Genomic DNA, 71763 nt, shown 5'->3' with positions numbered 1-71763 from the left:
CTGTAGCAACTTGTCTGTTTACTGTTGTGAGCCGGCTGGCTCTGTATTTTAAATTAGTCTCACTAAGTTCTTGTACTTCAGAAGGGCCAAATCCAGTGACAACAGTGTGGCTCTTGGTTAGATCCATAGTTTGGTCCTCTTCTGAACAAATAGTCATCTTCTCATGAGAACAGTTAGGTGTGGAATCATCTAAATTTTTCTTCGGTGACTCAGGAAGTTTAGAATTCTGGCCTAGTATAGAATTCACTAGATGACTATTCTCAGAAATATCATAATTTTTCACAACAGATTGTTCTTCTCTTGCAAATAATGGCTTTGAGGTAGAAAACAAAGATTGCTCACTTAAAACTGTATGTCTGTTATTTCCTAATAGTACTTGTTTATCAAGAACTGCACCAGAGTAGACTATATTATGGTTTATTGCTGTGTTCTGATTATAATCAGTTGATAGAAGAGGATCTTTATTAAGATGGGGCAAAAAGTTCACACTTCGATGTTTTTCTTTGCTCTGGATGTCAGTTACGATGTTTTTAGATATGTTTGGTTGTGGGGATGGTGTAATATTTTTTATCTTTTTTTCCCATTCATCCAAAGGGCTTTTACTTTGAGAATGAGATTTACTAGTATTGTTTGTTATTAGAGTATAAGATGCAAGAGAAGCATGACTTCCTAAATTACTTGTGTGACTTTCAGTCAAATCCACAACTTTACCTGCTAAAAGTTCAGTCTTTTTGTCAGTTAATGAAATAGATACAGGCTCTTTTGAGCTCTGTTGTAATCTTTCCTTAAACATATGAGCAACTGAGCTACAACTTAAATTCATTTTCTCATCTTCTGACACAATTATCGGATTTTGGAGCATCATTTTTTTGTCAGATATTGATGCAGCTGCTACCTGAACATCTGACTCCTCTTGTTTAAAAATCTGATTATCTATTGCAACTGTGTGACTCTTGGTAATGTCCATGCTATCTTCTCCTAAATAAATAGTTTTCTCTATGAGAAAAGGGATACCATCTGCACTGAGACACATTTTAGAATTACCATCATGCTTCAGCAAATTTTCCTCCTCTCTCAAACTTGACAGACACTTGGTTAGTTCCATGGCATCATTACAACTAGAATAAAAAACTGTCTTATAACCTTGAATATCTGGAGTATAACATATAGAGTCCGGAGTCGCTGTCAATGTTCTGGTATCTTGATTAGAAGTCTGTGTGACTGTTTGAGTTTCTGACTCTATGATATGACTTCTGGTAATATGTATTTTGTCTTGAGGGTTTAAGGAAGAGTCTTGAACAATAGCATTAATTTTATTTTGAAAGAATGCTTCCTTTCCTGGAACTTTAGTTTCACAAACTGTTTTAACATCCAGCTTGACATTCTGAGTTTGATTTTCTTTTTCAGACAAATTATCTGCTGAGGGTAAAATCTGTACAGTGCGATTAACTGTCAAGTCCATACAGTCATCACGATAAATTGTAATATCACCTTCAAATTCCCTTAAGTTGGCCTCACCAGTGGTGGGAACCAGAGTCTCAATATTCGCTGTATGACACTGGGTAAAATTCATACCCTCATCTTGTTCTTGGAATATTCTAGTCATATTATTACTATTTTCATCAACATTAAAAGCTACTTGCATTTGATGTGTAGAATAGGCAGTATTTGATTCTTTGGAATAAATAAGTATCTCAGAATTTTCTTTATCAGGCCCTGTAGAAGGAGAAGCACTATATTTTCCTCTTTTCAATCTTTTTATAAAATCACTGGAATTTTTTTTTTTTTCTGAAGAAGTGTTTTGATCCATTGATAATTTTTCATTTTTTATTCTTGAATCCTCAGCATTGTGCTTTAAGTTTGTCAGAAAGGATCTGGTTTCTATCTTGGTGGACTTTTCACTTTTGGTACGATCTAAAAGGCCTTTGGAAATCATCACAGTATGACTTGCTGTAAGGTCCATCTGGTTTTCATCTGAAAAGATGACTGTCTGGTCACCTGCATGTTTCCTTTCATGGTTGTGTTCTGTAAATGGAAACTATAAAAAAAAAAAAAAATAAGACCAAACCAAAATAAATTTTTATAAAAGTAATTTATAACATATTCTATATAAACAATTCTCAATGATGGTTTCATGACACTGGTGTACTTATCAATGGTGTAGTATGTTGCACAACATTTGCTATTAATTTTTTTTCTAAAATCTGAATAATTTACATTTTAGTGTTTCAGAAAATTAAAAATTCAAAGTTAGCTGGGCAAAGTGGCACACACCTATAATCCTGGTGACTCAGGAGGCTGAGGGAGGAGGATTTCAAGTTTGAGGCCAGCCTCAGCAATTTAGCAAGGCCCTAAATAACTTAGCAAGATTGTCTCAAAACAAAAAAATTTTAAAAAAAAAAGGGGAATGGGGATGTAACATAGTGGGAAAGTGACACTGGGTGGTTAACTACCTAGTACCTGGATGAAATACCTAGTACCCCACCCCCCAAATTTTTTTTTAAGGTTAATTACACAACCTTTAAAATGACTGAAAATTGGCTCACACCTGTAATCCCAGCAACTCTGAGACAGTTTAAAGCTAGCCTCAGCAACTTAAGGAGGACATAAGCAACTCAGTGAGACCCTGTTTCAAAATAATAAAGGGCTGGGGATGTGGCTCAGTGCCCCTGGGTTCAATCCCTCGTATCAAAAAAAAAAAGGCAATGATTTAACTATTTTTATTAATGCCAAGATGGGAAGTTTTCCCAGTCTATATTTTCATCTTGTTAAGTCATCCCTCAATCATTCCATTACCATTATTTGTTTGTGTGTATGTTTTAACTATGGAGATTAAAATATGACATTACTTGGATGAATTCCTACCTCTCTTTGTTGCATCTGGATCTGAATGGGAGCACAAAGCAAGGTGTTCATTCCTATTGAGAAAAAAGAAAACATTATAGTCAGAAAAAATATATTATTAACAGCAGACATATTTTCCTTTTCTTAGCTCCTTCATTAGTGACAAGTATTTATCAGTTATAAGCTCTTCATAAAGACTTATAAATTTCATTATAACTTTTGGCTTTTTTTATGGCAGTGCTATAAACTGAAGGTTTCATATATGCTAGGCAAGTGCTCTATTATTGAGTTACACTTGTGGCTCCTAATTGTTTTCTTTTTTGACAAATACAGAATTATTGTATTCTTTGAACAAAATGTTTTTAGAATGTGGTGATGACTTTACTAAAAGGTGGAAAACTTAAAACTATTACTTACTTTTTCACTTCTCTGTTAAAAGAAACAGATTACTGAGAAAGGGTAAGATTTGAAGGGTCTTTTATTCAATGTTAAGGCATTGAAATGTTCTCATGACAGATATCCATTTGGTAAAAGAAATTTATTATAAAATACAACACATTTTATAAAATATACATTTTAGAAAAGTAACAAAAAAATAAGGAAGAGTCAAGAGAAAATGAATCACTGAGAAAACTACTGCAAATAATTCAGATATAACAAGTAAGTGTTTATGTTAGGGTAAAAGTGAAAATGGGAAAGAAAAATTAGACTCAAGACATTTAGAATTGAAATATAAAGATTTAGGTATCAAACTGGACTCTGGAAATAAATACTGAAGAAGATGTTATACTACACTAAAAAATACATTTATGCCTCATGTATGTTTATGGAAACCTTTAGTGCATAGGATGAAGTAATTATAGGCTTTTTAGTAAAAGCCTTATTTCTATCAGGACTCCATTCATTTATTCAACAATTATTGATTTAGACCTACCATGTGCAAAAAAACTCTCAATTATCTGTAAGGCACAAAGGAGAACAAGAAAAAATGTCTATACTTGAAGAGCTAGTAGTTTTTGTTTTTTTTCCTAAGTATGTTTTTAGTTATTGATGGACCTTTATATTTTTTATTTATTTATATGTAGTGTTGAGAATTGAACCCAGTGCCTCACACATGCTAGGTAAGTGCTCTACCACTGAGCTACAATCCCAGCCCAAAGAGCTAGTAGTTTAATATCTGAAAATCCACGATAAATACCTAAAATACAATGTGATAAATTCTAAAAAGGACTGAAAAATAAAAGCAGAGAACTTAGTGGCTCACGCCATGATTTTGTTAAAAAAGGCTTGATTTGAGCCAGTACTACTGGAAATATGGTGCCAGTCTATGAACTGCTTATTACCAATTCATGATGAGATAAGGAGCTTACTGCAAATGCAAGTCATATTAGAACTCCTTCATCAAGAAGGTCCTACAGCTAGACACAGTGGCCCATGCCTGTAAACCCAGTTCAGGAGGTTGAGGCAGGAGGATCCCAAGTTCAAAGCCAATCTCAGCAACTAGTGAAGCCCTAAACAACTTAGGGAGACCTTATCTCAAAATAAAAAAATAAAAAGGACTGGGGATGTGGCTCAGTGGTTAAGCAACGCTGGGTCAATCCCTGGTACAAAAAAAGCCTTACTAAGAAAAAAATGTATAGCTGAACTAAACAGTGACTTAATACCACATATAATTTACATTGTGGTACAAATTCCTTTTCTGTTGTAGGCAATTTGTAGACTGGCTACTTTGAATATCACTGAGGTTAAGCTACGTGAAAAGCTAAGTGAAAAATTAAGAAGACTGATAGGTAAATCAGAGTAGGAATAGCACTTAGATAGAGGAAACAGCATTTTTTAAGTGCATAGGGGACGGAAAAAAAGTCCATATAAGGAACTGCAAATAATCCATCAATGGGCTAGAGCACAAGTTACCTACAAAGGGAGGACATAAGGTTGGAAAAGACAAGACAAGACAAATTATAAAGGACTTTCTAAGGGCTGGGGATATAGCTCAGTTGGTAGAGTGCTTGTTTCAAGGCTCTGGGTTCAATTCTCAACACCACAAACAAACAAACAAAAAAGGACTTTCTAAGTCAGGGCTAAGGATGTGGGTTTTATCTTGTAAGTAAAAAAGTTATCACTGAACTGTTTTAAGCTGTAAGTTAACTTAATAATATTTAGAAATATGGAGATGCCTATAATTACACATGCCTATAATTACAGCTATGTGGGAGGCTGAAGCAAGAGGATCAAAAGTTCAAGGTCAGCCTGGGCAATTTAGCAAGACCCTATCTCAAAATAAATTTTATAAAGGGCTAGAGAGGGCTGGGGTTGTGGCTCAGTGATAGAGCACTTGCATGCAGCTAGCATGCATGAGGCATTGGGTTTGATCCCCAGCACCACATAAAAAAACTAAATAAACAAAATAAATGTATTGTGTCCATCTACCAAAAAAAAAAAGGGCTGGGGTGGGTATGTAGCTCAGAGGTAAAATGCTCCTGGGTTCAATGCCATGTCATGGGAATGGGGCCACCCCCTTGCAGGGCAGGAAGGTGGTTAAATATAATATTAGATATAATAAATATAATGTTATAGAAAATAACAAAGACTTAAATTAAAGGAATGGCAGAAAAATAAGAGAAAAGGTGCCAGATTGGCAAGATACTTAGGAGGCAGAACTTACAGAAAGTAGGGACTCTACTGAATATGGGAAATGAAGGAAGAGTTCAGAATGATTCCTAACTTCAGTGAATGGCTGAGTGAACAGGAGTTCAGGAAAGGAAAAACAGGAGGAATAGCATGTTTGAGAGAAATCATAGCATATTTATGAAATTTTAAATTAAAAATCTGTGAAAAGAACAAAGTTCTCCTTATATTTTTTTCCATGTTTCTTGTAGATATTACTTACCAAGAAATTTGGATTAAGAGAAAGGTAAATTACAAGAAAAGTATTCTGGTCATACTCACCAGCAATCTCACAATAATTATCTTCTGAATTCTTATTCCTAAAAATCAAAAGGCATTTTTGTAATCTATTCCCCAAACAATTACCAAGAATCCAAACAGTTAAAAGATTAGGCAAGGTGAAGGGTTTTCATAGGGTGACTAGCAGAAAATTACAGATCCTTTAAAAAATGACTTATCTAATAGTGGCTGAAAAAATTACAAGATAGTTAAAGGACTTAATGGTTTGGTAAATGGTCTTAATGGTTTGTTGAATCAAGAATACTATTAAAATATGCTTAATACATACTGCTTGCTTATTTAAAAATACAGAATGATCTGTAAAGCAATTCATTTTCTAAAACTTTAGCCTTAAAAATAAATTAATAAAAGGAAACAACCCAAGAGTTTGCCAATATGAAGCTGACTAAATGTTGGTTCAGGCACACAATGGATTATAATACACTGAATTTTTCTTTCTTTTTTCAAATTTGCATCACAAATTTTTATTCCTGATGCAGGAGAAATTCCTTCCCTTCCCAAAATGAATTGCATGCTGCCCTGGTGAGACTTAGAAAACTTTTAGATTTTTATGCAACAAAATGGAAATAACAAACTATTAAGTGGTTCCATTTTTGTCTTTTAAAAAGCTAAAAATAAACATGTACTTTGAAATAATATAGAAAATTTCTCCAAGGACACACAAAATAATAACAGTAGTTATCTGTGGGGAGTAGATCAGCAAAAGATAAGAATAAATTTTACTTTACACTTTTTGCTCTTTTGTACCTTTTGAAACTGTGAATATTATTACTTCCATTTCTTTAACAATTTTAAAAGTTAATAAATTATAAAACCAGTATGAATTCTCTGACAAGGTTTTCTTCTCTCTAGGCAAACAATCTTAGGAGTTTCTTCCAGAGACATTTTATGAATGTGTAAATAATACATGTTCATTGTATATATGTGCACACATGAATTAATATATACACATACAAGCTTTTCTTCATCCCTCTTTTATACAAGTGGTGATATACAATGTACTGTTTTGTATGTTGTTTTCTCTCTTGAATAATAGGACTTGGATATTTTTCTATTTACTATACAATCTTCTTTTCTCTACCTGCACAATAATCAGTTTGTGGGAGGCGGGTGTATGCTTGGAATTGAACCTAGAGGCCCTCTATCACTGAACCATGTCTCCAGCCCTTTTATGTTATTTTGAGACAGGGTCTCCCTAAGTTGCTGAGGCTGGCCTTGAACTGCAGTCTTCTTGCCTTAGCTTCAGAGCTGCTGGAATTACATCAGCTGCTGGAATTACTTGCACCACCATGCTTGGCCACATTAATCAATTATATGGAAAATGTGCAGTTTATTTAAACATTCCTTACTGATGGATCTTTAGGATCTTTCTCATCTTTTGTTGTTACAATAAATGCTGCAGTATATAACCCTATTTATTCCTCATTTTAAATATTTATAACTATATTGATGACATAAATTTCCAGACACGAAATTACCGAGAAAATGGCATGTGCACTTAAAATTTTGATTGATATTAACAAATTGCCTTTATAATTTATACTCTCACTAGCAATGAGGTTTTTTTTTAACCTACACCCTTAACTAATTTGAAAAAAAAAGAAATATTTCAATACAGTCTTCATTTGTATGTGTCTTATAAGTAAATAAGCATCTTTTCATTTGTGCCAAATTAAATTTTGGAGCATTTCAGATTTTTAAATTGCGGATACTCAACCAGCAAACTCTATGCAAATATCCCCAAATCTGAAATACTTATGGCCCCAAGCATTTTGGACAACACATACTCAACTTGTATTCCTACCACAACAAGAAAGACTAACAATGAAAAAAAATCTAAGACTTATTATTTAATGTTTGTACTAGCTAATTAAATTAAGGGTTTATATATATAAAAGTATAGTGTTTCATCACTATATTAAAACTAAGTTGTACACCAAACATCTTTATCAGATACAGCAATGCATATATTAAATTCTGCAAAGTATTTTATTTTTTAATTAACCTTGAGTATTCCACAAAAGGGATAAAAAATAAAAAGCAAAAGAATATTAAGAGACTTCATTTAATAGAAATAAACAACTTTTTAAATGTAATCATAAATGTCTTACTTACTGAATACATAGAACATTTTCTCTTACTTCTGTTTCTAAAAATAAAATAAAAATTAAAGTTGTCCAAGGATATGCCAATAAAACATTAGAAAACTTACATAAGGATTTTTTTTGGTATCAGGAATTAAACCAAGGGGCGCTTAACCACCAAACAACATATATTTTATTTAGAGACAGGGTCTTGCTGAGTGGCTCGGGGCCTCACTAAGTAGCTGAGGCTGGCTTTGAATTTGCAATCCTCTTGCCTCAGCCTTCGTGCACCACCAAGCCCAGCTTACATAAGGATATTAACAATAATTTAAAAAGAAGTTACCATCTGCCCTATATTCTGTCCCATGACTCAAAGTACAATTTTTTTTTTTTTTACAGAGAGAGAATTTTTTTTTAATATTTATTTTTTAGTTTTCGGCGGACACAACATCTTTGTTTGTATGTGGTGCTGAGGATCGAACCCGGGCCGCACGCATGCCAGGCAATCGCGCTACCGCTTGAGCCACATCCCCAGCCCACAATTTTTTTTTTAATGTTTATTTTGTTTATTTATATGTGGTGCTGAGGATTGAACCCAGGGCCTCACACCTGCTAGGTGAGTATTATACCACTGAGCCACAACCCCAGCCCTATACTTTTTTTTTTTTTTTTTTTTGAGGCAGAGTATAAAGTATTGCTAATATAAAGTATTGCTACATTCCCCGAGCTTTACTGTGAACTCCGAGTCCTTCTGTTTCAGTTTCACAACTGGAATTATAGGTGGGTGCCACCATTCCCAGATTTGAGCTGTATTTTTTAAACAATAAGACAATATATTATATTGATTATCTGGTTAGATAGTCACAGTGAAATTTTAAAGAAAACCGTTTAGCAGAGACTGCAATAATATATTTACCTATAATTTCTGACTTTCTCACTGTTTTCATATGAGACACTGTTTGGAAGACCCTAAAAGAGAAAATAAAAATTACTAAAAATCTTTGATTTTTAATTAGAATCTATTGGTATTCATTTATAGTTTGAGATAGGTAAAGATAATATTTTTTGTGACTGATCCAGGGCTTTACAAATGGTAGAAAAGCATTTTACCACACAGCTATACACCCACCCCAAAAACAATATTTTGAAAAAAAGATAAAGAATACTTTGATTTGGACTTCTCTTTGCTATACCATATACTATTAATATTTCAAATGCCAAAATTGGCTTACGAGGGCTGGGGTTGTGGCTCAGTGACAGAGAGCTCGCCTAGCATGTGTGAGGACCTGGGTTCGATCCTCAGCACCATATAAAAATAAATAAAATAAAGATATTGTGTCCAACTAAAAAATAAATATTAAAAAAAATTAGCTTACAACATTAAATCATGCTTTTGTGTGTGTGTACTAGGACTTGAACCCAGGGGTACTTAACTACTGAGCTACAACCCCAGCTCTTTTTCAAAAAGTTTGTTTTGTTTTGTTTTTTTTTAAAGATGGACATAATTTCTTTATTTTTTTATGTGATGCTGAGGATCTTACCCAGTGTCTCACGTGTGCCAAGCAAAGGCTCTACCATTGAGCTATAACCCCAGGTCCTTTATTTTTATTGAGACAAGGTCTCACTAAGCTGGTTGGGGTTAACTAAATTGCTAAGGCTGGATTTTAACTTGCAATCCTCCAGCCTCCTGAGCTGTTGAGATAATAGGCATATAGCACTGTATGGCAAAATTATGGTTTTTTAAAAATGAACTCTCACCTAATCATTATTTGATCCCTCTCAGTAACCTAAAATACTCATTTTATGTAACAAACATTTAATAAGTACTCACTACGTGCCTGGCACTATACTACAGTCTGGGATACAAACACATGATCTAATCCTTGGCCCCAAATAACTTCCATCATAGGTAGAGAGTAAGAACAATGATTATAAACATTATTTAGCTGAATTTTGTTAACAGTTCTAATAAGGAAGCATAGACTCAGGAGGAAGGGATACCTTTACATTGGCATAATTAAGAATGACCTTCATGGAACATTTGATATCTATCTGATAGAAGCTGGCCGGTTCATTCTAATGCTAATTCCGCTAATATAAAATATCGTTCATTATATAGAAACTATTCTTTTTTTTTTTTTTTTTGGGAGGTGCTGGGAATTTAAATCAGGGCTTTGTGTGTGTGAGGTAAGCACTCTACCAACTGAGCTATATCCCCAGTCCAGAAGCTATTCTTAATTAGAAATATAATTTTATTTCAATTAGAAAAATGCAATGCACAGGGGCTAGAGTTGTAGCTCAGTGGTAGAGTGCTTGCCTAGCATGTGTGAGGCACTAGGTTTAATCCTCAACACCACATAAAAATAAATTAAAAATGTGTCCATCTACAACAATAACAACAAAAATATTAAAAATAAATGCAATACACAGGTTGGATACAGACTTTATGTCAGGCACTGTGTTATGTTCTTTTTTTTTTTTTCCACAGGTACCAGGGATTAAACTCAGGAACATTCAACCCCTAAGCCACATCCCTAGACCTATTTTATATTTTATTTAGAGACAGGGTCAAAATGAGCTGCTTAGCATCTCACTTTTGCTGAGGCTAGCTTTGAGCTCATGATCCTCCTGCCTCAGCCTCCTGAGCCGCTGGGATTATAGGCGTGTGCCACCACGTTCTTTATAAGCATTTTTTGTTGTTGTTATTGTTTTTATGGTACCAGGAACTGAACCTAGGTAAGGCTTTACACATGCTAGGCAAACACTCTGCTACTGAGCTACGTCTCCAGCTCTACATGCTTTTTTCTTTTTGCAGTATTGGGGATTGAGCCCAGGATCTCATGCATGTTCAGCAGGCACTCTACCACTGAGCTATATCTCCTGCCCTTCACATGCATTTTTAATGTTTATAACGATTACCACTTTATTTTACAGATGTAGATACTAAAGATTTTAAAGTTTAAGCAGCTCCTAAAGCCATATAACTGTTAAGTGGAAGACCCAAAATGCAAGCCCAAATATGACTTCAACATCTGAGCTCATATTTACAAAGCTGTATTTGATACAATTTTTGTTCAAGACATATAAATGAATTTTAATTTATATGTCTTATATCAATTTGACATCTGACTATAGATCTACCAATGCAGATTTAGTACATTAATAAGGTGGAATATGCACTGAAAGAAATTTGCAAAATAATGAAAACACAAAATTCTTCTACATTATCTTCATAAATTGCTTCCTTATCTTTACAGTTGTCTCATTCATGCCAAATTTGAAATCTTTTTCACCTCCAGTACTAGGGATTGAAACCAGGGCCTTGTACGTGCTAGGCAAGTGCTCTATCCCGAGCTAACTTCCAACCCAAAAGTATTTTTAAAAATAAATCCACCTTTACCAAAATTTCCCTGGACATTCAATATAATTTTCATAGAAATAATTATCTTTCCAGGCATGGTGGAGCACTCCTATATTCCAAGTGGCTTGGGAGGCTGAGACAGGAGGACTGCAAGTTCAAAGCCAGCCTCAGCAACTGAGCGAGGTCCTAAAGCAACTCAGTGAGACCCTGTCTCTAAATAAAATACAAAAAAGGGCTGGGGATTTTTCTCAGTGGTTAAACACTCCTGGATACACTCTGCAGTACACAAAATAATAATAATTACCTTGTCATTGAGCTCATTTCAATGATTTATGTGATATTAAACAACATCATCAACATAAACAATTTATCAAAAAATATGGCAAGGGGCTGGGGATGTGGCTCAAGCGGTAGTGTGCTTGCCTGGCATGCATGGGGCCAAGGTTCGTTCCTCAGCACCACATACAAACAAAGATGTTGTGTCCATTGAAAACTAAAGAATAAATTTAAAAAATATATATATATGGCAAATTTAAAGATTTTTTTTTTTAATGGTGCTGGGGATTGAACCCAGAGCCTTGTGCATATGAGGCAAGCACCCTACCAACTGAGCTATATCCCCAGCCCAAATTTAAAGATCTTAATTAGCTTTATTCGCAATTCTATAATCAGGCAACATTTCATTTCATAAAATAGAACAAGTATTCCAATGGGCAGAGTAGAGAGAAAGGGGCTGCAGAAAGCAGAAACAAAGAACAAAAAGTGGATCAGTTATTTCAAAATTACTTTCCTTATAACAAGGCTAAGACAGGAAGACAGAACACAGAAATATAACTGCTTAGTTAATATCAGACTACTTCAAGTTATCCTGGGGACAGGGGTAAGGATAAAAGCAGAAAGAATTTCATCATTATGCTGTCTGAAACTGGCCTGATTGGGAAACTGGACTTTCTGCCTCTCCTGATTTCTTGGAAAGTCAGGTAACAACTTGGTTTTAGTTTGGCGATATAAAAATTTAATATGAGTAATTCCATTTTGATTTTTAGTTTTATTAGTTGTCTAGGATGTTTAGTCCAAAACAACAGCTTCTGCTATGGTTTGAGTATGGTTTATCTTCGCCAAAATTCATGCTAAGGCTTGGTCTTCAGTGTAATGGTATTGAGAGATGTCAGGACCTTTAAAATAAGAAAGACATGGGGCTTCACCCTCACAAAGGGATTAATGTAGTTTCCTTGATAGTGGGTTAGTTATGATCAGAGCAGGTTCTTAAGAAGTGAACTGGCACTTTCTGTATGTCTCTTACACCTGAAGTCTCTTCTGCCATGAGACCCTCACCAAAAGAGAAGGAGATACCAATGCTATGCTCTTAGACTTCGACAACTATGAGTCAAAGCAAACCTCTTTATTAATTACCCAGTCTCAAGTAGACAGCCTCCTATAATTTTTACAACTCAACTTTCAGGATCTAAAATTCATCAACATGTCAGAGTGTTTATGTACTCTAAGAAACTTTCCTGAGGTAATGGGAAATATATGTTAATTCTAACAATTAAATTAGAAGGGAATTACATCGTTTAGTAATACTTTTGACACTTTCTGTATTAACATACACTATCTTATTTTGGCCATGCAAAAACACTGAGATATGTAAGGGTTATTACTTCCATCCTAAAAAGAAGGAAACTGGGGTTATTTAGTAAGGAAGCCAAAACTTGTTCCAAGTTTTCTGGTTTTGAGTCTGAATTCTAATATCCCAGAGCTATTTTATAAAAGTATGGTGACTAGATTATTTCCAAAGAAAGAATGGAACTGGTTTAACAACATTTAGCAAAGGCAAATGGAAACATCAGAAAAAGCAATGAGCCAGGAATCAATAAATAAATTATACAGTATTATTAATCATAGCTCTGACACTACCAATATTATCTTGGGAATATCAAATCACATCTGTGGCTTTAATTATCTCATTTATAAAATGAAAAATTTGACTGTTTTCTAAGGTTCCTGACACCAAGATGAAATCATTTTTGTCAGACTGAGACAAAACAATCTGGCAAAAGGGAAAGAACTCAATCCAGACTATCTCAGGTAAGTACCACCTCAAGGACTTTCTAAAAACCCCACAAGAAATTCCTTGTATTTCTACATGTACCCCATGTTCACACTAACATTAAGACTGAAATAATTCATATAAGAGGCTCTCAATGGAAATACTTTCCCAGAAATAGCACATAGCACCTCCACTAGTTAGCTGACACCAGCTCTTGCCTTAAAGCTGGGTATGGTAGTGCAGTGGTGCATGCCAATAATCCCAGTGACTAGGAAGTAGAGGCAAGAGGACTACAAGTTCCAGGTCAGCAATCAGTGAGGCCCTAAGCAACTTAGAGAAACCCTGTGTCTAAAAAATAAAAAATAAAAAGGGATGGGGATGTAGGTAAATGGTAAAGTTCCTCTGGGTTCAAGCCCCAGTACAATCAAACAAACAAAACTATTAGAAATGCAGAGTGAGATACAGAATGAGACTGACTTCCTCTCTCATAATTCATGCAAGAGTAAAGCAATCAAATCTATGTAAGATTATAGAGGACCCAATAACAACTTATAATGTGAATATAATTTTATATATCAAACTGTGCACATTGAAAACACAAAATATACTGATTTTTCAAGTACCTATGGCTCGTTTACAAAGATTTATTATATACAAGAAAACAAAAAGAATTTTGGGGAGTGGGGGTATGGGTACTGGGGAATGAACCCAGGAAAGCTTTACCACTGAGTTACATCCCCAACCCCCTTAAAAAAAAAAAAAAAAAAAATACCTTTATATTTATTTATTTTTATGTGGTGATGAGGGTCGAACCAGAACCTTGTATATGCTAAGTGAGCACTCTATGGTGAGCCACAACCCCAGCCCCTCCCCAATCCTTCTGTATTTTGAGACAAGGTCTTGCTTAGTTGCTGGGATTGGTCTCAAGCCCGAAATCCTCAGCCTTCTGAGTCACTGGGATTACAAGCATACATCATTGCACCTGGAATTTCTATAGAAATTCTCTAAAGAGAATCCTTTCAAAAGAATTTCTGTAGAAATAAAAATAATACAGATTAACATTCTCTGCCTATAAAAGAAACTAAAATTGAATGACAAAATGCCCCTAATGCCTAAAAAATTTTTCAGTTCTAAATTAAACAACTTTGGGGAATCGGGAATGTAGCTCTCAGTGGTACAGCACTTGCCTAGCATGTGTGAGGCCTTAGGTTCAATCCACAGTAATATAAAAAACCTAAAAAATAAAATAAAAAGAACATCTTTGATTTCTTTTGAATCAAACAGGAAAGATGAATACACTGTTGAACACCAAGAAAATGATAATGAGAACACTATATAAGAATTACAGTGGCCTGTGGATATAGCTCAGTGGTAGAGCACTTGCCTTAGGTTCAATCCCTAGCAAGGCAAAAAAAAAAAAAGAGTAAAATAATAAAATAAAAGATATTGGTTTCCATATATTAATTTTGTATCCTGATACTTATCAATAGTAACTTTCAGTTGATATTCTTGGATTTTCCTAATATAAAATCATTTAATCTACAAAAGGCAATAGGTTTACCCTAATATTTCTAATATTTAAAATCCCAACTACTTTCTCTAGTATTTTTGGTTAGGACCTTCAATATGTTAAATAACAGTAGTAAAAATGGATATCATTGTTTCTCAATGTTTCTCTTTTAAACATAATGCCAGTAAGAATCTTTTAAGTAACCATTCTCTAATACATAATAAAAACCATAGATTATCCGAATCATTCTAACATTTTCAATTTGACCCACAAAAAAAGCATTACCTATAACATTTGAATTATTTCTTTCAACTTACTTTATAGTATCTGCAAAGCTGACTCTGCGAGAGCTTTTCTTATTTCTTAAAGTATTGGATTCCTAAAAGGAAAGAAAATATGGTGTGGTTATTAATGAAACCACTGTGAATTAGGAGTCCAAAGCACCAAAGACAGGGATCGAGTCTTATTCTGAATTTGATATGTGGTTACCCAAATTATCTCAATGTAGAAACACTTAATGTACATGAATATGGTCTTCAGTGTGAGTTAATTTTTTTATTTTTTAAGCATACCGACACAACATACAATAAAAAAGACTGGAGACAAAACAATTGCTATGTTACTTATTATGGTAATTTAAAAAAATTTTAATAGTATTAGGGGGTTGAACCCAGTGGCACTCTACCACTGAGCTATATCTCCAGTCCTTTTTATTTATTTATTTTTAATTTTCAGATTGGGTCTTGCTAAATTGTAAAGGCTGCTCTTAAGTTAGGATCCCCTTGCCTAAACCTCTGGGGTAGCTGGGATTACAGGCATGAAACACCATGCCTAAATAAATTTTCATAAATTTGCTGGGCATGATGGTGCCTGTTAACCCAGCGACTTGGGAAGCTGAGGCAGGAGGGTCACAAGTTCAAGGTCAGTCTCAGCAATTTGGCATACTGTTTCAAAAATAAAATAAAGGGTTGGGGTTTTAGCTCAGTGGTAGAGTGTGTACCTAGCGCGTGTGAGGTAGAGGGTTTGGTCCTCAGCACCACATAAAAATAAATAAATAAAATAAAGGTATTGTGCCATCTACAACTAAAAGTATTAAAAAAATACATGATGATAAATTTTATGTTATCATCTTAACGATTTTAAAGTATACAGTTTAATACTGTTGTGTATACATCCACCCTGTTGTATAACCAATCGAGATTTATTTTCATCTTGCAGAACAGAAACTATAACATTTAACATTAAAAAAAACTCCCCATTCCCTCCTACCTCTAATTCCTAGCAATCACCATTCTATTTTTAGTATCTATGAATCTGATTATAGTAGATACCTCATTAAAATAATAACATGAAATTTATCTTTTTGTATTGGGCGTGGTGGCACATGCCTGTAATCCCAGTGACTTGGAAGTGACAGAAGGATCACAGGTTCAAAGCCATCCTCCAACTCAGTGAGACCCTGAGCAACTTAATGAGATCCTATTTCAACATAAAAAATAAAAAGGACTAGGGATGTGGCTCATTGTTAAACATCCCTGGGTAAAATCCCCAGTACAAAAAAAAAAAAAAAAAAAAAAAAAAATTACCTTTTGTTCATGCATGGTATGTCAGAATTTCTTTTCTTTTCTTTTCTTTTTTTAAGTCCTGGGGATAGAATGTAGGGGCGCTTTACCAATAAGCTATGAACTACATCCACAGGTTCTTGCACTGAGTTGCCCAGGTTAACCTTGAACCTGTAGAACCTGTAATCTTGGTACTTCAGCCTCCTGAGTCACTGGAATCACAGGCACCACCTGGCTTTCCTTTTTTAAATAATTTCATTGTATGGAAATACCACATTTTGTTTACCCAATTATCCACGTACTGACATCTGGTTTGCTTCTGCTTTCTGGCTACTGTGAATAATGCTACTGCAAACATAGGTACTCAAATCTCTCTCCAAGATGCTCCTTTTATTTCTTGTTGGATTATATGGTAATTCTAATTTGAATTTATTGAGGAATTACCATACTGTTTTTCACAGCAAATATCATTTTAATTCCCATCAACAGTACACATAGGTGCATTTTTCTGTATCATTGCTGATACTTGTTATTTTTTATTTTTCAACAGCCATCCTAAGACTGTAAGGTGGTATTGTGGTTTATTTATTGTGGTTTTGATTTGCATTTCCCTAATAATCAGTAATGTTGAACATCTTTTCATTTTAATATACTATTTTTCTTTCCTACCTTCCTTCTTAACAAGAATAAACATTTTTCACATAGACCCCATACAAAAAACAAAAGACAAATTCACAGAGAATTTCACCGGATTAATTGTGGATACCTGAGTATAAGCCTTATTATAATAAATAATAAGGAATGGTATCCCCTTTGCAACAAGGAGTCTATATACTTAAGACCCTAGCAGACACCACAGATAAAACATTTACCTCTTTGGATCTTGTATTTCTCATCTATAAAATGCAGGAACTAAATTCAAGATTACTGATAAGATCCTGTTGGTTTTAAAGCTGCATAAGTCTGACATTTACTCATTCAACACTGGTTCAATTTTTTAAAAATACACACACACACACACACACACACACACGATTCTGTACTACTGATGGAAAAATAGAGATAAATAACATGGATACAATTCCATGGGGGATTAGACTAATGACAACAAATTCACACAAATAAAATTCAAAGAGTGCAAAGTGTTATAAAGGAAAATTACATATAAAAATCTAATTTAGTGGGGCTGGGGTTGTGACTCGGCGGTAAAGTGCTCGCCTAGCACATACAAGGCCCTGGGTTCGATCCTCAGCACTACATAGAAGTAAATAAAATAAAGGTATTGTGTCCAATAAATATGTAAAAATCAGGGAAGTTTTCTTTAGGAAAGTACATTTAACTTGAGACCTGAAGGATTAGTTAGAAGTTAGCCAGATGAAGAAGTTGGTAAAGGACAGAGACTCAGGAGGTTGAGACAGGAGGACTGCAGGTTCAAGGCCAGCCTTAGCAACTTAGTGAAACCCTATCTCAAAATTAAAATAAATAAAAAGGAGTACAGATGTAGCTCTCAATTCCCAGTACCAAAATAAAAAAAGGGAAGTGTTGAGTAAGGGGAAAGGATTCTATGCAAAATGTGTGCAGAGACCCTGAAGCAAGAAAAGCTTGATGCATTTAAGAAACAGAATTAGAGAAGCAAATGCAGAGTGAGCACTTGGAATTATGTAGCCTGGAATTCTCAATTTAGAATAGACAGAAGTAAAAAATTATAATAATAAAATGTTAAACTGATGATCTTCTATGAGAAGATAAATCTTAAAGGAAAAATAGGAACTAATTAAATAAAGAAGGGGGATATAGCTAGGCATGTGGTCCACTTCTGTTATCCCAGTAACTTGGGAGGCTGAGGCAAGAGGAACACAAGTTCGAGGCCAGCCTCAGCAACTTATTGAGGCCCTAAGCAACTTAGTAAAATCCTGTCTCAAAAAAAAAAAGGGGGGGGCAGATGGGGGCAGGGAGGGGGCCGCGGAGAAGAGGCAGCTCAGAGGTAAAGCACACCTGGATTCAACCCCTAGTACCCTACTTTCACCAAAGAGAAAAGAGTATTTATGATAAGTAAGCATTATTAAATGTTAATTCTAGAATCTAGGTGATGAATATACAGTAAAATTCTTTGCTTTTTGGTATGTTTGAAAAAATATTTTTGTTCAAATCTTGGCAGAAAAAGGAATGAAGGACCAGCCATGCAGACAAAGGGAATAGCATACATAAATACTTGCAGGTGTAATAACTTATTTTTTGTTTGGGGAATAATAAGCAATTCTGAGTGGTAAGGTAAACATGTGAAAGTAACAAGAAAAAAGTCTGGAAAAGTAAATAGGCCTAAGAATCACAAATGCCAGTATGTATTTGGATTTTTTTTTTTTGCAATCCTACAGATGGAACCCAGGGCCTTATGCACGCTAGATGTGTTCTACCACTGAGCTACATCCCCAGCCAGCAAGTGTTGCATTTTAACCTGAAGGTCATGGAATGCTTGTCTTTTTTACACATTCAAATAGAAATCATTCATGAAGTTCTTTTTTTTTAAAAAAATTTGTTTTAATTAGTTACACATGACAGTACAATGACCTTGACATATCATACATTTGAATCAGATGGGATGATGTTCTCTTTTCATATAGCAAATAAAATTCCTGATTAAGCTACAGGTGACACACCTATAATCCCAGCGGCTCAGGAGGCTGAGGCAGGAGGATCTGAGTTCAAAGCCAGTCTCAGCAAAAGTGAGGTGTAATAAGCAACTCAGTGAGACCCTGTCTCTAAATAAAATAGGACTTGGAATGTGGCTCAGTGGCTGAGTGCTCCTGGGTTCAATCCCCCGCTATACACACACACACAAAAATCATAGAAGGCCAAATGTGGTGGCACATGCCTGTAATCCTAGCTGCCTGGGAGGCTGACACAGAAGAATCACAAGTTTGAGGTAATCCTGGGCAACTAAAGGAGATCCTGTCTCAAAATTTTTTAAATAAATAAATAAATTTTTAAAAGGGCTGGGGCTGTAGCTCAGTAACAGAGTGTTTGCCTAGCATGTGTAAGACCCAGTACTTGGGGTAGGGGAGAATCACTGAAAAGAGAAATCTATAAAGCAATTGCCTAGAGACTTACCTGAACTATTTCATTCCCATTTCTGAGGTCCTGAAGAGGACTCCTTGGGGGTTTCAAAATCTAGAGGTAATAATTATAATTATTCAAGAAAATCTGGCATATCTGTTAATAATCACTTTATTTCAATTTATAGCTAGAAAGCCAAAATTTCCATTAGAATATATGAAATCCTTCAAAGTCATATTGCTTAGAGTTATGTGGCAGATTAAAATATTAGGCATTTATTCATTTCTCCTTGCCTACTCTCCCTAATTATTTTGCCTACTCTCATCCCACATGGTCTGTGTGAAGTTCCACACCAACTCCAGGGTATATATAACTCATAGCCTTGTCTAGAACAACACAATAATTGTTTGATAGAGGTGAGGGGCATGACCCATGCCTTTAATCCTAGTTACTCAGGAGGCTGAGGCAGCAGTATAGATAGCTCAAGGTCAGCCTCCACAATTTAATAAGATCCTATTTCAAAATTTAAAAAGGGGCTGGGGCAGAATGTGAACCCGGGAGTAGGGAGAGCTAGATGTATCACAGTCATCACAGGGAGAGGATCTGGCTGCTATCAGAGATTACCCAGAGGAAGCAGTCAGAATAGAAAATGAAAAAGGAAATCCTAGAAGGTTCCATTGTTGAACTCTCTCATCCATAAGTTATGCCTACAGCCATCCCTATCTTTGGATTTTTCAGTTTCATAAACTGATATATATTATATATCAGTTTGGGTTAGATTTTTGTGTCTTGCAATAGCTTTGTATATCAGGTTAAATATAATTTTAAACACCTTTATTGAGGTATAATTTATGCATTAAATTATAATAAAATTTATAAAATATGAATTTTGGTTCACAGATTTTTTTGGGGGGGGGTTACTGGGGGATTGAACCCAGGGGTGCTTAACCACTTAGCAAAATCCCTAGCCCTTATTTATTTATACTACCAGGGATTGAACTCAGAAGTACTCGACCACTGAGTCACATCCCCAGCCCTATTTTGTGTTTTATTTACAGACAGGGTCTCACTGAGTTGCTTAGCATCTCACCATTGCTGAGGCTGGCTTTGAACTCCCTATTCTCCTGTCTCAGCCTCTTGAGCCACTGGGATTATAGGTGTGTACCACTGCACCCGACTGGTTTACAGATTTTTGTACTTGGGTTAAATATTTGAGTCTTGGCAGGGCACAGTGGAACACACTTATAATCCCAGTGACTCAGAAAATTGAGGCAAGAGGATCAAGGTTCCAGGCCAGCCTGGGCAACTTAGTGAGACCCTGTCTCAAAATAAAATCTAAAAAGAGATGGTGATGTAGCTCAGTGTTAGAGCACCCCTGGGTTCAAATCCTAGTATCAAATGAATAATTTTTTTTGAGTCTTTATTCATAGGAAGCTAGTGGAAGTGGGAAGGTGAGGCCACAGTAAAAATTATTGTAGTATATCATTATTGTTTAATAAAAGGTAACAATAATTGTTTCTTACTGAGGAATGCCGTCTTCTAACAGGTCTCTCTCTATTGTCACTGTGAAAGGGAAAAAAATTATGTATACATAGGTAAAAGAATGAATTTCCAAAAGTCATCATCACATCACCCTTTACATACTTTAAAACTGGCCATTGCTTTCTTTCACTCTGGCCAGCAAAATTTTATACTTGTATTACAGTATAAGACCAAGTATTTAGTAATTCAGTGTTTTAAAATATATATTGTATACTACAAGATTATCTCTTGAATAATAACCAGTACAACATAATTTACTATACCTATAGAGGTACAATTAAAAGATAAATGGGGGGTTGGAGTTATGCCTCAGTTATGCCTAGCATGTGTGAGGCACTGAGTTCGGTCCTCAGCACCACATAAAAATAAATAAAATAAAGGTACATTGACAACTAAAAAATAAAAATAAGATAAGTGGGCTACAAATCAAGAGATTCTCTGCCTCTGATTCTTACTACTGTGTGATTTATATACCAGGTTTTGAAAACCCAAATATCATGAGGCCAAACATAATTTGTTAGGTATAAGAAAAATGCGTATTGTAGAGACTACAATGAATTAGAAAATTTCTGCTTGGTCTAAAGGTCACAGCCATTACTTTGCTAGCCGCTCCAAGCAAGACTATGATCCCAGTGTTGTCACATTTGATTTTTCAAGAGAAGCTAAAAATCCAATTATTCTATGAAACCATGAGATTTTGCAATTTTGGCAACTAAGCAAATTTTTTTTTAAAAAATTTGTAGGGCAGTAAAATGTTTGTAGGCTACAAACAGGTCACCAATTTGTGATGCCAACTTTAGATAATTCATTTAATCTTCCTGAGCCTCAGTTTTCTCACTCTTACTCAAAACAACAGGAGATGACAGGTGGTATCTAAAGTCCCTCAGTTTTGACTCTGATGAATTTATATTATCACTTTATTATATGTTCTTGTTTTCCCTGAAACACAAAGGAAAAATATTTCTTTTTTTTTTTTAAATATTTATTTTTCAGTTTTCAGCGGACACAACATCTTTTGTTTTGTATGTGGTGCTGAGGATCGAACCTGGGTCCCTCGCATGCCAGGCGAGAATGCTACTGTTTGAGCCACATCCCCGGCCCCAGGAAAAATATTTCTGAAGTTCATTAACAGGTCTTACTAGTTGGAAAAGTATCATTCTCTAATAGAATATAACATTTTTAGATACACAGAATCATGAACTTACTTTTCTTCATTAGTCTCTGAAGACACCCCATCCATATTTTAAGAAAACTTTTTTCCTGAAATAAATACACAATATTAGAAAAGGTACATAAGAAGGAAGAAAAATTACAATCTATGAGGAAATAAGAACACTGTTGAGATTTTAGGGTTACTTTCTAAGAAGACCAAAAATAGAAGGAAAAATATATGAGCTCTAAAATATGAGATACTTCAAGGAGTTCAAACTACTGCATTTTGATTAACACTCCCAGAAAATTCTTATATTCAAGATAAAATCTGTACTAATATTGATGAGAATGATATGAACTTAACTGGTTAAAATAAAAACTTGTCCATTAGATAGCTAAAACAGACACCGATTGCTGCTTTTTAAACCAGCAGCTTTCTGCATTCCAAACTCCTCCTTCCCAAAAGCAACCACTCTCACTTTGTACATATTTTTATATGTGTTGGTCTAGATAAATTGTTTATATTGCTAAATTTTGATTTGTCTAGTTTTAGCATTAAACCATGGGAAATGAAAATTAAGCACCCTTTCTTGCAACTGCCTCCTTTTCTCTACACACTCATGCACAAACAGATAAATACAGTACAAGAAAGTAAAGATTGCATGCCAATCTCACTATCACAAATAAGAAAATTCTAAATAAATTATTAGGAAAAAGAATATTGTATCGTAGTCATGTTTGCTTTATTCCAGAAACACAAAACTGGTTTAACTCTAGAAAATAAACCTTGAAATTTTATCATACTAAGAGATTAAAAATGAAAATCATATAATAACAGATGAAAAAAAAAGTATGAACTTTAACATCCTTTCTTGTTCTTCAAAAAACAAAACAAAACCCTTACCAAGCTAGAGGCAGAGTCTGAATTAACAGTATCTATTTAAAAAAACAATAGTAAACATCAACTTAATGGTTGAACTTCTGTAAGATCAAACAAGTGCAACAGCCATTTCTATTTAATTCATCCAGTCTTAGTAGTTCTATTTTCAGTACATTTTTTCAGTCCATTCATTTCTATTTTCAGTTCGACACCATAGTTCAATCTACTATGAACTCTTACATAAAATATCATAATATCTACCTCCCTGGTATCCTTGCTTTCACTCTTATCCCTCTACAATTTTCTTTCTAAACAGCAGTTAGTTATCTCCATTGGCTTTCCATTGTGCTGAGAATAAACATTTTACTAAGACCTATAGAGTGGCTTTCCATTGTGCTGAGAATAAACACTTTACTAAGACCTATAGAGTTCTACCAGATCTAGTCCCTGCTTGCCTTAGGCTTTATATTTCATCTCTTACCAGTCTCCTCTCTGACTATACTATTCCCCTAGCCTTTCTTTCAATCCCTAAACACACAGAACTCTTCCTTAAATCTATGTGTTTATATTTGCTATTCTCTCTTGGTAAGAAAGACAAGAAAAGGCCAGGGTTATAGCTCAGTGGCAGAGCACTTGCCTAGCAGATGTGAGACACTGGGTTCAATCCTCAGCACCACAGAAAAATAAATAAAGGTGTTGTGTTTATCCTCTTGGTAGCATTATGTATACTTCCTTTTGAGTGTTTCTTTCATAAATTAAAAGTACGCTTTTTAGGGCTGTGGATGTAGCTCAGTGGTAGTATCTGCCTTCCACGCTTGAGGCCCTAAGTTCAACTCCTAGTACCACAAATACATACATACATAAATAAATATATAAATAAATAAATGTCTGTTATTTCTATTAGCTCCACAAACTACCCTTGCTCCAACAGTAAATTATGAGACTAGAGCTGATGAATCTTATGTTCACTATTACAGCTAGCAGTGCTTTGTAAATAGAAGGAGCTCAATAAATACTTGCTCAATGAGTAATGAAGAAACAATTATTTGGGGCTGGGTAATTAGCTCAGCAGTAGAGCACTTGCTTGGCATGTGCAAGGTTTAATTCCCAAAACCACAATTAAAAATAAAATTGACTTTATGATTACCAACCAGCATATTTTTATCTTCTTTGGGAATATTTTCAAACTCAGTATACATATTCAAACTCCAGATAAAAATACTAAATACTTATCAGCTCAAGGTCACCTAAACATCAAAATGACTGTTTGAAATAGTCATTGAGCACAACTCCTGTTGAACCTGGAGATTGGTTAGTACTTGATTATCTGATGAGATTCAAAGTTTACTGACGTCCCATCTTCTTAATATTTAACTGTTTAAGTTTTACCCTCAACGGAAATAGGAGACCCCAGAGTATCATATTAAGTCTCACTTATAAAACACAGTCCAGCTGAACTATTAATTACGTAGTAATTTTTACTGATTAGCCTCAAAACTGTGCACCTGGCATCCAGGGTGCTGGCAGCATAGCACAGAGGTGTTTGTTTATTTTTAGTTTTTGAAACACCCCATTTTCAACATCTGACAGGCACCATGTGAACCATTAGCTCAAAATAGTACCCATTCATATTTAATAATATATTACTGTGAAGCTAGATTTTTGGCAATTGATATAAATAAAATCAAGGTTTTTTTGTTTGTTTATATCAAAGTGGCTCAGGAAATGAGTGGCTATGTACAATCTGATTCCAAGGTTTGAGATTTTGTACAGTATCTAAGAGGTACACATATCTAATTTTTAATATTTTGTTGTAAATGGACACAATACCTTTATTTCATTTATTTATTTGTATGTGGTGCTGAGGATTGAACCCAATGCCTCACACATGTGAGGTAAGCGCTTTACTGCTCAGCCCCAGCCCCAGCCCCAGCCCTAGTAACCATGATTATTTAAGAAAAAAAGTAAATATGTTCTTTTCCTTCAATTTATGCGTATTTTTTCAAATGGCTATGAATTGTTAGAACATATATACTCATTAAGCTGTTTGTATTTAACTACTGAAATAAAATTACCAGGTTTTTGTGTTTGTTTGTTTGTTTGCCTAAGGATGTCACCTGAACCAAGAAAGCTTCCTAACCTGTAGTAGAAATAATCCAGGGGACTGTAAACCATTGCCACTAGACCAAATCAGCCCTTGAGCTAAAAGCAGTTTTTCACATTTTTAATTTTAAGTTTTCACATAGAAAACAAAGCTAATTTTTTAATGAGGTATAGAAAACGAAGACAACAACAAAACAAAGAATGTAACAGAGACCATGCCAGTGACTTTGTAGCCCGCAAAGCCTGAAATATTTACTATCTGGCTCTCTGTCTACTCCTGAATTTACACCACCAATACCTAGAGTAAATATTTTCCATTGTCCAGTGTTATAGACCAGTGCTGTCCAATATAGGAGTTATTTACATTTACATTAATTAAAATAAAATTCAGGTCTTTGATCACAACAGCCACATTTCAAGTGTTCAATAGCCACAGAAGTTAATGAATACTGTGTTGGACAGCACAGATATAAAGTATTACCACTGTGAAAGTTCTACTGGAGACCACCATCCTACTATCAATATCTAGAGTATCTTCAATTTTATTAGTATTCAACACATCATTAAAGACTATCATTCCATTTTTACTCAATTTACATGTATCTGTTTCCCTATGAACATTTCCAGTCATTTAAAGGGTCAAAAATTGTATTGCTTTGAACCTAACCTTTAATTTTCAAAATTTTACAATATTAACTCTCCATTTCTGTAAATCATTCCTCCAAGTTCCACTTCAAATGCCATTTTCTCCATGAAATCCACTTTAATTCTTCATTGTCAAAAGCATCAAATCAGTTCTCCTTTCTGTTTATCATACCTCTTTGGAATGTCTTATAATTCCTTACATTCTGTCTTGTATCACAGTTATTTTGTATATACTAATTATTTCCCTTTCTGGGACTTAGGGACTCCCAGCCCTAGCACAAGGCAAGGAACCCAATAAATATGAGGAATTCAGTTGATCCAATTCAACTGATTTGAAAAGTTACTTCGGTCTTCATATCCCGAGTTACCTTGTGCTTTGGTCTTCATCCGCACCACCCTTTATCTCTGTTAACGCCTAATAAACCCATCTTTAAAATTCCAAACAGCAGCATTTTTCTTCCCAAACTCTAATATTTAAATAAACAGCAAGAAAAAGGAGCTTTGACCCTGAGCCGGTCAGAAGAAGATTTAAAAAAAAAAAAAGTGTGGGATGCTTAAATTGACTTTGTTAACAGTATCTGCAGAAAACCGAAAACCGGTTCTGTGCTGCTAGGTAACCAATGAGAGCCGAGAGCTTAAATATCACTCATTGTTGTCGCTTCATTTATAGCAAAGAAAAGCTTAAGTCAGAAATACAAACAACCAAAAAGAAAAATGAAAGGTGTGGGCGGGCCAGGAAGCCGCGAGCTAGACGAGCAAGCGATCCGAGGCGGTCCGAGAGCACAGGTGTGGTTGCCAAAGCGCTAGGGAGGAGAGGAGGAACAAAGTGCAGGCCCGGGTGAGAAAAGAGCCCTGCGCCCGCCGCATTCGGAGGCCGCGGGACTGACCCAGCATCCTCCACCTCCCATGCGGGACCTCCAAAGTGCTCAGACAAAACCCACATCCTCTCAGGAGCTCAGAATGAGAGAGGGTCATTCTCCTTACCTGCCACAGCCCACCAGCTTAACTTGTTTGGGGTCCGCGCGCTCTTCAGCAAAGACGTCACCACACAACGCCCAGCCAAACTCAGCGAAGTATTCAAATCTAACCGCCTAGCTGATGCGCACGCGCAAAGCCGCTCTACGTGTCGACTCCGCCCCTCAGATTTCGGAACAACGGCGCTCCTAACATGCTTTCAATTAAACTTCTTTGCCAACCTCTGTGACAATTTAACTTCTTAAAATGCATCTCATTTTCTACTGAAAATGATGTCCCCTTCCCAGCGAAGGCTTTCCAACATCATGAAAGCGGCCATCTTCTTTCGATTGTCCGTTATAGAAATGAGCGACGTTGGCTTCCGTACAAAATGGCGACTTCCATAACGTTGCGTCACATCCCCCTAGTATCACTCCCTATACCTACCAGGAAGAGGTAAGCTTCTGGGACGAGGTGGCCGAGTGGTTAAGGCGATGGACTGCTAATCCATTGTGCTCTGCACGCGTGGGTTCGAATCCCATCCTCGTCGGGGCTGTTTATTTTCTACCGCAGGTTTGCACTCGTAATGAAAATTCTTTTACAGAACGGAAATAGTTGAATAGTCTGGCTATGATTTACTAGTCAATTTAGTGTGGCGCTCTCAATCTCAGGATTGGGATTTTTTTTTCCCCAAAGAATTTGAAATATAGCTTCTAAAGCATTCTTACCTCACAGAAGAAGAAAAGAGAGGGAAAGAAACTTTCAGAAAATGTGCTGGATTTAATTTCTTATGAAGTACCCCCCCCCAAAAAAAAAAAAGTGGATTAAATTTCTTATGAAGTAAAAAACAATAGAATTCCATGATAATTTCCTTCTCGTCTGTTCTATTGCCGGTCTGACCCAACGTAAAGTAATCCAGCTCCTAAGTGAAAGGTTTGGATTATTATGGACTCTTATCCTGGGATTTTTAATACCTGTCCTGATTAGGAAATACCAGGTTTCAATACAAAAGCTACCGTGAGACTGGGTGTTCAGAATTCCCTTCAGTTTCCAGCAGAGTGCAGGTACTCAAGAAATGTATACTTTGGGAAATATTTTTTAAATGTTGATGACATGTGAAACTTTGTTAATATCTGGAAGCCAGATTGAGGAACAGGAATATGTCGACCTTCCTGGAGGAGCTGAAGGGGTTAAACCCCCTCTTGGATTTCACACTGCCCTCTCCTGGAAGGCAGTGTTGTTTCTATGCTGGGTTCTACTGACTCCTTCCGTTTAGATCCACATTTCCTTGGGAATGTTGATAACCTCCATAGGCTGAAGGTTTTAGGTCACCTGTCTTCAGCTTTGCTCTTCAATCCATTCTCTCTACCAGCTGCTAAGTAAGGTTTCTACTCATATCCCACATATATCCAAGGAGTCCATGAATAGTATTGAGTATTATTTGCTTGGGAAAAAATATTTCATCCTTATTTTTATAGTCTTTAATTGAAAGCAGTTTGTAGCTCAGTGGTAGATCACTTAGGGGCTGGGATTGTGGCTCAGTGGTAGAACATTTGCCTAGCACATGTGAAGCCCTGGGTTTGAATCTCAGCACCATATAAAAATAAATAAATAAAGATTGTGTTCAGAGGCTGGGATTGTGGCTCAGCAGTAGAGCACTTGCCTAGCACGAGTGAGGCCCTGGGTTCCATCCTCAGCACCACATAAAAATAAGTAAATAAAACAAAGATATTGTGTCCAACTACAACTAAAAAATAAATATTAAAAAAAAATTGTGCCCATCTACAACTAAAATATTAAAAAAAAAAAAAAAGATAACCAACAAAATACAGCTAACTCTACCCATGACTTTGTCACCAAAAGAAATCAGATATTTTTATATAACATTACTATTTCTGCTGTGGACTTGAATGTGGCCCCCAAAAGTCCATGTGTTGGAAATTTGGTCCCTAATACAGCAGTGTTGAGAGGTGGGAACTTTGGGAAGTAAGGCAGAGCCACATAAATGGATTAACCCACTCATGGATTAATGGGTTATCATGGGAATAGTTTTGTTGTAAAAATGAGTTCTTTGGTTAACTTACTCTGTCTGACCATGTGATACTCTTCATCATATTATGATGCAGCAAGAAGACCTTCATCAGATGCTGAGCAGATGCTAGAGCTATTCTCTTGGATTTCCAGCCTCTAGAAGTGTGAGCCAAATAAACCTGTATTCTTTGTAAATTACCTAGTTTCAGCTATTTCATTATAACAACAGAAAATAGACTAAGACACTCACTGTTCATCATTACTTTAAAAGTATGATAATTATTAGAACTACCATTATATATGGCTGGACACAATTCAGGAGCCACTTGTCAAAAGAAACGAACTTTATTTTTAGAACCACACACACACACACACACACACACACACACACACCAAACAAAACAGCTCCTCAGGAAAAACCCTCAAAGCCCAACTGCCACCACCAGCATCCCACAAGCCTCTCAACCTCCCCCACTCCTCCTGCTCTTGAGGCTGATTGGATGGGCCGCATGGGCGGAGCCAAAAAAGTCCCCCAATGGGCAGCTCCGTGGTCTGAAAGGGCAGGGAAACAGCCCAATGAGCATCACAGCAGAGGAGCCAATCAGCTAGAAGTTGCTGGGGCCACTGTGAGCCAATCATCAGCTGGCAGTCTGAAAGTTTGCTGGGGCCCCTTGGGCTGTGGCTCTCAACAATGTATTATAATGTTATGCATTCATAAAGAAGTACAAGTTTTTTTTAAATTTTTGCAATATATAACAATATGTATATTCCAACATATTTGGTTGCCTTTGTATTCCAACACACTTAACTTTATACATTATAAAACAATTTTCTGAGAAGAGATTCACAGTCTTCACTGGACTGCCAAAGGGCTCTAGGTCACAAAAAAAAGGATTAGGAGCCTATGCAGAACATTTCTGAATGGCCCTGGAGACACTAATCTTACCTTTTACTTTGTTTCCCACATCTTGGCAGATGCTGTCCCTGGAACAGGCCTCTGCCCCCACTCTATTCTGTCACTATCTGTCTGGCTTGTGCTCCTCCTTCAGATCAGGTCATTAACAAGCCTCCCCTAGCCTTGCAACTGACAGCTCCCTCTAGTTCTTTTAACTAGTCCCTCCCCTCCACCTTCAACCAGCTCTCTCCCACTTCAGTTCCTTTGCGCCCCTCCTAGATGCTCTTAAACCCCTCTGGGTTTTCCCAAGCACTTGCCAGGCAGTCTTTAAATTGCCCATTAGTGCTGCAAGCTCTTTACAAACCATCAGAGCTGCACATTTTCCTGAACTTTGCCAGCTTCTTGCAATGAAAACTTCCTTGGGAAAATTGGTAATGTCTATTCCATGTGTCCAGTTTCAACATGGTGGGTGAATTATTTATTCAAAGGAAAATCTTCCACTGCAGAAGTTCTGAAACTACAACGTGCCAACAGAGCCTGGAGGGGGGGAAAAAGAAAAAAATGTAAATTGGAATCTCGCTTTTCTTTCCCTCAGTTCTTCCTTCCATAGCTGTCGACTTTCATATAAAATTATAGTAAAACTTGCCACGAACGTACCAGTTTTTTGCACTTCTGTTGATCTATTAAAACTGTGTTAATGTTCCTTTGTTCTAACAGAGTAAAAAGAATCAACAACATCCCAGATTATTTAAAAGTCCAGGAAAATATTTGAATTAGTAATGGAAAAATAAATTTAAAGCACCTAGGGTGATAAAAAGAGTTAGAGGCGCCATCTACTGGAGAAGCTGCAACTGCTCCATTCAGACAAGATGGTTCTAAAGAGGAATGATTACAATTTTTGAAAAGATCTGCACTATCCTCCAAAAGGTAGTAGACCTCGATTCAGAAAAACCATTCTCCATCAACACCAGCGTTCTTCCTCACAAGTACAATCCTGAACTGTTTCATGAAAGACTACGCAAAAGAACTATTGCACAAATTACCAAGATATTCCAGCTCTTTTAACTGCTTGGGTGCTAGGAAATGGGTCTTCATCTTTGGGTCCAACTTCAGGAAGACTCATTCTCTGTTGAAAACGAGATTTTCTGGGAAGAATTATTCAGTGTTTAGTTGTTGATGGTCCATAGTCCAGGCAGGGTACTTGTCAGAAGCCCTTACATGACATAACTCTGAAGGAAGCATTTGAAATCAGTGCTTTGGCAGTGTGTGCCTGCAGTTTATTTCTTGCCTCTCATAAGAAAAATCCAGACCTCTATGTCCAAGACTTACAAAGATTGATTTTTAGAGGGATTTAATGACAGGAGTGAGTTTAATCTGCTCTCCACCATAAAGAAATGTCCACTGGAAAACCATCTCTGGGAAAACAGCCTTGAAAAGACCTGAGGAGGCTCAAGAGTGGGTCCATACAGTCTTCTTTGGGTCTGCAATACCAACCCACGACATTTTTCTTTGTTCAGGTCATTTTCTGAGATGCATGCTATCATGTTGTAAGGGTAAAAGAAATTGAAGTTAAAGCGTAAAAGTTAAAGGGTAAAAGACCGGGTATTGTAAAGTTTCTAAGCTGCAAAGTCTGAGTTAAAATGTAAAGGATTAGGTATTGTTAGGTTTCTATGCTACCTACAAAACCTGAAATCCCTGTAGCTGTTAGGACAATACTGGAACTGCCCAGTAAATATTCCCACTGACTCCCTGGTTGTCTAATAACCTGGGACTCTGTGTAACTTGTCACGTAGTCATTTAGGCCCTAAAACCAATCAGTTTGAATGTGTACTCCGCTTTAGAACTGACCTATCACCCCCGCCTGACCTGTTCCCGCCAATGAATGAACTAATCATGTTTAGGAATTGTTTGATTTTCCCGCGGTGAATGATGATTTGTTCTGATGTATGTAAAGTCCCGCCCTCCCCAAAAAAAGTGTACTTAAGCACTGCTTGACCTCTGCTCTGGGCTCTGGGCTGCCCTCCCTTCTTGAGCGAGCCTGCCTGGAGCCTCAGCGCACTGAATTGGATCCTCAATAAACTCCCTCCTGCTTATTGCATGAAGCTAGTCTCTTGTGGTCTCTTCCTCTGACGCTTCGCCGGACCCTTACAATGTGAAAACATCTACTGTGCTGTTAGAGCTTCTGGGGAATCTACTGAGTTAAAAACAAATAACTTTCATACTAAAGATTGGTAGAGCAAAAATTGAACCCAATTTATAGGAACCTTCCTTAGGAAAACCAAGATGAATGAATAAATCCCAAGAGACCAGGGGAAATGTGGAATGCTGAGGTAGCAATGGATAGTTAGCAAACAACAAACATTTATATCTTTCCTTCTCATCATATTGAGTAAATGATCTCATCCACAACTGAAATTTTCAGAATGAAGTAAAATGAGTTAAATTCAACTCCAATAGAATCAAGTTGTAGGATGGGGATATGGCTTATCTGGTAGAGTGCTTGCTTAACATGCACAAGGCCCTGGGTTCAATCCCCAGTACCACCAGCAGGGGGAAAAATCTAGAATCAAGTTAATGGAGACATAAGTTAATAAAGACCAGTGTGGAATACTAAGCTTTTTAAATTTCTTTTTGTACTAAATAAAAGGTCATTAGTCATTGACTCTGAGTAAGAAGGTAAGTTCAAGGCCTGTGTCAGCATCTTTCTCAATTGTCTACTTTCTGTTATTAGCTAATAATAGCTATAGACTTAAAATTCTGATTTTAAAACTGAATAACACTGAAATTTGATATATGAAAAAAAATGTGAGGTTTTTGTTGTTGTATTTAAGTTTTTTAAAAATTCAAATAGCTGAGCTGGGGTTGTGGCTCGGTGGTAGAGTGCTTCCCTAGCATGGGCAGGACCCAGGTTCGATCCTCAGCACCACATAAAAATAAAGGCATTGTGTTGCATCCATCTACCCCTAAACAAAAAATTTATATTTAAAAAAAAATTCAAATAGCTCTTTGATGATGATTTCTAAGTACTCACCAAAAGGATCACTCTAATAAAGTCTCCTCTCAATGACTATATGTAATCATTTTGGGTATAACTTAGCAAGTAACAGAGGCAGTCTTTATTTGAGCTCATTTTCTTTTTTCCTATTGTTGTAGAGACAAATGAGGCAAGGCACCGAAGACAGCAGGAAACAGTTTTATTTGGCTGCAGCCAGGTTCAGAGGGTACAGCCTTTGCTGTAATCAATCAATCCCCTGAACCCTGAGTTCAGGGAGTTTCAGAGTTTTATGCCCAGTGTTTAAGGGGGGAGTTCACAGCTCAGAAGTTCACAGTCTGCAGAAGTTCACAGAAAAGCAGCTTTTTCTTTCACTGTTCTGGGCATGTTAACTCTCCAAGGACAACACCTGAGAAGGGGGGAGCTTCTTTCTATCCTCCCCCTGCCAGCTGTTACCATGGAGCCCATTTGTAACTTATCTTAAAAATGTAGACATTTCTGTGAAGCCCAGCTCAAGGCCAGAGGCCTTGTTTGCACATTTCTTCAAAGTACTATACTGGATACGTTTGTGAAAAACTAGTAAGGGGGTGTCCAGCACCTGGAGTGCTAGTATCTTCTCAGCCAGTGGCCAAGTAAACAGGGTGACACGAAAATAGGAAGTTTATCTACGTTGGACTCTTTTGCAGAGACTCTTTTGCTAACAGTCCCCAAATCAGCCATGGTGAAGAGGGCTTTTCTGTGGAGAAAGGGAGTGCCCACTTCACTATTAACAAAAATTTATTATCTCACAGTTCTGAAAGCTAGAAATCAGAGATCAAAGTGTCAGCAAGATTTGTTCATTTACAGGGCTGTGAAGAAGAATCTGATCCACATCTCTTCCCTAGGTGCTGGTAATTTGCTGGCAATATATAGCATTCCTTGGCTTAGAAAATTCTCATTACTTACAATTTTGCTTCAATTCTATTTCTGGAAAATTTATTAATGTTTTTAAATTGAAAAACTTCAGGGGCTGGGGTTGTAGCTCAGTGGTAGAGCGCTTGCCTAGTACATGTGAGGCACTGGGTTCCATCCTCAGCACCATATAAAAATAAATAAATAAAGATATTGTGTCCATCTACAACTTAAAAAAAGAAATTTAAATGCAGTACTGGGGGTTGAACCCAGGGGTGCTCTACCTATAAGCTACATACCCAGCCTTTTTATTTTATTTTCAGATCTGGTATAGTTAAGTTTCTGAGGATGGCCTTGGACTTGGGATTCTTCTGCCTCAGTCTCCCAAATAGATGTGGTTACAGGCATGCACCACATGCCTGGATTATTTCTGGAAAATTCAACATTTGGGATGAGATATAAAGCTTTTTGTTTAAAGTTCTTAACTTTTGGAATCTCAATATTTGGAATATTGGAAAACTTGTAACAAAAAAGAACCAGAACAATTGTATCATTTATTATTTACCTGAATTACTGAAGTTTTTTAAGAACCTTGTGTCAGAATGCCATGGTAATGAAGTGTCAGAAAATACAAGGCACAAGACTATCTTTGTGTCTGAGAGCATACCAGACCTAGGATACAAAGCCATGAACTGCTTTTAGATCCTTCAGTTCTATGATAAAGGAGGAACATGTGAATCTAATGCACACTGAAGTAGCTAGTCACTGTTACAAATTACTATGTATTATGTATCATGATAGTTTCCAAAATACAGAGCTATATGGTGTTCTTTTCTAGTTTTCTCTTTCCATCCCCGGTGAAATTGACATCACTAGGCACTTGATTTATTTTGAAAGGTGTTATACAATGATATAATCTAGATGTAATATATTGTATATGTACAGTTTACAAGTGACAATAATAAAACCAAAGCCACATATACATGACTCAGTTTAAGAAACAAAAGGTTACCAGTATCTTGGAAGCTTCTAATGTGACCCTCCCTTCTGGCACTCTCTCACCAAAGACATAATTGCTTTCCTGAATTTTATATTAACAATTTTCTTGCTTTTCTTATTAAATATGCATGTACATATCCCTACAATGTTTTTCTTACCTATTTTAAAATTTTATATAAATGGAGTCATATGTACAGCTTCTGTGACTTCTTTCACTCAACACTTTTTTGCTGTGCTGGAAATCATTGAACAGTCTTATCCATATAATTCATTCATTTTCACTGTTGCATAATGTTCAATTGTTGGAATAAACCATTGGGTATCAACTCTTTTACTTATGAATGCTTTAGTTGTTTCTTTTTCACACAAGAATATTGTTGTGTGAAAGTTCTTGTATATGTCTTTTGGAGTACATGTACAAGTGTTTCTCTGAGTATATAGCTAGAAGTTGAATCATTGATATTGTGCATGTTCAACTTTGCTCGGCGATTTTTTTTCCTTAATCCAGGGTCTTGCTATGTTGCCCAGGCTGACTTTGAACTCCTGGGATCAAGCAATTCTCCCCCCTCAGCCTCCCAAACAGCCAGGACTACAGGCATGCACCACTACTCCCAACTACTAGGCAATTCTTAAATGTTTTGATGTGGTTAATGAGTGATAAAAAATTTTGTGGTTTTGAAAGCATGGATAAGCTTCAGATGAAGGGAAAAGAGTAAATGGGTAATTTGGAGGGAAAGAAAACAATAATCAAAATTAAAGACAATAATGCTTACATGTGCAAGGCAAGTGCTCTTAGCAGAATGCCTTTGTTGATGATTCCTCTTACTGCAGTAAACTTACTCGTCTAAAACATGGTCAACTTCCTTAGGTTGCTCTGTTTCCATTGTGGGTTTTCAATAATCCCATGTTCTAGAAAATCCCAAGTGTCAGTTGGATTGGTCCCAAGTACAAGTGATTCAAAGCCAAAGAGGCTCTGAAAAAAACTAACTCAGACAAGTCTAGGTTTTCCATTAAGAAATATAACCATTCAGGGCAGGGAGGTAGCTCAGTGGTAAAGTATGCCTAGCATGTGAGATCCTGAGTTCAATAGTACAGCAAAAGCAAAATAAAGATCCTATAGACTTACTAGGAAACCCATGGCTGTAACGCAGTGCTTGAATCAAAGTTAACCTAAAAAATGCAGTTGACTGACCAACTGTTTTAGTCATAACAGTCAATTAATTACCTCTGCCTTTTATACTGCAAATAAATTGGTAGAATCTTTTGGAAGGCAGTTTGCTGTTATCTGTCAATATTTAAATCTTGGATCCCAAAATTACATGCAAAAAAAAAATGTTTTGCTGAAATACTGACACTAGTATGAAAGGATAAAGATTAGAATGTTCACGACAGTTTGAGAGTAATCAAATACTGCAAACACCTAAAATTCCACCAACAGAGGAGGGAAGAATTAAATTATGGCACATCTCACAATGAAACACAATACAGTTATTTTTAAAAAGTCCTAAACAGGAGGATCACAAATTCAATGCCAGCTGCAGCAACTTAGTGACACCCTGACTTAAAATTAAAAAAAATAAAAGTAAGGGCTGGGGCTGAGACTCAGTGATAGTGCATTTGCCTGGCATGTGTGAGGCACTGGATTCGATTCTCAGCACCGAATATAAATAAATACAATAAAGCTCTATCGACAACTAAAAAAAATATTGAAAAAAAATAAAAATAAAAATAGAAAGGACCAGGGATGTGGCTCAATGTTAAGTGCCCCTGAGGAGGAGGAGGAGGAGGAAGAGGAGCAAGAGGAGGAGGATGAGGAAGAGGAGCAAGAGGAGGAGGAGGAAGAGGAGAAGAGGAGGAGGAGGAAGAGGAGAAGAGGAGGAGGAGGAAGAAGGGGAAGAGGAAGAGGAGGAGGAGAAGGAGGAGGAGGAGAAGGAGGAGGAGGAGGAGGAGGAGGAGGAGGAAGAAGAAGAAGAAGAAGAAGAAGAAGAAGAAGAAGAAGAAGAAGAAGAAGAAGAAGTCATCGTCCTAGAGAAAAGCAAATCACAGAACAATTTCTATAGCATGATCCCATTTTTATTTAAAAAAAAATACATGTAGATTTGTGTGGCTAGGAATAGAAAACAGGAAGACCACTAGTTATTAATAGTGGTTACCTCTAGGGAGTTGCTATAATAAGAATTACTTTTTTTTTTTTTTGGTTCCAGGGATTGAATTTAGGGACACTCAACCACTTAGTCACATCCCCAGCGCCCCCCCCCCTTTTTTTTTTTTTTTTTTGTATTTTATTTAGAGATAGGATCTCACTGAGTTGCTTAGAGCCTCACTGTTGCAGAGGCTGGTTTAGAACTCATGATCCTCCTGCCTCAGCCTCCTGATGACTGGGATTACAATGTGCACCACCACGCCTGGCAGGAATTAAATTTTCTTTGAAAGGATAACAATTAACAAGGGGAAAAAAACACATCCAAGAACTTTGATCTATAGAAATGAACAACTAGATTGAACCTGAATTCCTTAAAGGAAATAATTTGGTTTTGTTTATTCTTTTGAAGTGCTGGGGAATAAACCCAGGCCTCATATGTGGTAGGCAAGTACTCAACCAGTGAACTATACTTCCATTATAGGGAAGTACCTTTTCCACAGGTCTGTATAAATATTCTAGCACCTAGTGAGGCATGGTGGCACACACCTGTAATTCCAGCTACTAGGAAATCTGAAGCAGGAGGAGGATGGCAAGTTCAAGGCCAGCTTCTGAAATTTAGCTAGACCCTGTCTCAAAATAAAATTTTTTAAATAATATTTTTTAGTTGTTGATGTACCAATACCTTTCTGTTACTTTTATTTATCTTTATGCAGTGCTGAGGATCAAACTCAGTGCCTCACACGTGCCAGGCCAAGTGCTGAGCCATAATCCCAGCCTCTCAAAATAAATTTTTTTTTAACATTAAAAATTTTTTTTTTTTTTAGGTGTAGATGGACACAACACAATGCCTTTATTTGTATGTGGTGCTGAGGATCGAACCTGGGTCCTGCCCGTGCTAGGTGAGTGCTCTAACACTCTCTCTCTCTCTCTCCATTTTTTAGGTGTCTGTAGACTAGTGGAATTCATTGTAATGGACTCAATTCATTTTGTGTAGACTTTTTTTTTTTTTTTTAATTCTAGGGATTGAACCCAGGGATTCTCTGCCACTGAACCACATCCTCAGTTCTTTTTAGTTTGATACAGAGTCTCCTAAGGCTAGCCTCTGTTGAGAGCCATCCATGGGCTATGTGTGGACTACATTGGCATCTCAGCCTAGTGAATATAAACAGCTGGTGTTTGGGAACTTCCATTGGCAGTCCCACAGGGTGAGATCACCCAAATACATGTGAATTTCTATTCTGCTCTGCCTGATTCCACACAGCACGGGAGATGGGGTGATAACCTATCTGCTATAACCATCCAGGCACACAGCCTTCAGAGATGGGTGTGACCTGCCAAGATGCCAATCTACCTGCTGACTGCAAGACACCATGAAGTAAGACTCCACCCTTGCAACCTTATCTCTGCCTTTGATGTATCTCCTTGAATAAACCATTTTCTAATTGTCCAACTCCAGCTTCTGTGTGGGCTTAACATATCAGGTGCTCCATCCTTTAAAACTATTTTTTTCTGACTCTGTGTCTTTGTTCTTCACTAATTATTCTAGACTTTATTTTTTCTCTGGTGGCTTACACCCTCCGCGGGCAGGAAAAAGGACCCCTTAGCAAGGCACTGGCCACTTCACCATAGGCCTCAAACTTGAGATCCTCCTGTCTCAGCATCCCCAGTTGCTGGGATTACAGGTGTGTGCCACCACACCCAGTGTAGAGACTCTCTGAAGCAATGCTGTGTTATATAACTTAGTGCAATGAAAGAATGTTCTATATCTGTGCTATTCAATATGTGGTAGCTACTAAACCAATAGGCTTTGAACACTGGAAATGTGGCTTATTGGAACAAAAGAACTGCATTTTAAATTCTATTTTAGTTAAATTTAAACCAATACATAGAGTTAAAACTGACTTAACTATTAAGAATAGAATAAACAGTGCTAGAGAGAATGAAATACAAAACTGAAGAGCTAAGATGGCAATTGGGCAAAAGCTAATGCTCCCATTGAGAATCTTGGAAGGAACCATTCTAGATAATGAGGTAGCCTCTACCTCCCTCCTTCTGACACACAGATCATGTTAATAACTATTTACTGGTCTTCCCCATGTTGTGCTGTACACTTACTGTATATTCCCTAAGAGCATGAACACATTTTTTCTTTTATTTCTATTTGCATTTATTTTATGCTTTATGTATTCCCATAAGTTTTCAATTTCTTCTAGGATCTTTTTCTTTTATGCAACCTCATCCTCTGGTTTAGGAATAATTTGTTTCTTTTCAGTAACGTTCATGTCAATGAGAGGGGAAGTTAATCCAACCATGAACTCTGTAAGAGGCTGAGGCAGGAGGATCCCAAGTTTGAGGTCAGTGTCAGCAACTTAGTGAGACTTTGTCTCAAAAAACAATATAATATAAAAAGAGCTGGGCATGGTGGCACATGCCTGTACTCCAGCAGCTGGGAGGCTGAGACAGGAGGATTACAAGTTCAAAGCCAGCCTCAGCAATGGCGAGGCTCTAAGGAACTCAGTAAGACCCTGTCTCTAAATAAAATATAAAATAGGGCTGAGGATGTGGCTCAGTGGTCAAGTGCCCCTGAATTCAATCCCCAGTACCAAAACAAAACAAAAAACTGCTGAGGAGGACCCAAGAGCAGCTTCAGGACATTTTTTGCCTTTGGGTCCCAGAGTCTTGCTTGCTGTCACTGACTATTGAAAGCTTTGCATGGATTGTATATCACAAGGGATTCTGAACTTCAAGACATATAACAGCCAAGGCGATGTGGGCTGCTCAGCAGCACATCTTGGGTGTCTTGTTCACCTGGATGCAGCATCTATCTATCTTATTCACATTATATACAGAGCCTAATGTAAACCTAGCAAATAGTTGTCACTCAAATATCTGAATGAGTTTTATTGAGCCTCTGATTCCTGCCCTCAGTAGCCTAGAGCTACTGAGTTTCAGAGGGTCTCAGTGATAAGGAGAGTTGACTGGCTCATGGAATAAAGACAAGGTTTTTCATGAAGTTGAGCAAATACTCAGATCCATGAGGATCCTGAATCACCTGGAATGTTTAATGCCTTGCAGTTCAGAATCCCTTGTGATATACAAGCCATGATTAGGTTTCAATTGTTAGTGACGGTGAGCCATATTTTAGGACCTGAGAGCCAAATGTCCCAAAACTGCTTTCTTGGATTTTTTTTTTTTTTTTAAACTGGGAATTGAACACAGTTTGTTCTACCAGTAAGCTATATCCCCAGTCCTTTTTATTTTTTATTTTTGAACCTAGGCTGGCCTTGAATTTGTGATCTTTTGCTTCAGGCTTGTAATCAAGTCACTGTGATTACAGGTGTGCATGACCACACCTGGCTTCTTTTTTTTTGGTACCAGGAACTGAATCCAGGGGTGCTTAACCACTGAGCCACATCCCTAACCCTTTTTATATATATTTATTAGGTCTTGCTAAGTTACTTAGAGCCTTTATTGATGAGGCTCGCTTTGAACTTGCAATTCTCCTGCCTCAACCTCCCAAGCCACTGGGATTATAGGCATGTGCCACCACGCCTGGTCTCTCCTCTCTTCTTTATCTCAGGAATATACCTTTATCTCTTGAATGAAGAAAATAATATATTCTCTCATATTGCTCCTCTAACTGGAATTCTTCTCCTATGTCTCTATTATGCAAATTCAACTCACTGTTAAATGCCTCTTCCTCTGAGAAATCTGTGCTGTTAACAGACAGAATTATCTCTTATCTCTATTGGTTCCCTTTGTACACTTCATCATACATGTTCAACTAGGGCATGGACCAGGCATTCACCTCTGTATTACAGCATTAAAAAGGTTTGGCATATAATGGGTAGTTAACAACCAGTATGGATTAATGTTAAGAATATAAACACAGTTGTTTTTCCCTACCCACATTATCACTGCTCAATAAAAGTTTGTCAAAGGCTATGGAAGTATTAATGACACTGTGTCATTCACCCCATGATGCCTGAAAACAAAAATCATGGTTCTCCTTATGTGTACAAAACAAACAAAACAACAAAAGCTTGAAATTCCAACTACTCAGGAAATTGAGGCAGGAGGACTGCAAATTCAAGGTCAGCCTCAGCAATTTGGTGAGACCCTTTCTCAAATAAAATAAAAAGGGCTAGAGATGTAGCTCAGTGGTAGAGAACCCCTGGGTTCAATCCCCAGTACCATCAAAACAAAACAAAACAAACAAAAAACCCAACAACATGTACATGTACAGCATAAGGAACAGAAAAGAGAAAACTTCTGTTTGGACAGAAGAATCAAAAGGTTATCCAGACAAGCCAGATATGGTGGCACATACCTGTAATTCCAGAGGCTCAGGAAGCTAAGGCAGGAGGATTGAAGATTCAAAGCCAGCCTCAGCAACTTAGTGAGGCTGTAAGCAACCTAGTAAGACACTGTCTCAAAATTAAAAATAAAAAATAAAAAGAGGTGGGGATGTGGCTTCATGGTTAAGTACCATTGGGTCCAATCCCTGGTAAAATAAATAAGTAAGTAAGTAAATATATAAATAAAGCAAGTAAGTAAGTAAGTATTGTCCAGTCAGAAATTTAGGGTAAGAAACAAGCATTAAGAATGTCCTGCTGGGGATATAGCTCAGTTGGTAGAGTGCTTGCCTTGCATGCACAAAGCCCTGGGTTCAATTCCCCAGCACCACACACACACACAAAAAGTTGAGAAAATCATTCAGGGTTGGGGTTGTAGCTCAGTGGAAGAGCACTTGCCTAGCATGTGTGAGGCACTGGGTTTGATTCTCAGCACCACATACAAATAAATAAAATAAAGGTCCATCAACAACTAAAAAAAAAAAAAAAAAAATGCCATGGCTGGGCGCGGTGACACATGCCTGTAATCCCAGCGGTTTGGAAGGCAGAGACAAGAGAATCACAAGTTAAAGCCAGCCTCAGCAAAGGCAAGGCGCTAAGCAACTCAGTGAGACCCTGTTTCTAAATAAAATACAAAAATAGGGTTGGGGATGTGGCTCAGGTCGAGTGCCCCTGAGTTCAATCCCCAGTACCAAAAAAAAAAAAAAGGTCTTTGGATGTGGGTATAGCTCAGTGTTAGTAATGTGCTTAGCATGCATGAGACCCTGGGTTTAATCTAACATGCACACTCACAGAATATAGAAAAGGGCATTTATGAGAAGCCCACAACTAACATTATACACAATAGTGAAAGACTAAAAACTTTCCCCTAAGATCAGAAAAAAAACAATGATGCCTACTTTTACCCTACCACCTCTACTAAAAAATGTACTGGAAGTTGTATTCAGAGCAACTAGGCAAGAAAAAGAAATAAAAAGGTATCCAAATGGGAAAGAAAGAAATATCTCTATTCACAGATGACATTATTTTACACACACACACACACACACACATATACACACATATACACATACACACAATGGAATATTATTCCACCATAAAAAAAGGAATGGAGTTCTAATATATGCTACAAATTAATCTTGAAAATATTATGCTGAAGCAAAAGACAGACACAAAAGGCTACATATTATATGATGCCATTTATATGAAATGTCCCCAACAGACAAACCATAAATGCAGACAGATTAATAGTTACTATTCCTAGTAACCAGAGGGTAGAGGTAAAGGAATAGGAATGACTGCTTAATAAGGTACAGGTTTCCTTTTCGAGGTGAGGAAAATGTTTTGGAAGAAGTGATGGATGTATATCATCATGGATATACTAAATGCCACTAATGTACACCTTTTTTAAAAATATTTATTTTTTAGTTGTAGGTACACACAATATCTTTATTTCATTTTTATATGGTGCTGAGGTTTGAACCCAGTGCCTCATGTGTGCGAGCACTCTACCACTGAGCCACAACCTCAGCCCGCTAATGTACATCTTAAAGCAGTTAATTTTATGTGAAGTTTATCGATTTAAAAAAAAAAAAAAGCAGCAGCAATAGAAAATCAGTTACATAAGGTGTTAGAAAAAAGGATATATTTACAAACCAAAAAGCTCCCAGATTCTAGCTGGGGAGAAGGAAGGAGGTAGCATGTATGAACATGTCCCTTACAGCCCAAACTCAATCCTATGGAAACCCTGAGTACCAGCTCATAGGGTCAGCCCCTGCCCCATGGCTCATCCCTGTTCCACCCCAAGAAGCAATCCCTCCATTGGTTACTGCCTTCAGTTTTCTTGCCAGTCATCCTGAGCCCAGGGAGGCAAAGGTGAAACATACTCAAAGTCCGGTCCTTTATAGCGGAGGGCATGCAGGAACATCACAAGGTCTTGGGGTAAGGGATCCTGTCGCACCAGCCGGCATTCTGCACAGAGTGGGTCTGTCTCTTGATTCATAACATCTGTTTCAGCTGCCTTTCCTTGTGCCAAGTCCACTGTGTCCATATCCTGAGGGACTCCTTCAACTATTCCATCCGTCTTCTGGGGAGCTGTGGCCAACTCTTCTAGGCCGTCCTTGGCCAACTCTGAGGAGGGGGCTGTAGAGTCTGTGAGTCCTGGGGGCATGTCACCATCACAGAGACCTAGTACATCCAGGCTCTGTTTGGCTTCGTGCTCTGCCACCAGGTCCCGGAGCAGTTCCTCATCTGTCTTGGGAATACGGCCACCCCTTCCTCGAGAGGGGCCCCAGGCCACTGAATTGTAGATGGGGTCATTGAGAATGGGGTGACCCAGGAATTGAAGATGGACTCGGATCTGGTGGGTACGGCCTGTAAGTGGCCGGCATCGTACCACACTGGAGCGGCCATTGTAGCTCAGCCTCTGGAACACAGTCTCACAGGGCTTGCCCTGGGGATCTACACGGCACACCCCTACCTTGTAAGATACCACTAAGATGGGTTCTTTGCAGGTCACCTCCTCGGCAGGGAACTCCCCTTCCACACGGCACACATACTCTTTTTCTAGCTAGGAAGAGGAGGGAAGAAGGAGAAAGTCAGCATAAAGTCTATAAACTTAAGGAGTCTAAACCATCTGTGGAGTGATAGGAATACACCAGTGTCAGAAAGAGGATTCAAAACCCAGCTCTACCACTTACCAATTTCATGATCCTGGGTATATTATTTTAATCTCTTTCAGTCCCAATAACTCATCTAGAAAATGTGAGATTAAAAAAAAAAAACTTATTCCTCACCAGGCATGGTGGCACACGCCTATAAACCCAGTGGCTCAGGAGGCTGAGGCAGGAGGATCACGAGTTCAAAGCCAGCCTCAGTAAATTAGTGAGGCCATAAACAACTCAGTGAGACCCTGTCTCTAGATAAAATACAAAAATGGGCTGGGGATGTGGCTCAGTGGTTAAGCACCCCTGAGTTCAATCCCCAGTACCAAAAAAACAAAACAAAAAACCAAACATATTCCTCACAGGGCTGTCATAAGCATGCACTTAAAATGATCCAGATCCAGATGCAGAATTCCAACTCTGCATCCAAAAGTATAATCATTAGCAGTAAACTTCTACACAAACCTCTTCCATCTTCAACCAGAGCTTTCCCACCAAACAGGCTTTCTCCAACATCTTTCTTTTCTTTGTTCTTTCTTTCTTTTTTTTGGGGTGTGTGTGTTGGGGATCAAACCCAGAGCCTGAGGTAAGGTGGTCAAGCCCATGCAATGGGTGTAGGTCTTTCAGTTGGTGCTCCTTGCCCAGGATGAATATGTCTGTGTTGTATTGGAAGCAGCCAAGGGATGGACAGGAATGGAGAAAGACAAATGCTTTACTGCTGAGCTAAATCCCTAGCCCTTCTAAAATCTTAAAAACCTTCCCTCGTCTCTCAGCACTCTAAAACTTCAAAACAGCAAATTATCAAGAAAGACAGTTTATGAGTATAAGCTGGACACAGTGGTGCACACCTATATCCCAGAGACTGGGAACTTGAGGCAGGAGGATCCCAAATTTGAGGCCAGACTCAGCAACTTAGTGAGACTCTGTCTCAAATTTTTAAAAACTAAATAAAAAGGGCTAGGATGGAAAGAACTCAGTGGTATAGTACCCTGAATTCAATTGCCTTAAAAATAAAGGGAAAAAAAGGATAGTGTATGCCATCTCTAAAGATCTTTTGAAACATACAGGGTAATCTGTCTTTGACACCTTAGGTGATGACTTTCAAGTAGGAAGCTTGGCCAGATAAACAAGAAGCCCATTTCAGATATAGAATTCTGTGACACCTTGTCGACACAGAGCACTCATGAGCCCAGGAAGTGACCTACAGGAGAGAAAGGCCTGGTTTACCTGCCGGTCCCGAACCTGCTCATGAATTCTTTCAGAGACAACTGCTGTCTTAGCAAACATGAGCACTCCTGAGGTAAGGCGGTCAAGCCGATGCAATGGGTGTAGCTCCTTCAGTTGGTGCTCCTTGCCCAGGATGAAGATGACTGTGTTGTGTCGGAAGCGGCCACAGGGATGGACAGGAATGGAGGAAGGCTTGTCTACAACTACCACATCTTCATTTTCAGCTAGCAGGCGAACAGGCTCTGCGGTAACTGGTGGCTCATGCCTGTGCACCGTGTTCCGCAAGAAATCATTATCCTGTCAAAAACACAGGTAACCTGTCAGCTTGGAACCATATGTCTGTAATCAGTCAACATCACACCTCATTCTCCTTTTTTCCTTATTGACACAGAAGGATCACAGTATATGCTTAAGCAGAAAACGAAAAGTGTATAGTATTATCTCATTTTGTAAAAATACATACACACAGAGATAGCAGGCATTGAAAAAGTATGAAAAAGTTAATGATATCTCTAAGAGGTGAGATTACGGATGTCTTGGTTTTGCTTATTTGTTTATTCTCTAACTTAAAGTTACATTATAAAAGCAATTTTTAAAGTGAAGTTAAAACTTTCTTGAATCATCACTTCTTGTGACCTTGAACCAACAATATCAAGTTGTTAAATCCACAGATATGGGATCTACACTTGGATTTGCCATAGGCTCTCTACAAGTTCTTGGAGAAGTCAATTTCTCTAGAACTCAGTTTCCTTATCTGTAAAATATGAGGGTTAGACCAGAACTATACTTTTCATAATTGGGACAGGAGAGGAAATCCCTAAGTTTTGAAATTGCCTTGTGTTACTAACAGAGGTGTCTGGTACCTCTTGATGTGACAAAATTTTAAAGGGGTCAAAGCACCTGTATAGACAATTCTGGTCTCTATCCCTGACATCCCACAATGTATTACATGTCAGGCTCTATGATAAATAGTTTAAACAGTAGTTATGAGAACACAAACTTTGGAAGTGGCCCTGTTGCTTTACCTTTCCTCAGTTTTCTTAAAAACAAAATGGGGTGGCAATACCTACTGCACAAAGCTGTCATTAGAATTCAATGTTATATTACGTAAAATGCTTAACTTTGTGCCCAACACCCAGGAGACATAAATGATAGCCTCTATAATCACTCTATTATGTACAGAGATCTAAGATGTAGGGTAGAAAGTGGGTAGTGCCCTTGCCACAAGACAACATACAAAAAGGAACTATGATAATTCCAACTTATGTTCCTTAGAAACAAGGAAGCCACCTTGATGGGGAGCATAAACAGGTTGAGTTCTGAAGCACAAACAGGCTGAGTTCTGAAGCACAAACAGGCTATCTACTTGGGGAGACAGGAAGCAGAGGCTAAAAAGGAGTGTTCCAAGTGAAAAGGAAAACGCTTCTGCATTACCATAATTTTACTCCCACACCTATATTCCAAGTCTGAAAAACAAAACCAAAAATCCTGATCCTTTCCTCTCCCGCCTTCTAGCCAGCCCCATCAGGACTGCACCTTGAGCACAATGCTGAGGTCCTGTACTGGCTCCTCGTTGAGATGCAGGCGGCCTGCCCGGATCGCGTTTTCATAGTAGGCGAGAGGCTGGGCTCGGAACTCGGTGCTGAAGACGTGCATCAAGCTGTGGCCCACCCAGCGGCCTTTGCAGTAGGTTCGAAAGTCAAAGTAATAGGGCCGCACCTTGCGCAGGCCGCCCTCGAAGTAGTAGCTGGTCTCTGCAAAGTGCTCATCGCTGAAGCTGACCCCAGTCCGCCGTTTCTTTGGGGGCGGCACTACGCGCTCCCGGGTTGCGCCCCGCCGCTTCTTCCGCTTGCCTGGATCTGGGGCTAGGGCCGAAGGTTCCTCTTTGTCTCCTGGAGTCTGCTCCACGATCCCCGCGGCTGGCTCCACTACTGGGCCCCCGGGCTCGGGGCGCCCTGGAAGCGGCTCAACCCTAGCGTCGCTACCAGCGTCTCCGTTTTGCTGAGTCGGAGCCCTCAGCCCGTCTGCTGCCTCAGCTCGGGTGGACAGTGTTCCCGCCATCGGACCCCTACAGCTACCCCAGGTCCAAGCTAGGCTGAGGGGCCGGAGGTCAAAGCGCCCCTGCACCACGACCCCGAGCCACCCGTGGCGGCCCAGCCACATAACCCCTCAGCCGGCGCTCCGGTGTCGCTGTCTGAAGACGTCACTCGGCATCAGCCAATCAGAGAGGCCCAGTGCCGAGGCCACGTCTGCGATTGAGTGAGTTAATTCAACAAATTGAATTAAGTTGGAAGAGTTGACCTAAGTGGCGAATTGTGAGGTTGCGAGAATGTCTTACCAAAAGCGGTCATAACTTCTCCGACGAGGGAAATCTGGCGTTATTTCATAAAGAAAATATTTGGGATTGCTCTGTATAAAAGCCGTCGCAGGAGTCGTTCGTGTACGTTGCATGTAGACGACTGCTCAAAATTCCTTGGATCTGGAGAAACGCTTGAAAGGAGCTTGATTTGAAATAAAAACAAAACAAAAAGCATCACCAAAATGAAGACTGCCAACTTCTGTGAATATACTAAAAATCATGTATACCTTAGGATGACTGAATATTATAATATGTGACATATCTCAATAAATTCCTCCCTCACAACACATACAAATGTCTTTCACACTTGTCCGTCTTTCTGACAGCATGAGAAAGACTCAGAATTTCCCACTTGCCTCCAATATGCTCCCATACTGATAAACTTGCCCATTAAAGCTGCAAGTGGTAACTCTTAAGGTTCATTACCGGGAACGCATCACCATTCTTCAGGGGAATCACGAGAGCAGGCAGATTACACAAGTTTACGGAAATGCAAATGTTTGGAAATATTACAGATCTTTTTGACTATCTTCCCTTTACTGCCTTGGTGGATGGGCAGATCTTCTGTCTACATGGTGGCCTCTCACCATCCATAGACACACTGGATCATATCAGAGCATTTGATCGTCTACAAGAAGTTCCCCATGAAGGTCCAATGTGTGACTTGCTGTGGTCAGATCCAGATGATCGTGGTAGTTGGGATATATCTCCTCAAGGAGCTGGTTACACATTTGGACAAGATATTTCTGAAACATTTAATCATGCCAATGGCCTCACGTTAGTGTCTAGAGCTCACCAGCTGGTGATGGAGGGATATAACTGGTGCCATGATCGGAATGTAGTAACAATTTTCAGTGCTCCAAACTATTGTTATCCTTGCGGTAACCAAGCTGCAATCATGGAACTTGATGATACTCTAAAATATTCTTTCTTGCATTTTGATCCAGTACCTCGTAGAGGCGAACCACATGTTACTCGTCATACCCCAGACTACTTCCTGTAATGAAATTTTAAACTTGTACAGTATTGTCATGAACCATATATTGACCTAATGGAAATGGGAAGAGCAACGGTAACTCCAAAGTGTCAAAAATAGTTAACATTCAAAAAACTTGTTTTCACATGGACCAAAAGATGTGGTATAAAAATACAAAGCCTCTTGTCATCAACAGCCGTGACCACTTTAGAATGAACCAGTTCCTTGCATGCTGAAGTAACACTGTTGGTCAAGAAACCAGTTTCTGGCATAGCGCTATTTGTAGTTACTTTTGTTTTCTCTGAGAGACTGCAGATAATAAGATGTAAACATTAACACCCCGTGAATACAATTTAACTTCCTTTTAGCTATAGCTTTACTCAGCATGACTGTAGATAAGGTTAGCAGCAAACAATCATTGGAGCTTAATGAACATTTTTAAAAATAACTACTAAGCCCCCCCCCCACTTGTGAGTTTTGAAATCGTTTTGTTTATTTTCAGGGAAACTGTTTAATTTAATTGTATGATTTGTCTGCACTCAGTTTATTCCCTACTCAAATCTCAGCCCCATGTTGTTCTTTGTTATTGTCAGAACCTGGTGAGTTGTTTTGAACAGAACTGTTTCTCTCCCTCCTGTAAGACGATGTTACTGCACAAGAGCACTGCAGTGTTTTTTATAATAAACTTGTGAACTAAGAACTGAGAAAGTAAAAAAAAAAAAAAAAAAAAAAAAAGCTGCAAGTGGATCAGAAAATGTATTGCCAGAGTTTATAAATGCCAAATGCTGAAACCAACACTGGTTAACTTCATTAGAGAGGGTTATTGAAAAGATATTGGTGCCTCACAGAATTTGCAAATGATCTGGAGAACAGGCTCAGCAAAAAGGGCCAAATCAAAGGAAGCAAAGTTCTCTGAAAATCAGCCATCTGTTGCCAAAGAAGAAACATAGTTGAGATGCTATAACTACCCTGTTGTGCCAAAGTACTCCTTGCCTCACAGCCCTTCTACTCCTTAGAAATCTCCAAATCTCCCTGCAACTTTGTGTCACTCTTACAAAGTTCAAAGTCCTGCAAGGGAGCTTTTCATCAGCCAACCCTAGGTCACAGTTCTGAGTCTTCACTTCTAGGGTGCCTAGAAAAAGAAAATTCCGACCTTTAGTTTCCAGAGTGGGATTCCTCCAAATAGGCATTCAGAGGCTATGATACCAAAAAAAGGTACAAATGTCCAGTCTAATTCAGAAAAATGAGCATTAACCTTTACTGGGCCTTTATGATACAAAATGCTAATGTTGATTTAGGGCATTCTTATCATATGCGTTAGCACTCTGAGGAGAAGTCTTTTTTGCTAAATTATTTCTGTTAAATCATCAGTCTCATCAAACTGAGGGACTGCAGATTACTCTTACTCCAGAGCAGCAGGAGGTATCCACTGCTATTAGAAATTCCTATGCTAAAAAGCCAGATTCCCAACTCCCTCCTCAAATAAGAGGTTGCATTTTCCATTGATTGTGGGTATGTTAGAACAAAACTGCTTCAAAGTGAAGTCACCATCTCTCAAGTATTAAGAAATTATTAGGGGCTGGGGTTGTGGCTCAGTGGTAATGCACTTGCCTAGCATGCATGAGGCACTGGGTTCGGTCCCCAGCACCATAAAAAATAAATAAATAAATAAATAAAAAACAACAACAACTCTCTCTCTCTCTCTCTCTCTCTCTCTCTCTCTATATATATATATATATATATATATATATATATATAAAATTATTGTGTCCATCTACAACTAAAAATAATTTTTTAAAGAAATTATTAAAAAGTCCACAATGAGGGTAGGTGCCGCCACAAAGCACTTGCATATTCAAACAGGAAACTTTATTTTTTTTTTTAAAGAGAGAGAGAGAATTTTTTAATATTTATTTTTTAGTTTTTGGCGGACACAATATCTTTGTTTGTATGTGGTGCTGAGGATCGAACCCAGGCTGCGCGCATGCCAGGCAAGCACGCTACCACTTGAGCCACATCCCCAACCCCAAACAGGAAACTTTATTGCCCGAATTCCACCAGTACTCCACGCACACTCCCCAGGAACTCTCCCAGCTCCCCCACACCCCCCCCCACCCTGGGTCGGCGCCTACCCTCTTGGATCCAGAACTCAATGGGAACTTCAAAGTAGTGGGCACCAGAAGGCAGCAAGAGCCGCCCCATTGCTGGACAGTAAAGGTCTATATACAATTGAATACACAGCTTAACATAACCATCATCATCTCAATGGCTGGCTGGCATCACCTCTCAACCACTCCCTTCCGGCAAAATGCCAGGCGTCATCCCTGTGGCCCTCAACAGGTAGGGTCTGAGAACAAGAAGGTGTTCTTAGCAAAACTTTCTGGTTTATAGAGTTTTTTGTTTTTTTTTTTTAACTTAAAAAAAGTATACATATACACTGAGGATTGAACCTATGGGCACTCCACCACTGTGCTACATCCCCAAGAATTTTTATTTTTTATTTTGAGACAGGTCTCAGTAAGTTGCTTTAGGGCCTCACTAAGTTGCTGAGGCTGGCTTTGAACTTGTGATCTTCCTGCCTCAACCTCCCAAGTCACTGGGATTACAAGTATGCACCACCATGCCTGGCTCCCCAGGACTTTTTATATTTTATTTTGAGACAGGGTCTTCTGCCGCAGTCTGGCTGGGCACAATTCAGGAGCCACTTGTCAAAAGAAACAAACTTTATTTTTAGAACCACACACGCCAAACAAAACAAGCTCCTCAGGAAAAAACCCTCAGAGCCCAACTGCCACCACCGGCTTCCCACAAGCCTCTCAACCTCCCCCACTCCTCCTGCTCTTGAGGCCGATTGCTGGGTCGCATGGGCGGAGCCAAAAAAGTCCCCCAATGAGCAGCTCCGTGGTCTGAAAGGGCAGGAAAACAGCCCAATGAGCATCACCGCAGAGGAGCCAATCAGCTAGAAGTTGCTGGGGCCACTGTGAGCCAATCATCAGCTGGCAGTCTAAAAGTTTGCTGGGGCCCTTTAGGCTGTGGTCTCAACAGTCTTCCTTAATTGACAAGGCTGGTCTTGAACTTGCAATCTTCCTGCTTCAGCTTCTCAAGTAGCTAGAATTACAGGCATGTGCCACTGCACCCAGTAAGCAATTGATTTTGTTGCCACCTAGGACCATGCTTCTGTTAGTAAGTCCCTAATGAATTTCACTTTTTGCAATCTTGGATCTCTCTGCCTTTCTTCAATCTCATGACATGTTGGGCATGGTCTTCATTTACTGGGACCAGGTTGTTTTGGAACAGAGTTGAGAGAATCAAATAAGTTAGTTCAAGTAAAACTTAGAATAGTGCTTGGCAAAACTATGGAGATAGAAAACAAAAATCTTATCCCCCAACTCTTTCTGACCTATAGAATGAGAATTTTTATTTCAATTTCATCCCAGGGAGCTTGCATATTAAAGCTTGAGAAGCACTGGCATAGACCATGTACATTAAACATTTGTTGTACTCTATGAACATCCAACATCTTCTAAACATCTGTGTGTGTGTGTGTGTGTGTGTGTGTGTGTGTGTGTGTGTGTTGGGAATTTCACACAATTCTACCTCCAAGAAGTGGAATCCAGAAACTGGCCTTCCCAGCTTCCCTTGAAGCTTGGGCATAGGAATTTGACCTGGGCTCTCCATTCATCAGGCAGAAGCTTTGGTTCAGATGCACACAGCGGTAGAAAGAGGCTGTGGTGGAACCAATATCTGAGAAGTTAGCTGAGGAGGCATCTAATTTGAGGAATATTGTGAGCAATGCTATTAATAATTACTCAGAGGCAGATTATCTTTAAATGCAAGTGTATATTCAATCACACCAATCATCAAATATAAACAATTAATGCAAAAGTGTTGGGTGTGCTGGAGCACCCCAACTAGCATTCAATGCACACTAATTAAACACTATAAGCAAATTACACAATCCTAGGGCAAATACCTCTAATGCTATGTGACTTCTCTTAGCCAAAGAGCAGATATTGTCCTTGTCTTGTGGTTCTCTCCAGCTGATGGCTGGACATCAGGGAATGGTGGAGTTAGTCCAGGGACGGACAGCAAAGCAGCCAGTCTCACCTATGTCCTTGGAGCATATGTCTTCAATGTGGAAGGACCAACAATTTAAATACAGTTCCAAGTTAGTGATGCACATTGGTGATTGGTTACTGCCATATTCAGATACTGCCATGTTCATGCCTCTTTTTCCAGGAGTAATCACAGTCAAAATCTTGTCAATCATTTGGCCCTTGTTTTCTAACCTTCTCACTTTCCTTTTCTTTTCATAGTCTTTTTAAGAATGGTTATAAATGTGAGCCGGGTATGGTGGCTCATGCCTGTAATCCCAGTAGCTGGAGAAGCTGAGGCAGGGGGACGGTGAGTTCAAAGGCAGCCTTAGCAACTTTGCAAGGCCCTAAGGAACTCAGCAAGACTCTGTCTCTAAATAAAATATTAAACGGGGCTGGGGATGTGGCTCAGTGGTTGAGCAACCCTGCTTTCAATCCCAGGTACAAAAAAAAAAAAGTATTTATAAATGTGAACAGTAGAGTGCCTTGTCTTGTGGTGATAGTTTCATATGGTGGTAGTTTCATGGTAGTTGTCACTACCATAGCCACACTGATGGGATTTGGTCACCTCTAGAGAACGTTGACAGTCAAGTTACTGCTACTAATGGCTGATACCTTTCATCACACTTTTCTTGGGAAGACAATAACAGTCTTGAAAATTGAGGACTGGGAAGAAATTTATAACTCAATAAATATGATGATATACCTTGAAGGATATCCAAGGTCATCTTTTATTTGTGGTGCTAGGGAATCAAACCCAGAGCCTTACGCATCCTAAACAAATGTTCTGCAACTGAGCTACACACTCAGCCCTCAAAGAGTTTCTGGCACAACACATTCTTATGCACTGTGGCCACCCTTCTGTCATACCTTCTTATAGCTTTGCTGTTATTTGTAAATTTGTCCGCTTCCAAGGCCATGCCCCTCTACAAGCTGTGAGGATCTCTGGGACCCATACCAAATCTTATGTACGAGTCTTGAATTCATGCTTAACACAAGCCTAGAACACAGAAGGAGCTTGGCATCTACTGACTACATGAATGAGGGGAAACCTCACATTCGGTGAATAGGGCACGGGTCTCCTGTGACAGTAAAAAGCCACCAATGTGCTCTAACTTGAGCAGCAAAGGGATGAAGGAGATAAACGCCAGCCCGGAAATGCTCAGGGGACAAGAAAAGTCAAAGGTAAGGAAAACTGGGCTACTGTAACCCAGCAGGGGACAAGAAGGTGATGCTGGAACCTCCAGCTCTGCAAGTAATCGACCCCACACTTGGGCGGGAATTGGTGAGGAGCCGGGGCTCCCGACACGTGACTCCACTGTTTCCCGGCAACCACAGCCCCGCCCACTTCTTCCCCGCCTTCTGCTCCTGGCTTCCTTACGAGCTCCCCTAGACCAATCGACTCACACAACGTCGCCAGGTCGGATGATAATTGGAGGACTGCTGGGCTCCGTCACTTGGAGACTCCGCCCCTCCCTGTTTCTTCCTGCTTACCAGCGACAGACCTGAGCCGAGCGATCCCAGGTTGCTGGGTAGGTGATTGCGGCAGGTGAGGAGGGCTTGGGGTGTCCAGCATTTTGTATTCCCTGGTCTGAACTGACCGCAGAAAACCAGAGGGTGTAGAGGACCTGATTTGTCGTCACTCCCAGCCAGTCCTTGATGCCAGAGCGACTGAGGCCTAGAGTCTGGATTCAGGGTTTCCTGAGGGGGTCCAGACACCTGTGGCCAGGGTCTGGAGGTGCTCCAGTGAGAGCTAAGTTTTGGTTGGGTGTGTTCAGAGGCGGGTAGGTTCCTCATTTCATCTGGGACACCGTGGCATATCTGTCTCTTTTACCTTGGGCCTTTTCTATGACTGCTGACTGCTGGGCTCTGTCGCTTGGAATTTTTCAGACCTTGCGTTGGGCAACCTTCCTTCCTTATCGCAAAGACTTTTTTTTTTTTTTAATGTACTGATTTTGCAGTACTGAGGCTGGTCTTCCCACATGCTAGTCAAACGCTCTACCCCTGAACTACATATCCAACCCTTTTGGGGCTTTCCATCCAACTGCCTGGGCCACCTGGGTAGCTGGGATTTCAGGCGTGCGCCACCACACCAGACTCTATAAGACCTTTCAGGGAAGGTGTTAATCTGAACTTTAAACATAGCTGATTATGCAAGCTCCCAGGTTCTTTACGTAGTCTTTCCCATCTGTCCTTGCTTGGGCTGTTTTCAGCGACCCCAAACAGGCACAATATTGGATACTGGGTAAAAATATGGGTTTTGGAGCAGCACCAGTCTGGTCTCCAGTCAGAGATTCATCATGTATTAGTAATGTGCCCTTAAGCAGCTATCCTTTTGAACCTGTTTCTCCATCTATAAAATGATGAAAATGCCTATTTTTCAATGTTTCTGTTAAATGCTAACTACCCTGATCTGAGCATTACACGTTGTTTATATGTAGTGAACACTATACCCCATAAATATACACAATTAAAATGGTTATTTAGCTGGGTATAGTGACACACACCTGTGGGTCATCCCAGCGACTTGGGAGACTGAAACAGGAGACAGGAGATTTGCAAGTTTGAGACCAGCTTCAGCAATTTAGCAAGGCTCTAAACAACTTGGTGAGTCTTTGTCTCAAAATTTAAAAAATAGAAAAGTGGCTCAGTGGATAAGTACCTCTGGTTTCAAACCCTGGTACCAAAAAAAAAAAAAAAAAGCCTAATAATTTAAAAGTGAAAAAGATAAATTATAGACCAGCTGCTACATGTAATGAGCAATGGCCCTTGTACTATGAGAGTACCTTCTGACAGACAGTCATGCAGCACTTTTACTATCTTCATGTCTATGGGACTGTGCAAGTGCTTGTCTGGGTTCTGTTGAAAGCAGAATTTAATTGGCTAAGGATAAAGCAGTTACATTTTGGAGATCTTCAGAAAAAAGCACGGCTTTTTGTTCACACTGGAAGCATCCTAGAAATTCCTGTGCGTGTGAAAGAGAGAGAGGGAGAATATATAATATAAGCCAGGGGTGGTGACCCACACTTGAAATCCCAGCTACTTGGGATACTTAGGCAGGAAGATTGTGAGTTAGAAGCCAACCTGGGCAACTTACTGAGACCCCATCTCAAAAACAAAATAAAACAAAACACACACGCAATGTAAAATTTTAACCATTTTTGTGTGTACTGCTCAGTGGCATTTATATCATTATATAGCTATAACCATTATTCAGCTACAGAATTCTCCAAATAAAAACGGTATCTTTAAGAAATAACTTCCCAAGGCTGGGGTTGTAGCTCAATGGTAAGTGCTCGCCTAGCCACGGGTAAGGCACTGGGTTTGATCCTCAACACCACATAAAAATAAATAAATAAAAATAAAGGCATTGTGTCTACCTACAACTAAAAAAAAAAAAAAAAAAAAAGGAAAAATAGCTTTACATTTTCCCTTCTCTCCAGCCCCTGATGACTACCAGTCTATTTTCTGCTTATCAGCTCATATGAGTAGAATCATATAGTATATATCCTTTTGTGTCTGGGCTTATGGAAAGTCCCTTTTTATTTATTTATTTATTGTGGTGCTGGGGCCTTGTGCATTCGAGGTAAGCACTCTACTAACTGAGCTATATCCCTAGCACCTCCCCCCCTTTATTTTTGTTTATTTATTTTTTATTTTATTTTTGGTACCGGGAATTGAACCAGAGACACTTAACGAAGTCCCATCCAAAGTCATTTTTATTTTGAGACAGGATTTTTTTTGTTAATATATTTTATTTTGTCAATGGATGTTTATTTTTAAATTTATTTATATGTAGTGCTGAGAATGCAACCCAGTGCCTCATACATGCTAGGCAAGTGCTCTACCACTGAGCCACAACACCAACCGAGACAGGATCTTGTTAAAGGGCCTCACTAGGTTGCTAAGGCTGTTCTTAAACTTGCAATCCTCCTGCCTCAGCCTCCTCCCAAGTTGCTGGGATGGAAATTTCATGAAGACAAACTTCATTTTGAATAACTTGATGAATGCAGAGCTAGAAAGGAACTCAATTACTCTTTTGACATCTTTGTACATAATATGAATCTGATGGAAGATATTTTAATTTTTTTGTTAAAAGAAACTTCTTAAAATCCTATTACCTTCATTAATGGACAAATAAATATGTGAGTGCCACACATTTATACTGTATTCTTAAAACTAGTTCTTACTTACTTGATCTTCTGTTTTCCAGCTTAAATCCCAAATGAAAATGTTTGAGAGTGTTGACTCTACAGCTACAAGATCTGGCAGAGATCTCTGGGCCGAAATCTGTTCCTGTTTGCCAAATCCTGACGAAGATGTTGCCAACAATGCCTTCTCGGACTCCTTTGTGAATTCTTACCCTACAGGTGAAGGCCAGAGGGAGGCAGAAAACTTTGCAGTCCAGCCAGCTATAAAGCCCTGGGCTCCCTTGCAGGATTCAGAAGTATATTTAGCATCTCTAGGTAAGTTAGCTTGCTGGCGTACTCTCTTCTCTTTTTAAAATCAGAAGCTGGTGGTTTTAGAGGAGCATGTTGAAGTTCTCTTGAATCAAACTTGGTTTCCTGTTCCCTTTTTTTTTAAGTCTTTGAAACATGTATCTGTTAGATGTAATTCTAGGGGTGTTTCAGTTTTGTTATAGGAAAGGATCACCCTCACTTTTCTTGTACATCCCTTGGAGCAATTTTTATCACCTCCTACCTCTAACCATTTCATCTAAATTCTGTATTTTGGGGTTTTATTTATTCATTTGGCAGTATGGAGGATTGAACCTAGGGGTGCTATACTACTGAACTAAATCCCCAGCCCTTTTTATTTTTTATTTTGAAACAGGGTCTTGCTAAATTTCCCAGACTAGCCTCAAACTTGTGATCCTCTTGCCCTAGCCTCCCAGGTTGGATTACAAGCATGCACCACTGCACCTGACTTAAATTCTGTTTTATTTCTTGGCGTTCTGTAGAACCCTCTTGCTTACTATTATTGGCCTGCCCATATATTCAGGTAACTTAAAAGTGTTAAACTTTATGCCATCCTGATAGAAATGCTCATGACCCCAAAGCTACATGGAGATTTCTAATGGTAGAGCTGGAAAAATTGTTATATTATATAGATTGATTGTTGGAAATGGGAAGGCGTGTTGACATAAATTCATTTTATCTCTTATTAGCTATTTTATTTTTCTATATATCTTTATTTTATTTATTTGTTTTTTAAGTGGTGCTGAGGATCGAACCCAGTGCCTCACACATGCAAGGCAAACACTCTACCAATTGAGCTACAACCCCCAGCCCCAGCCATTTTATTTAAAAAAAATGTTTCTTGTATACATTTTCAGTGCCATGTCCTGTGGCCATAATGTAAGTATCTAGAGAGATTCCAAACATAGGAATGAAATTCAGATTGTTCCATGCTAGGAGAAAGAGAAATGTCAGCCTAATTTATTTTTTAACTGATACATAAAAGCATAAAAACTGTACATGTTGCCTGGCATGGTGGTATGTGTTGTAATTCCAGCTACATGGGAAGCCGAGGCAAGATGATTACAAATTTGAGTCCAGCCTCAGCAACTTAGTGAGACCTTGTCTCAAAATAAAATTTTCAAAAAAGGGTTGGGGCTATAGCTCAGTGGTAAAGTGCCCCAAGTTTCAATCCTAGTTTTAAAATATAAAAAATAAATTAGGTCTGGGGTTTTGGCTCAGTGGTACAGCGCTTGCCTAGCATGTGTGAGGCCCTAGGTTCGATTCTCAGGATTACATATAAATAAATACAATAAAGGTTTATTGACAACTTAAAAAAAAAAAGAAAAAGATTTTAAAAGTAAATAAATTAAGGGCTGGGGTTATGGCTCAGTGGTAGAGCGCTTGCCTCGCACATGTGGGGCACTGGGTTCGAACCTTAGTACCACATAAAAAAATAAATAAATAAACAAAATGAAAATATTGTGACCATCTACAACTAGAAAAAATTTTTTTAATCATTTAATTAAAACTACACACATTAATGGGGTACCATGTAATGTGTGTGTGTGTGTGTGTTTTTAATTTATATTTTAGTTGTCGTTGGACACAATACCTTTATTTAATTTGTTTTTATGTGGTGCTAAGGATCAAACCCAGGTTCTCGTACATGCTAGGCAAGTGCTCTACCGCTGAGCCACAACCCAGCCCCCATGTAATGTTTTGATACATGTATATATTATGTAATATTTAAGTCAAGGTAAGAATATCTGTTTTCCTCAAGCATTTATCATTTGTTTATGGTGAAAACTCTCAAAATAATTTCTTCTTATGGTATTCTTTTGTTGCTGGAACATCTATCACAAGACCAAATCTTCGAACTCATAATTTGAGGAAGGAAAGGCAAGCCAGGGAGAAGGAGCTTTTAATGAAGGACGGAGAGAAGAAGCAGAGCTTATATGATTGCTAAGGAATACCTTGGGAGAACAAAAAGAATTTCATTAATGGCATAATGAAGGGAAAAAATAGGAGTAAAACAGTTGGAATGATAGAGAATAAGAAAGATGAGGGAGTAATGTGAAATTTGTGGGGAAGTCACCAAAGAGAATAATAATGCTTGCAGCCATGTCTGAAGGGGTTGAAAGTTCTGCTTTCAGTAGCCAGAGAACCTGCTTAATAATGATAAGGAGAAACAACAACAGTCTGAGAAAGCTAAAGAACCAGATCCATTGGCTTGTTAGTACCATGTGACTGGGGTTATTAGAATACATATATTCTAACATACGCCTCATGGAGATGGTGATGATTTTGATTGGCGAAGATTGACTTGGAAAGTTACAACTCCACTATTGTCATGTATGTAAGAAATAAAAAAAAAAAAAAAGAAAGTTACATTCTACTAAACTTTTCTAAAATCAGTTAAGAAACTAACTGGTAATTAAAATTTCCTTCTCTGGAGAAAATGGGAGCCATTTATGTTTCCTAGGAAAGGGGCTGGGTGACAATGGCAGGCAGGTTTGGAGTATGTAAACATGTCTGTTTCTGCCTGCCCTGTTGAAATCATACCTCCTCAAGAACTCAGCACACTCAGAGAGGGGAAAGTCTTTTGTAGCCCAAAGTATATTTTTCACCATGACAACTAAGGCCAGACAATATGAAGATTATTTCTATTGCCAGATAAACATGTATCAAAGAGAATCCACTGGTAAGAACAATAATTAAAAATGTAACCAGTTAAACATGAGGTATGCATAACCCCTTTTATATCCTTAAGGAAAAAATAAAACCCTTCACTTTTTTTTTTTAGAATTTATTCACACTTTTATTTTTGAAACTTTCTTTTTTCCTTCACATTTTAATATTTATAAACTGTAGGTTTTTTATACAGCTGAACTCTTACAGGAACACAAGTGCTTATTGTTTTATCAGTGGATGTTAGCTGATAGGACTTGTTTAGAAATGAAAACAGGATTGCATTGAATATCATATAAGTTTCTGTTGGTTCTAGGCTTAATGTCCATTATCCCCTCCACACACACAAAAAAGCCATTATTTACCCATGCAGAATCATGCACTGCTTAATCATAACTGCTTAACAGAGATGCATTCTGAGAAATGTGTTGTTAGGTAATTTCAGAATTGTGTGGAAATCATAGAGTATACACACTCCAACTAAGATAGCTATGTTATCAGTAGGCGACATAATCTTATGGAATCACCATTATAGATGTGGTCTGCTCTTGACCAAAGCATCTTTTCTTTGGGGAGGGGATACCAGTGATTGAACTCTGGGGCACTCAACCACTGGCCCACATCCCCAGCCCTATTTTCTATTTTATTTAAAGACAGGATCTCACTGAGTTGCTTGGTGCCTTACCATTACTGAGGCTGGCTTTGAATTCATGATCCTCCTATCTCAGCCTCCCAAGCTGCTGGGATAATAGGTATGCACCACCAAGCCCAGCGACCAAAGCATCTTTATGTAGCACATGCCCATATTATAGTTGAAGAAAAGACTAAATTAAGGAAAAAGGTAAATGATGATATTCTTTGTTGTGTTCTTCAAAAGGGAAAATCTGTTCAACAGTTATACTTAAAATGCAAAGAAGAGTAATTAAACATCTATCATCAGGAAGCCATATGGACTACTCTCGGAGGGATTACAAGATGTTTGTTTTTATTAGGCTCTAACATCCAGACCACAAACTGAGCAACTTTTTAAAATGTTGGGAGATTCTTTTTCTTTAATCAAGAATTTAATCACATAGAGATCGTAAAGGTCTCTTACCATTGAATTCTCATCGAGTCAATTTTAGTGTCTAATGAACCATTGGATCTCTCATCATTTTCTCTAATTCTTTCTCATGAGGTTTGGAAAACCACTCATGTCACTGTAACAAGAAGAAAAACCATTTACTCCTCAGAGACATTATTTTCAAGGAGTCGGAAAACAAACGATAGTATATACATGTCATACCAGGAAAAACAAGCATTCCTTAGAGAGATACCTGCTGGGCTTCTGTGATTTCAAAGAAAACATGCCATTGATTTATTTATGAGAACCCATGGCTTTTCCCTTTTCTTGGGTTAAACATTTATTTGATACAATGCAGGATGAGGACATTATGAAGGAAAAAGAAGTATGTTCAGTTACTTTTTATGTGTCCTTTAAAAATTATCTCTTGTACAGGAAATGTGAATATTTTCATCAGTGAGAGAATTGGTAAATTGGCATTTTTCATTGGTAAATTGGGATTTCATTTCACACTCACTTCCTTTGTTAAGCTCTGTTTTCTCTTCTCTTTAGAGAAGAAACTTCGAAGAATCAAAGGTTTAAATGAGGAAGTCACTTCCAAGGACATGCTTCGAACCCTGGCCCAAGCCAAGAAGGAATGCTGGGATCGGTTCCTCCAGGAGAAGTTAGCATCTGAGTTCTTTGTAGATGGGCTTGATTCCGATGAAAGGTAAATTGATTTCTAGTCCAATTCCAGTCTGTTTCACTGAGAGCACTTCTTCTCTAAAGAATTCAGGGATAGTGACATCTGAGTCCTGATATTTTTTGAGATCAACATTAGTTCTTTCTTTCTTTCTTTCTTTCTTTTTTTTTTAGAGAGAGAGAGAGAAGAGAGAATTTCAATATTTATTTATTTATTTTTTTAGTTTTCGGCGGACACAACATCTTTGTTTGTATGTGGTGCTGAAGATCGAACCCGGGCCGCACGCATGCCAGGCAAACGCGCTACCGCTTGAGCCACATCCCCAGCCCCAACATTAGTTCTTTTGAGCTAAAATCAGCCTTTGTAAGGTTGCTCAGTTTGCTCTTAACTTAGCAGATTTTTGAGAATTTTGCCGTAAAGCCAATACCCTGGCTACATGTTAGTCACAGATTGAATAGAGTAGAGGATAACACATCATATTGTAGCTACTCAATAAATTTGTGTAGACCAAATGAATAAATTTATTAAGCAGCTACTGTATGATGGCACTGTGCTTGGTGTTATGAGTGGGTTGTATAAGAAGTTTTAGCCTTTTAGCAATATTTTTGTTTTTGTTTTTGAGTTTTAAGTCCTCAGATAGAGACAGACAACAAATATATATAAAGATTACCTAACAACAAGAGGCAGCATAAGAGAAGAGCTAGATGAGTGGAAGTGATAGAATGTAGTTTGGAGTTAAGAGACCGTTGAGCTCCTCCTGGCTCTGGTGTTTGTACCAGGGAGGAAGGAAGGGTTTGAATGATACCTGAGGTGGTTTGGATATAGGCATTGTGCCACAATAAGTTGTTTGGTACTTAACACTTGGGAATTTGACTCTCCCATTTAACTAACTGTATGTTCTGGAATAAATAACCTGTGTGTGCTTCAGTTTCCCAATCTGTACAGTGGGATTGATAGCTTTTATCTCATAAGGTTGTTATGAGAGTTAAATGAGTTACTCTGTGTAAAGGCCTTAGAACACTGCCTGGCACATGTTAAGCACAATATAAATGTTAGCTATTGTTAATGTTATCTTCCCTAGCAGAATTTTAAAGTTTGGTAAGAATTTATTCAAAATAAAAAGTAATGGAGGGAGCTCATTAGTACATATAATTTTTATGTTTTATCAATTAAAATAAGAAATTTAATTAAAAATTCATTGGGGAGTGAAAAATTGAATTTTAACCAAAGGTTTATGCTTTTATCAGTTAAAAAAAGGAAATTTAATTAAAAAAATTCACGGAAGAGTGAAAACTTTAATTTTAACCAAAGGTGTTAGGGAAATATGATTTAACCTAAGTTTGCAAGACATCATTAATATTGATATTGAGAGTCCCATCATATCAGATGAAGATGCTGCTGCTAAAATCAAGGACAGTGTGTGAATAAACTTCATAGTTATATTTTACTTTTTAATTTGCAAAGCACTTTCACTTATATTATCTCAAATATTGGATCAGCATGTCCCCAAATCCTTCAGAAATTAGCATGGCCTCTAAGGTCAGGCCGACTACCTTCTGAAGGCTCATAAAATAAAATAAAGTTTGTTCTTTTCTCTCTGAAGGCTCAACCTAATTGAACTATAAACTGCCTCAAACAGGTGATTTGAGGGTGTATAGATTCTGACCTATTAACAATTTGGTGTTTGCTTATAGTCTCTCTCCTCTTGCATATCTCCCTAAAATCCACTTTTGAGGGAAAAAAAAAAGACAAAACTTTCTTCTGTATAATTCTCCAGAAAGAATGATGTTTGAAATCAGAGTAGCACATTTTTGTGTATTTATCCATGCTTAACATAATGGGGCTCTCCCTTTTCTATAGAAATAATTTGAATAATTCTGTGAAAGGAATTGATGAAAATTAATATCCCTATCACACCTGATTCCCCTGAGCCATGGGCATGAGAGTCAGTCAGCCGCTTGCTCCACTCTCTGATGTTTGGATCTGATCCCCATGCCTACAACGGTGGGAATTCTTCTTTCTATCATCCTTCAGGACAAGCACCATTTGTTTTCAAACTTCAAAGTTTATGTTTTAAGTAGAGGTCATTTTTCAGTGGACTCATGTGGGTCTTTGCATTTGTGAGGGCCAAGTAGATGATGCTCCTCCTTGTGTGCTTTTGTCAAAGAAGTAATGGCTAAGAAATCCAGCTGTCCAAAGCACAATTCCTCCATACACTGACAAATGTCTAAAATCTGCTGTTATGGCTTTGGGCTATTAAAGAGCATAGAATGAGGTTTACATTATTTCTTATCATTTATATTTTTCTGTGAATGTCTAATAATTGTAAGGTGTAGGAGCCTGGGTACTTAGGGAAGGTGGGAGGGTGGCTGTGAACCTGACAATCATTCTCTCTCTACATAGGCAAACACAAAGAGCCTTCTGGCATAATGGCCATTCCTTTGTGGGGAACATTTGCAGCTCAGATGTTTCTATCTTGGGGACTTGCTATGGGATGAAATAAACAACACACACACACACATATAGGAAATATTGCACTTGCTACAAATATAAGCACTATGTATATAAAATTGAGCCTCAGATGCCTCAGGTATGAGAGATTTAAAGATGCTCACTTTTCTGCCTCGCTAATAATTTCATATTTATTTGAGTGTTTCCTCCCCTTGACAATTTCTCTCCTCTTCAGTTTTGAGGAAAAAAGGATAAGACTGAGGCATAAGCTCTTCAGCTATTCTCATCAAGCCTCAGAGGCTCTGCTTTTGAAGGGGGCCTGGTGCTGCTTATAGCCAAAGTGCCCACTAGGGGGTAAATTATGCCGTGGAGCTGCCAGGATGCACAGCTGTCAGAGGAGCATCGCTGTTTTCCCGTGTTAGCAGTGAAAAACAATTGTAGGAAGGAATTGGTGGTGGGAGGGAAGGCAATATTTGAGTAACTGAGCTAATCATTAAGTGATTAATCATTGAGGTCTGATACAGCCACCCTTTTCTTTTACTCTTTTGTAGCACCTTGGAACATTTCAAGAGGTGGCTCCAGCCAGATAAAGTAGCCATCAGCACGGAGGAGGTCCAGTATCTGATCCCTCCAGAGTCACAGGTTGAGAAGCCAGAGGCGGCCGGGGACAAGCCAGCGACAGCAGAACAATAAATTACATACACACAAGCTGAGCAGCTGTCTCAGGTCCAGACGGAACAGCAAAGAGCTCAGTGGCAATGGCAGTAAGGAGAAATCCAGGGAGGGTAAAAGCCCAAACCTCCACTCCACAAAGCAAACAGCTGCAGGCCCCTGAGGACTTGCTTGGGGCTGGCATGTGTGACTGTCTTGGATGAAGTGACTGACCCAGTGAGTGCTGGATCAGAATACTGCTTTCCTCTGTGTCTCAGCTTGACTGAGCTCTGTTGCTGGTTAAAAGTCTGATGAGGATCTAGTGAAGGACTGGGTGTAAAAGTACTTGGAGACACTGATGCCCTTGTGTATCATGTTAAGTGAGCCACATTTTTTCTTGCCTCTTCTGTATCCCAAGTATTCCCTTGATGAATTGTCAGGGGTGAGTGGGGCTAATGAGAGTGAAGTCAGCTGCCTTGAATCCAAGCCCATGTGGAGCTTCCATAACAAACATGTAGGAAATAGAGGGACTCTGAAAAAAGAGGCTGGGCTTTTCCTTTGTCTGATTTTTGCCTTGTGGAGAAAATGGGTGAAAGAAGTGTGAAAATGTGGGTGTTTATATCTGTGTATATACATATTTTTATTTCATGCATGGCTTCTCCCCCAATTTCTTCCTGTGCCAGTTTCCAAATTAGATTTGTAAATATGGTTTAATGCTTGACACTACTCCTGAATAGTTCCAAACTTTTTCCTTGTCACAGTTTTCCTGGCTGAGCCTGCACTTTCTTCCTTGTTTATCATACTCTTATTCATATAAACATACAAAATATCTGTTGTCCATATAAAACTTTTCTCATCAGAATAACTGTGTGTGGTGTTGGTGATTGGATTCCTCCCAGAGAGATGTTCCCAGGCAGTGGGAGGTAAAGATAAATGCATGCCAGTGAGGGGATCCGGTAACCTTTGCCTGTCTCCTGTTTTTAACGGAAGCCTCCCGAGGGTGATTCTGAAGCCATGGCCCCAGTGGAGCTTCTTCTGAGTAATAGTTTCTAAATCCCTAATGATGAGCAGAGAGGCTATAAAAATCTTCATTTCCAAATCAAGTATTTGCCTTACCCAGAAGGATTGGGGCTAACCAAGTGATTCCATATATTTGCTTAATGATATAATCCCCAAATGTACATTTTTTTCATTGACTAATGGTATTAGCTTTATTCCTACTGGTGTGTGTGTGTGTGTGTGTGTGTGTGTGTGTTAATAGGGGTTGAACCAGGGTACTCTACCACTGAACTACATCCTCAGCTCTTTTTATTTTATTTATTTATTTACTTATTTGTGGTACTGGGGATTGAACCCAGGACCTTGTGCATGCGAAGCAAGCACTCTGCCAACTGAGCTATATCTCCAGTCCCCTTTATATTTTTTGAGAGAGGGTTTTGCTAAGTTGCAGAAGCTAACCTCAAACTTGAAATCCTCCTGCCTGAGCCTTCTGAGTAGCTGCAATTACAGGTGTATACCACCATGCCCAGTGATCTATGGGTACTTTGAAAAAACAGAACACTAACTATCATCTGGCCTCGGACCAAGCTTGGAGCTGCCGTCTCTGCCTGGGATTCAGATACCATCAGACCTCACACTTCTTCTAGGACTATCTGATGACTTTCATCTGGGTGAATAGGTTTAAAAAAAAAAAAAAAAGACTTGAGATTTTTCTTCACTCTACATGGTAAATTTTTTTCTTCCTCAGTAACAATAATTTAAGGAAAAATAACAATGAGAATCCTAAATATTCTTCATAGGACAGCTGGTCCTAAGGTGGTATGAGAATGTTTCTAAACCAGAAAATAGTGTTTTTATTATTCAAGTAAGAATCTAGCTTTTTCTTTTCCCTATCTCCCATTTTCTGTCTCAGAAAAAGACACTTTAATAGAAAAGTAGGGTATTGATCTAGAGGAAAACCTGGTGGAGGTTTGGGAGGAAGACCCTAGTTCTCCAGCCACCTTCTTGATTTTCTCTTTGGGGAGATCTTCACAGAAAAGGATCCAATGAGTTGTAACTATGGTTACAGTTGGTTTTGAGGTGATAGCTTAAGTGACGACCCTAAAAAGATGAAACCCCATTTTCCAAAACCAAAGTTGATATTAGCTTCCAAAGCTAACTTATTAATTTATAGATTAAACTTAGGCTATTTTAAAGTGGTACTAAATTTGAAACCAAGAGACTTGGGTGCTATCTGCTTTGTGGCTTAGTTGTGGACATAAATAAGTCAAATGACCTCTTTGTGTTCCAGTTCCCTTAGTAATTGGACTAACCATAGGAAAAATTGTATTGGCCTAAAATGCTGATCTGTTTCCTTTGGCCTTTTAAACTCCAAGGAACACCGGTGAGGATTTCTCAAATCAGATTTATGAGTTAGGAGAGCCTTATCACCCAAAACTTTCTTTTTCACTTCTGTCTTTAGTAAAACTGACAGAACAAATGAAGCAATATTTAATGCTAAACTATAGAGACAATGAAGGGTAATTACCAACAGAAGCAAAGCAGCAATGACCTGATACACCCAGAGAAGCTTGGGTTGGAGCCAGGGAGATAAGCTAAGTGAGTGTCACTGTTCTTTCTGGCACATGCTCTCATCACCCAGCGCTTGGCAAGGTCAGTGGAGGAATGGCACAGGCTTATGTCCAATACTTTCTCCAGAAATAGGCCCTGGACGTAGGAACAGCAAGTAAACATCCAACCAGCTGTTGCTGAGGTGGGTCCGTCCCAGACAGGCCTGTCCACCAGGATGATTGCTGGAAGAGGGAAGAATCCTGGAGCCACTCCCTGGCCCTATTTTGGAGTGAGTCCTCCCAGGCTCAGAACAGTCCAGTCCATGAAACAGCCAATATTTTCTTGAAAAACTGAAAACTATCCCAATCAGCTTGGGCCCTGTTTCACATTACAAGATTCAAGATGTAGCAATTATAGGTTTATGGGGCTGTTGGAGCCTCAGAGTGTTTTGAGCCTTGGAGCAGTTTTTTGGATACTGGGGATTGAACCCAGGGATGCTTTACTACAGAGCTACATCCCAGCCCTTTTTATTTATTTATTTTTTATTAAGACAAGTTCTCACTAAGTTGCTTAGGGCCTCACTAAGTTGCTGGGGCTGACCTCAAACTTGTGATCCTCCTGCCTTAGCCTCCCAAGTTGCTGGGATTACAAGTGCACACCACTGTGCCTGGCACAGAGGGGATTATTTAAGGCATCTAATCAATCTTAGTTAAGCCCTTGCCATACTCCAGGCACTGTGCATGGTGCTGAATAAAACAAAAACAAAAACAAACAAACCAAAAAAAAAACCCCTGCCTCCCTACGTAGAATGATAGAGGGGCAGATAGGGCCTATATGACTGACACTGAGGAAATATAAGTGTAATGTGCTCTGAGAGCACCTGGGATGGAGAGGTGAGAGCTGGAGGCCAGTAAGGGTCGGGGGTAGAAAAGAGACAGTGTTAGGGAAGCTGAATGCAGAAAAACGGGTAGAAGCAAGAAGAAATAGAGGAATAAGAGTATGGGGATAAAAGAGAGTTCAAGAAGAGGAAAACAGCAGGTACAGAGGTCTAAGGGCAAAAGAGTTTGAAGGATCAAAAGTAGTTCAGTGTAGCTAAGAGCATAGAGAACAAAGGAGGAAGTGCTGGGTGTGGCGGTGCTCACCTATCCTCCCAGCCATCCCAGTGGCTGGAGAGGCTGAGGTAGGAGGATCAGGAGGATGGAGAGTTCCAAGACAGCCCCCCCAACTTAGTGAGACCCTGTTTAGAAATTAAAAAAAAAATGCTGGGGATCTGGCTCAGAGGTTAAGAGCCCATAGGTTCAATCCCTGGGGGGAGGGGAGGAGGGAGGGAGAGAGAGAGAGATGGGAAGTAAAAAGAGGTGAGGTGGGAAATTAATAAGTTCACTTAGGATGGACTTTATAACCATGGTAAGGAGTTGGGAATTCATTATGGGAGAACAAGGAGTGTTAGGTTTAGATATGAGGTGTCCCCCAAAAGCTCATGTGAAAATAATGCAAGAAAGTTTAGAGGCGAAATGATTGGGTAATGAGATCCTTAACCTAATCAGTGCATTAATCTACTTGAGTGAATTAGGTGGGTTGGTGGAGCATGTCTTTGGGGTATATATTTTTTTCCCTGGTGAGCCAAGCTTGATCTCCTTCAGCTTCCTGATTACCATGTCCTGAGCTGCTTTCTTCCACCACACTCTTCTGCCATGATGTTTTGCCTCAGTTGGGCCCAGAACAATGGAGCCAACCACCTGTGGACTGAGACCTTTGAAACCATGAGTGCCAAATAAACTTTTCCTCTAAAAATTGTTCTTGTCAGGTCCTATGGTCACAGCAATGAAAAAACTGACTGAAACAGGAGCTAATGGGCCATTTTAAAAGGGTCAATGACAAGATCAAACTTAAATCTAAAAAGATGGTTAATGGCTATTATGTGTTTGACCTGATTAAATTAATTTGGGCGTACAAACTATTCACACTTGACTACATGAAGTGTATGTATGATGTGTCTACATGAAGTGATGCAATTCAAGGGCTCATGGTTTTTCTTTGGTTTTATTTTCTATCTTGATTTAAGTTATTATTATTTTTACTGTTATGTAACAAATAGAATCCTGTATGGCAGACTGTATTTTCTGATGATGGCCATGTCAATATCTCACATCCCACAAAATTCATGTTACAGTGTGATGTGGATACTCCTCCACTGAGATGTTGGGTCAAGATTCCCTCCCTTTGAATCAGTCAGACCCATGTAATTGCCTTGATAATAGAGTGTAGTATAAATAATGTGACTTCTGAGGCTATATTATAAAAGATTTGCACCTCTTCTCTTTCTGTCTCTTCATTCAAATGACTTCAGCCTCCCAGCTTTTAAGCCTGCTGGGTTAACACCAGTAGGTGAAATGAGAGACAAGTGGCCTCTACAAAGCACTTCAGATTCATGAGCAAAATAAATGTCATGGCTTAAGCTATTAATTTTGGGTTTGATTTGTTACTTAACAATAGACAACTGATAACCATGATCTAAGTTTCAGATTTTATGTAGCTAATTTTAAGTATCTTTTTTGTGCAGTCCCTTTTTGTTTCTGATGGCTATAGAATTTTAATACCTGTGCTGGCTGCAGTATAGAGAGAAGCAACATCAGATGCAGGCATCAGTTATAAAGATGGTTACAGCTATCTTAAGAAAGAGATGATAGTGACTTGAAGACTTCTGTGTCCACTTAGGATATAGAATGCTACAGGAAAAAAATGTCACTCACACTCTAACAATGAGAGAAACAGCCAGATAATCTATCTAATCATAGTTTTCCTTGAGCCCACCAGAACCCGAGGTCACAGGCAACCAAGTAAAACCTCTCCAAGGAGAGAGATGAACAGCCCGAGGTCACAGACAACCAAGTAAAACCTCTTCAAGAATAGAGATGGGGGGCTGGGGATGTGGCTCAAGCGGTAGCGCGCTCGCCTGGCATGCGTGCGGCCCAGGTTCGATCCTCAGCACCACATACAAACAAAGATGTTGTGCCTGCCGAAAACTAAAAAATAAATAAATAAATAAATATTTAAAAAAAAAAAACTGTGCCCTTGGGCGCTTGGATTGCTATTTAAAAAAAAAAAGAATAGAGACGGAAACAAGAACTGCTTTAACTTTGGCAAAGATAGGGTTCTCATCCAAGTGGGTTAAAAGACATTAAAAAGTGTTAACAAAAATATAAAGGATACACGTGAGCTATCTTGTCAATTTAGAATAGTTGGAGAGTATTCCAGACATGGAGGAGTCTGTGCTCACAAGCAGTCTTATTTCTGCAGGCTTCCCCTGGGAATCATGAGAGAAAGTGGGGACAGGGCAGGAGATAAGAGAGAGCTTTCCTCCTGGTTGGTACAGGTGTGCAGGGTGCCTGCTGGGAGAAGGCAAAAAGTCTAAGGTACTTCCCTATTCCTCCTCTCCTGTGAACAAAAGCCTTCAGGCACCGGGGAAGAGGCAAAAAATTTTCCCTTTAAGAGGAGGAATAAAACGAGCTGCTGCTAGTGAAGATCCAAACCTTCTCACCCTTCTTGAATGCAGGCAAAGATCCATTGATTCTGTGGGAAGAATAGAGGCAAAATGCTTTACCACAGGAATAAGGGCAGGAAATTACCTTAGGCTAAAATTCAAGCAAGGGTCTGCTCAGCTGGGAGAGAAGCAAGAGAGTTTGGCCCACCCAAAATTAATTATTATAGATATATGGCAGAGTTTGGCTGTCATGGAGAGGAGAGCAGAGACACTGAGACAGCCCCAATTTCTGAAGCTCAGAAGCATAGGACCTTCTTAAGACTGAAGCTGAGCCAGGCATGGTAGCACATGCCTGTAATCCCAGAAAACTTGGGCAGAAGGTTTGCAAGTTCAAGATCAGTCTCAGCAACTTATTGAGACTCTGTCTCAAAATAGAAAGGAAAAAAATGGGGGGAGGGGGAGTAGCTCAGTGGTAAAGTGCCCCTGAGTTCAATCCTCAGTACCAAAAAAATAAAGACCAAAGCCAAGCCAAGTTAGGAGAATCACTCGAATCACCCCTACCCTGCCCTTCCCTGAGCCCAGCACCAAATAATAAGCAAGAACAGTCTCTTGCTGCTGGAAGGCCGTGTGCTGGGGATTGCTGAAAAGCTGAGGGTAGAGCAGGAACACTGACAAATTCCTGACACTCCTGCCCTACCCTAAAAGGCCCACCACTTAAGGAATTTGAAGCCTGGGTACACAGAAAGTAATGAGAGCAACAACAAAACCCAAACCCTGCCTGTCTCTTAAGAAGATGGACTCAAACCCACACACACCCCAGACCAGCAGACTGATGGAAGAGGCATGTCCATTTCTAGGCATAAATACTATTTACCTCAGTCTCTGATGTTCTATACACTACGGACATTTCTAAAAATTACAAAATACACAAAAAGACAAGACAAATTTTAATCCATTGTCAGAAGATAAATCAACTGATGAGACAGATATTGAACTAGCAGACACAGACTTTAAAATAATGATGACCAATATGATAAAGGGTCTAGTGGGAAAATGTGGGCAACTTGCATGAACAGATGAGGAATTTCAGCAGGGGCAGGGAAACGATAAGAAAACCAAATGGAAATTCTACAAATAAAATACATGGGGCTGGGATCGTGGCTGAATGGTAGTGCATGTGTGAGGCACTGGGTTCGATTTTCAGTACCACATACCAATAATTAAATAAAATTTAAAAATTCATCAACAACGAATAAAAATGTTTATAAAAAAATGTCAGTCCCTGAAAAGAGGGAGAATAGGGTTGAAGAAATATTTGAAGAGATGATGGCTACATGAATGAAGGAAGGTGGCTAGTGACCAGAGCGAAGTAGACATGAGAAGCCTTTGAATGAAGAACCA

At 38.7% G+C, this 71763-nt stretch overlaps 3 protein-coding genes, 1 non-coding gene and 1 pseudogene across 6 annotated transcripts in view; 3 read left to right on the top strand and 2 right to left on the bottom strand.

Annotated features, from left to right (window-relative positions):
- Positions 1–26830, bottom strand: part of Knl1 (kinetochore scaffold 1) — a 60484-nt gene extending 33654 nt beyond the window's left edge. The window contains exons 1-10 of the mRNA XM_027926223.2: positions 26739–26830; positions 22180–22234; positions 20956–20995; positions 19487–19546; positions 15134–15195; positions 8812–8864; positions 7927–7960; positions 5794–5831; positions 2866–2918; positions 1–2038 (exon numbers count right to left, since the gene is read on the bottom strand). The exon at positions 1–2038 is cut by the window's left edge and continues 2945 nt beyond it. Coding sequence (XP_027782024.2) covers positions 1–2038; positions 2866–2918; positions 5794–5831; positions 7927–7960; positions 8812–8864; positions 15134–15195; positions 19487–19546; positions 20956–20995; positions 22180–22214 — 2413 coding nt within the window. The 5' untranslated portion in view covers positions 22215–22234; positions 26739–26830. The remainder of the gene's footprint in view (positions 2039–2865; positions 2919–5793; positions 5832–7926; positions 7961–8811; positions 8865–15133; positions 15196–19486; positions 19547–20955; positions 20996–22179; positions 22235–26738) is intronic.
- Positions 26831–27176: 346 nt separating this feature from the next.
- Positions 27177–27258, top strand: Trnas-gcu (transfer RNA serine (anticodon GCU)). The gene has a single exon. It is a non-coding gene; the product is annotated as a tRNA-Ser (tRNA).
- Positions 27259–42413: 15155 nt separating this feature from the next.
- Positions 42414–47082, bottom strand: Rpusd2 (RNA pseudouridine synthase domain containing 2). The gene is made up of 3 exons (XM_027925822.2): positions 46441–47082; positions 44905–45201; positions 42414–43583 (listed from the first exon to the last, which is right to left on the bottom strand). The coding sequence occupies exons 1-3, from the start codon at positions 47065–47067 to the stop codon at positions 42849–42851; spliced, it is 1659 nt and encodes a 552-aa protein (XP_027781623.2). The 5' UTR covers positions 47068–47082; the 3' UTR covers positions 42414–42848.
- Positions 47083–47445: 363 nt separating this feature from the next.
- On the top strand, positions 47446–48375 carry LOC114084753 (serine/threonine-protein phosphatase 2A catalytic subunit alpha isoform pseudogene; annotated as a pseudogene).
- A 5422-nt stretch (positions 48376–53797) lies between these two features.
- Ccdc32 (coiled-coil domain containing 32) lies at positions 53798–68902 on the top strand. Of its 3 annotated transcripts, none has more exons than XM_027926063.2 (4): positions 53798–53882; positions 56547–56799; positions 61097–61253; positions 64229–65524. In XM_027926063.2, exons 2-4 carry the CDS (start codon positions 56559–56561, stop codon positions 64368–64370), a joined length of 540 nt encoding a protein of 179 aa, XP_027781864.1. In that variant the 5' UTR covers positions 53798–53882; positions 56547–56558; the 3' UTR covers positions 64371–65524. The 3 variants fall into 3 exon arrangements, with proteins under 3 accessions (XP_027781864.1, XP_071464193.1, XP_027781865.1); XM_071608092.1 differs by lacking the exon at positions 64229–65524 and adding an exon at positions 61450–62824; XM_027926064.2 differs by having other exon boundaries at positions 53803–53865; positions 64229–68902.
- Positions 68903–71763: the final 2861 nt, after the last annotated feature.

The sequence above is a fragment of the Marmota flaviventris genome, chromosome 2 (assembly GCF_047511675.1).
Source record: "Marmota flaviventris isolate mMarFla1 chromosome 2, mMarFla1.hap1, whole genome shotgun sequence".
NCBI classification, from domain to species: Eukaryota; Metazoa; Chordata; class Mammalia; order Rodentia; family Sciuridae; genus Marmota; species Marmota flaviventris.
The sequence above is the reverse complement of the archived record's forward strand: the minus strand, read 5'-3'. Positions and strand labels throughout refer to the sequence as shown.

Bases quoted from the DNA above. Each gene is read 5' to 3' on its own strand.
- Rpusd2 (XM_027925822.2), bottom strand. From the start codon at position 47,067: ATGTGGCTGGGCCGCCACGGGTGGCTCGGGGTCGTGGTGCAGGGGCGC. The intron at 45,202-46,440 runs GTGCAGTCCTGA...TGTTTTTGACAG, and splicing joins ACCTCAGCATTGTGCTCAAG to GATAATGATTTCTTGCGGAA. The intron at 43,584-44,904 runs GTAAACCAGGCC...TCCTCTTCCTAG, and splicing joins AGCAGGTTCGGGACCGGCAG to CTAGAAAAAGAGTATGTGTG.
- Ccdc32 (XM_027926064.2), top strand. From the start codon at position 56,559: ATGAAAATGTTTGAGAGTGTTGACTCTACAGCTACAAGATCTGGCAGA. The intron at 56,800-61,096 runs GTAAGTTAGCTT...TCTTCTCTTTAG, and splicing joins AGTATATTTAGCATCTCTAG to AGAAGAAACTTCGAAGAATC. The intron at 61,254-64,228 runs GTAAATTGATTT...ACTCTTTTGTAG, and splicing joins GGGCTTGATTCCGATGAAAG to CACCTTGGAACATTTCAAGA.